The sequence below is a fragment of the Aegilops tauschii genome, chromosome 3 (assembly GCF_002575655.3).
Source record: "Aegilops tauschii subsp. strangulata cultivar AL8/78 chromosome 3, Aet v6.0, whole genome shotgun sequence".
Classification (NCBI taxonomy): Eukaryota; Viridiplantae; Streptophyta; class Magnoliopsida; order Poales; family Poaceae; genus Aegilops; species Aegilops tauschii.
In genome coordinates, this window is record NC_053037.3 from 41,762,071 (window position 1) to 41,834,159 (window position 72,089).

General features: G+C 47.4%; 3 protein-coding genes and 1 pseudogene across 3 annotated transcripts; 3 read left to right on the forward strand and 1 right to left on the reverse strand.

Annotated features, from left to right (window-relative positions):
• Window positions 1-6,667: 6,667 nt before the first annotated feature.
• On the forward strand, window positions 6,668-7,777 carry LOC141042684 (uncharacterized). The gene has a single exon (XM_073511560.1). The coding sequence runs from the start codon at window positions 6,668-6,670 to the stop codon at window positions 7,775-7,777; it is 1,110 nt and encodes a 369-aa protein (XP_073367661.1).
• Window positions 7,778-16,134: 8,357 nt separating this feature from the next.
• LOC109738677 (uncharacterized) lies at window positions 16,135-17,313 on the forward strand. Its single transcript, XM_020297768.2, has one exon. It carries the CDS (start codon window positions 16,135-16,137, stop codon window positions 17,311-17,313), a length of 1,179 nt encoding a protein of 392 aa, XP_020153357.2.
• Window positions 17,314-63,571: 46,258 nt separating this feature from the next.
• LOC141042685 (uncharacterized) lies at window positions 63,572-64,522 on the forward strand. The gene has a single exon (XM_073511561.1). The coding sequence runs from the start codon at window positions 63,572-63,574 to the stop codon at window positions 64,520-64,522; it is 951 nt and encodes a 316-aa protein (XP_073367662.1).
• Window positions 64,523-69,464: 4,942 nt separating this feature from the next.
• LOC141042686 (uncharacterized) lies at window positions 69,465-71,572 on the reverse strand (annotated as a pseudogene).
• Window positions 71,573-72,089: the final 517 nt, after the last annotated feature.

Sequence of the window (72,089 nt, forward strand, 5' to 3'; positions counted from 1 at the left end):
CCACTTGCCGGGTCTGGGGCACACTGGTCCGGCGTGCTCTCAGAGGCCGCCGCCGCCAACTGCCACCGCTCCAGCTTCAGAACTGTACTGATGCATCAACCTTGCTCGGTCTAGCTATTGTCGACGCCACCACGGCGCCCAACGGCACCTCCTCCCTGCGCGCAAACAGCTGAGCATGTCGGGGTCGCCACTGATACACCTCAGCGCCATGCTGCCAAGTACCACCAGCCGACACAGCTTGAAGTCCTTGGAAGATCTGTCGTGCGTAGCACCTGCCGACCAGGCATGACAAAGCATAGCACCTGTCGGTCAGGCATGACTTGACATCTCCACCGAAACTCCGTGCAAGACGAAGCCGTTCCACCTCCTGCCTCTAACTTCCAGCGCTGCTCCACAAACAATGCTCCCAAGAGAGAAACGACACCGCAGTGCCGCCATCGTCCGATCTGGAACACCAGATCCTAGGGTTTTCCCCGAGACAGCACGAGTGGGTCGACAGTAGTTACACGACGATGCCTCCATCAAGGTAACGGCGAGAACGCCGCCATCGCCTGCCGTCGGCTCGGTTTTCACCGGCAACCATGTTTCCCCGACTCGTAGCCGGGACTAGATGACAGATCTGGAGATCCGACCACCCAGCCTCAGGCCGACCACCTCCGACGGAGGAGATGACCACCACCGCCATGTCCCGCCTCCATGGAGAAGGGCCGTCGGACTCCACCGCCGTCAGTAGCTGCACATCTAGCACAGCCACCAATAGCACATCACGAGCACCCCGGAGATGCCTCCCCGACCTGCCTCGGCGCCGATCCAGGCCGAGCACAAGCAGCAAGACGAATCTGGCGAGCAACCAGCCCACGGATGCCAGCCCGAAGGGGATCTCGCCCGACTCTGCCTAGCACAGGTGCCACCGCCCCCGCGTCGTCCAGATCTGGCAGATCAACCACCGGCCGCCGTAACCATCACCAGCACGCAGCCCGCCTCGTGCAGCCCTCCACGCCCTGTCGCGGTTCGTGCGTGTTTGGACTGGACTCTGGCTATCTCAGATATAGCCGAGTCAATCAAAAAACAAGAGGATCGATCAGACCCGTCTAGGGCAAAAGCGTACGCCCGGGCGATGGAGGCCCTGGCGCCGCCCAGTAACGGCCGCCGTCGTCCCCCATGGCAGGACCTCCCGTCGGAGCTCTTGGGCCTCGTGCTTCAGCGCGTGCCGTCCCACGCCGACCGCGCGCGGTCTGCCGCCCGTGGCGCGCCGCCGCGCCTACAGCCTGCGCTACCAGCGCTGCTCCCGTGGCTCGCCCTCCGCGACGGCTCCTTCCTCAGCCTCCCCGACGGCGAGGTCCACCGCCGCGTCCTCCTCCCGGAGGACGACGTGGCTCATCGTGTCTCCACCGGCAGCACCCTCTTCCTCGTGCACAGCGACGATAGATGCTCGCTGATGAGCCCTCTCTCCCGGGAGACGATGGACCCTCGGTGCGTCGACCTGAACCGCCTCTGCACTTGGCCCCGCCTCCTGCGTGACACCAACAACATCCACAAGGTTGTCGTGATGTCTGACCACGTCGTGGCCGTCCGGACTGGAAACCGAGTGTACAGTCACGACGTCACAATCTCTATTCGCCGGCCGCAGTCGACGACCGTGATATGGCCCTGGGCGCCCCCTGGGCAGACCTATTCCTCCGTCCTGGACATGGCGCTCTTCCAAGGCAAGCTCTACGTCCTCATCACGACAAATGTGACTGTGTACCGTCTTTTCGCCGTGGACATTGTCGGCGGCGAAAATATCGGAGTCCGATGCGTGCTCACCACATCAAGAGATGATACGGAAACAGAGGATAGATGGTATGATGTTGGCGTCCCTCGCCACTACCTGGTCGCATCCGGCGATTAGTTGTTGATGGTCAAAAAAAAGGACGTCGATAACTGCCACACATGTGGCATCTAGGGGGTATTTGCCGCACGCCCCGTGTGGCATCGACACAGGCCAGCCCGCCCGAGCACGTCCGGGCGCACCCCGCTACAGCCCGCACGTTCGGTGTGTGGCGCGATCGCCCGCATGAGCACGTCCGGGCGAGCGACCACGCGGCCCGCACGACCCGTCTCGACCGTCGCCCCTCCCCGCCTGCGAGCCACACGCCCCGCGTGGCAGTAACCACACGTCCCGCCGCGAGTGCTATGGTCCGGACCCTCTTCCATGTACGTGTAACTGCAGTTGCCATGTCGCTGAACTGCAGTTGCCATGTCGGACAACTACAGTTGCCATGTCGCTGAACTACAGTTGCCATGTCGGACAACTACAGTTCCCATGATTGCTCAACTGTAGTTGCCATCTCAGGTCAAGTGCCGGATGCCATTTTTGGGCAACTGCAGCTGTTGCCATGTATGGTCTGGTCTACTATAGTTGCCATGATTTGAAAACTTTAGGAGTTGCCACCTACTACACTAGGCAGTTGCCATGTAGCACTATGAAACATGGCAAAAAAACATGTCCGGATAAAGAGAGAGTTGCCATCTGCTTACAAGCACACTAGGGTAGTTGCCATGTACCATGTAAAAACACATGGCAACTGATAGCTTTTGGTGTGTGGGAGAGGAGACGGGCATGTGAACTACGGTGGTATCTTTAGGAGTTGCCACCTACTAACACTAGACAGACGTGGCAACAATAACATGTTCAGGGGTAAAAGAGAGTTGTCATCTGCTTACAATCACGAACATGGCAGTTGCCATGTAACCTGCAAAAAACATGGCAAATGGGCAGTCGTGGGAGATGGGGGACAGAAGTCGTGCGGGGCGTGCGGGCGTGACGGCAGTTCCACCGCACGCCCCGAGTCGCAACCACTGACATCGGAAGGAAAACAGCGTGCGGGCGAACTCCCTCACATGCCACACACGCGAGTTGTCCTACGTGGCACACAAAATCAGCCCTCTCGTGCCAAGATTCGTGTAAAAGGTACTGGGTGGCGATCGAGGCGTGTGGGCGAGTTGGCTAACGTCCACACGTGTGGGCATTAGTGTTTTAAAAAAAACGCTATAACGGGCTGATCGGGAGCCCGGAGCGGACTTGGTTCGAGGTCTTCGAGGCAGCGGACATGGGCAGCGGCCGAGGATGCTGGAGAAAGGTCCATGCACTTATGGGACGGGCTCTCTTCCTCAGCGAAGAATGCTCCGAGCCTCTTCCAGTCGGCGGCACCCAAAACGTCGGAGCTCGAGAGGATTGCATCTACTTTCTAAATGAACGTGACTATTACGATGCAAGGACGAGTGGCCTCTGCTCCGGCGTGTACGACATGAGAAATGAAACTGTCTCGCCCTTGCCGTTTGAGAAAAAGGTGGCACGTCAAGGTCCATTGCCTGCAACTTGGTTTTTCCCCGCTGATACATGAGTTACCATGCATTGGTACAAAGTCGTTCATGTTGATGCATAACCCTCCTTAACTTTGTTCCAGTTTTTTGTTCCTACTTTGATACGTACTACTCCCTCCGTCCTAAAATAAATGACTCAATTTTGTATCAACTTTGTACCGGGAGTATTGTTTACCCTCGTTGTTCGTTCAGGTTACCCATTTTGTGAAAATTTTGTCAGTTTTTAACCCATTTATATTCTTTAGAGTGATCTGCCAGGTGGATTTTGTCAATCAGGTATGCATGGCATGCCACGTCGTAGTTTTCACCGTGGCATCTTTTCCCGTGCCCGAACCGGTCCGATTACTTAGCTAGACCCGGTTTTCTTTACGCTTCGCGGTCATCAGGTTACACACCCCATCGCACCCAATTGGTTAAGTCGCAAAGCTTTGCTCCAGGGCCGGTCCTGATATTTTGGGGACCCGGGGCGGAACTAAAATTTGAGGGCCATGATATTAATGGTCAATATACATGTATAAGTGAAAATGTTGTAGGTAACACTTGGGATGTGTGTCACTGTCAATATTGCGAGCTCCAAGGTATATATAATCTCCTATATGAAGAAAATAGATAAAGGTGTGTGTCTATCACAAGACATCCATAGAAGTACAAAGCCATGTTCATTGTCAGGCTTAGTACAAAGCCATGTTCATTGTCAGGCTTAGGAGAACATAATATGTTTGAGACACCAAAAGGTTTTGACACATGTGGCCCTAAATAGTCCTATAAAAGAAAATATGGATGCTGATGGTAAAATCACTATTCTAATTCGTAGTATGTGAGCAATTATGATAGATGAGCGAATCCGTATGAATGATATGCAAAATATTGTAGTATTAAGTTACTCTTACCTTTTTTTAGACAACCTCGCGAAGCTTTTTATTCAACCGTCACCACATTTACAGGGACGAACGAGAGATTCCGGGGTGTCCTAACCAAACATGGTGGCCACCACCGAGAGTAAGGGCATGCTTCGCTAAGTGGTGAGCTTCATAATTCGAGCTCCTAAACTCATGACTAAATTTACAAAAATCAAAAGACGGAGAGTGGTGTATTATTTCATGTATAATTGCTCCATAGCTTGCTGCGTTTTCCTTCTTTATGTCCTCAACCACCCCTTTACAATCCGATGCGACATGGATCCTCCGAAGATAGAGATCGTCCGAGAGAGCTAGCGCTTCCCTTATCACAAGTGCCTCGGGAGTTTCTGGATCATCGATATGTCTGAAGAAGAGAGCAGAAGCTCCCATGAAGGCGCCATCTTGATCCCTGCAAATTGCGCCAACAGCGTCGTAGCCGCGTCGAGAGACAGCGGCGTCAATATTTAACTTTGCAGCACCTTACTGTGGCGTAATCCATCGAGAAGACCTTGTGGTCGCAGCACCACGTGGTCTCTTATGCATGGAGTTCATAACCTGGAGATCCCCCAAGTAGCTATTGATGAAGCCATTAATGGAGTGAGGGGACTGAAAGATATCCTCGTGGATCGCCTTCCTTCGAGCTCCCCAGATTGCCCAAAGTGTCACGATCAACCTTTCAAACACATCTCTAGGCAATATTTCATGTATCGCAAAAAGCCAGTCCTTAGCACTTTCCTCCTGTCGCTCAATCACAGGCTGCACTAGATCGTCAGGGGCGAGCCCCCAAACACCTCCCGCCATTGGGCACTTCAGCAAAGTGTGTTTCCAAGTATCCTCTGCCCCACACAGCATACATGTGTCTAACGTTGCCATATTTCGATACTTCAGAACCTCTCCACAAGGCATGGACTGCCTCGCAAGACGCCATACAAACATCCTCAACTTGGACGGTACCTGAATATGCCAGATCATACTCCACTTGTTGCTCTCATTTTGTCCATACGAGGAACCCTCCTCTTCTTGTATCCACGCTTCTCGGTTAAGCTTCGTCCGCAATAGCATTCGATCGGCTGAATGCACACTGAAATTACCTCATCTCTCCTCATGCCAAGCCCAAAAATCTGCGACCCTTCAAGTGCCCAAGGGTATCTTCAGGATGTCAGCAGCATCAAAGGCGTGAAAATAGTACGTATATACTCCTCATTCCATGAGGCCATAGTTGCATTGATCAATTGCGCCACCCTGGTGGGGGGAGGGGGGGTTCTGTATAAGTGACGTGATGGGCCTTTTATAGCTGTCCCTAGGGATCCAATTATGCAACCAGATATCTGTACTCTCTCCATCTCCAATCCTTCGTACAAGCCCCTATGCTAGAATATCTAGACCATCAAGTATCGCCCTCCAAATTTGAGATGGATGAGGACCTAGTTCCGCCTCCAGTAATGAGTTGCCCAGGAAGTAAATTGCTTTCAGCATACGGGTGCTGAGAGATGACTCGTCCGTCATGGTCCGCCAAGCTTGTCGGGCTAGGAGTGCCAGGTTGAAAATCTCCATGTCACGTAAACCTAGACCTCCCAAGTGCTTGGGCCTGGTTATAACATCCCACGCCACCCAGCTAGGTTTCCTCTTTCCTTACTTGCTACCCCACCAGAACTGCCTTATAATTGAAGTTATATTCTCGCATAGCCCTCTCGGCAACCTGAAACACGACATGGAATAGACAGGTATAGCATGTGCTACAGACTTGATCAATATCTCTTTAGACCATGCCGACGAGATCTGTCGTGACGACGTTGATGACCGCGACCATGTTGTGAGGCATGCTTCACTGGTCGTGGCAATGCTTCAACGACTTTGGCGGCCGCGGCAATGCTTCATCGACCACGGTGAGGACGCGCGTCGTGACGGTGACGATGATGGCGGCCACACTGCAAGGCGTGCTTCACTGGTCATGGCAATGCTTCGACGATGTTGACGGCCTCCACGACAATGTTTCGACAACTACGGCAACGAGGCGTGTCGTGACGGCGTCGGTGACCACGGCCATGCTGCGAGGGGTGCTTCACTTGTCATGCAATGCTTGGAAACGAAACAGGAACATTATGTTTCTTTTATAAGGGATGTAGACGTAGAAGATTTAAGTAGGGGCAGCGGTCTGAAGAAAACTTACCAGACGTCTGTTAACAAGCGTTTCCCTATATGCTGTCCGAAAAAAAAAGCGTTTCACTAGATGGATACTGTATCTGTTTGTTCGATATAGGAACGATCTTACCGTGCGTCATTCGTCCGTGTTTGGACTGGACTCTGGCAATCTCTCATATATAACCGAGTGTCCGAGTCAATCAAGAAACTAGAGGATCGATCGATCAGACCCATCTAGGGCAAAAGCCTACGCCCGGGCGATGGAGGCCCTGGCGCCGCCGAGTCACTGCCGCCGTCGTCGCCCATGGCAGGACCTCCCGTCGGAGCTCTTGGGCCTCGTGCTTCAGCGCGTGCCGTCCCACGCCGACCGCGCGCGGTCTGCCGCCCGTGGCGCGCCGCCGCGCCTGCAGCCTGCGCTACCAGCGCTGCTCCCGTGGCTCGCCCTCCGCGACGGCTCCTTCCTCAGCCTCCCCGACGGCGAGGTCCACCGCCGCATCCTCATCCTGGAGGACGACGTCGCCCACCGTGTCTCCACCGGCAGCACCCTCTTCCTCGTGCACAGAAACGACGGGTGCTCGCTGATGAACCCTCTCTCCCGGGATGCTACTGCCCCGCGGTGCATCAACCTAAACACTGGGCCGGGCGTCCTGGTCGACACCGACAACATCCGCAAGGTGGTGGTGATGTCCGACCACGTCGTAGCAGTCCGGACAGGACACCGAATGTACCTTAAGGACGTCATCATCTCTATTTGTCGGCCCCAGTCGTTGACCGTGGAATGGCGGTGGTCACCCCCTCAAGACACTTATTCCTCCGTCCTCGACATGGCGCTCTTCCAAGGCAAGCTCTACGTCCTCACCAGAAATCATTTTAACGTGCACCCTCTACGTCTTTACGCCATGGACATCGTCGGCGACAACCATGTCAGAGTCCAATGCATGCTCACCACGCCAAAAGATGGTGCGGACGCATGGTATAAGACTGGCACCCCCTGCCACTACCTGGTTGCGTCCGGTGATCGGTTGTTGATGGCGAAACAAAAGAGGACTGGGATCGAGGTCTTCGAGGCAGCAGGCCTGAGCAGCGGCCAAGGAAGCTGGAGAAAGGTCCATACACTGATGGGACGGGCTCTCTTCCTCAGCGAAGGCTGCTCCGAGTCCCTCCCAGCCGGCGGCAATCAACACGCCGGAGCTCAAGAAGACTGCATCTACTTTATGAGTGAACGTGTGGCTTACGATGGCAGGACGAGGGAATGCCGCTCCGGCGTGTACGACATGAGAGATGGAACTGTCTCGCCCTTGCCGTTTGAGACAACGGCTGCACGTGAAGGTCCATTCACTGCCACTTGGTTTTTTCCTGCGGATACATGAGACTCTAGTCAAGATGCATTGGTACAAGTTCATGCGGATGCATAACCCTCAACTTCGTTCCAGTTTTTACCTCCTATTTTGGTATCGTTTACACTAGATTTTCATTCCCCATTCACAAAAGCTTTGCCTGTTTCACCTCTTTTTACTATTTTATTTTAGAACGATATGCCAGGTGGGCCTTTTGAAAATGTGTTGTATGGATCAGCATAATCGTTCTCCGGGTTAGCATATCCTGGCGCATGTGCTAGGAGTGAGAGGCATGTCGAGGGGGCTGCTGGGAGGAGGGAGGGATGGCTCCTTCTCTCGTGGCAGTTCAAGCCTTGTGCAGAGTTTCCCTTTTATTTCATTTCTAGTTGCTTGTAGAAAGACATTATGGTTTCTTTTAGTGGAAATCGGAGAGGGAGCTTTCTTTATGAAAAAAATCTGCCAGGTGGGTACTGCCTGTCAGATGACTTAGCCAGACCCGGTTTTCTTATGGTCGTCAAATGTGCATACCTACCATCGCTTCACCCAATTGGTTAAGCAGTAACCATTTGCCCAATTGATCCCGCCCATCTAGGCCTGTTTGGTATGGTAGGTTGCATTATTTTTCAGCTATTTGCATTTGTGACTAAGTTGGGCCTAACTGAGTGAATGCAGGCCAAAAATCATGTCCTGCACATAGTTTGATAGCCTGCATTGCACCATTGAGCAGTTTGATGCCTGACGTTTGGTTGGCGACAGTTCTGGGTTATAGCTGTCACCGTGAAAAACATGGTGTTTGGTTGTGCACAACTTATGCTATGGTCACCCTTTCTCACTAGCGATGATCTTACCATACATTACACTACATACGCACTATATGAAATAAACATTGTTTGAGTCCTAACAATTAAACAAGTAGCAGCTCATCCTGACTACTAACAATTGTAGTACAAATTAACAGTCTTGGGGCTCAATAGAGGAAAGTTCATAGATGCTGAATTATTGGGAGGTTCATCTTTTGTTGATGTTGTTGCTATTGCTTCTACTGCCGCTTTTTTCTTTAGATCCTTGTGTTACCTCTATTTGTCCATATCGCTTTAGCCCACTTCAACCTTTTGATCTTTCAAGTTTCATTGCCATATGTCTCCACACCATGTCCAGAGTCACGATCATCATCAGTCTCACATCCTCCTTCTCCGGCACAAACTCATCACAGCCCCACTTTAGGGTCCAGTTATGAAGAATGCAACATGCAAAAACAAGCCTAACATGTGTGGGGCAAGGGTGGAATGGCTTCTGATCCAGGATCTTAAATCTGTCAGATCTTCAAATGTCGTCTCAACCGTAACTCTAAGGACTAAGATTGAACAATTCTCGTGCAGTCCTAATATAGTTCCTAGAAGAGAACTCGTTCAGATGGTACCTAGTTTTTCTGAAGGGTGAAAGAACACCAGGCCGACATGCATCAGGTTACTGTCAGCAAGAATGTTGGTATCTTAGGATGATCCTTTCGAACCAGCTAACACATATGTGAATTTCATATCGAAGTCAACGACAACAAGCACATTATGCTTGTGTAATGCTTTCTACCCATATATGTTGCAGCCCGTGACCTCGGGACTCTAGCAATCACATTAGTACCACCTATTGCTGATACAATCATGTGAGGGCACGAAGATATATTGTTACGGCTGTATGACAATATTACAAGCATGTTATGGCATGAACTACAGGTAGTGCTCACCTTGAAATACAGATACTATCTTGGGCTCATGTGAATCTTGTCAGAAGTTTACCCAGTTGGTGTCGTGGTCATTTCTTCTCTGAGCTCCCCAATAGCATATAAGATTTGATTGAAATACCTGGAAATGGTCTCCATGAATCTCCTGGATGAGTTGTGAATCACTTTGGATATATGATTATGGCTTACAACATGAAGGAACATGGCAACTTGCTCCTCCATAGAGGTGTTGGTGCTATCTTGTAGCAGCCCCTTGTTCCCAAACATCTCCGTGAGCTTGGGAAAAGGTGCTCTTAGCATTCAAAGCATGTTCACTGCCTCTACGGCATTGCATTTGTAGATGTAGTTCAGATTTATCATCCTCTCCCTATCTCGGATTAATAGTGGCCATAATGGATGACACGGTTATCACTCCGTGGAACAACTCTTTGTGGACCAACATGACCCAGGCCTGAATCACACTACGAGTGTTGTTGCCTGAACAAACAGCTTCATTCATTCGTTCATAACTACCTAATGGCGACATCAACAGTGCGGTAAGCAATGGCGAAATTAAAACTTCATCCGTTCACGTCAAGATACTAGTTCAACCGTCCACGACATTGTGCTATTCCAAGACAAGCCCTACGTCCTCACCGCAATGTTTGTTCGTGTGTACCCTTTACGTCTTTACGCCATGGACATCATCGTCGACAACCATGTCAGTGTCCAATGCATGTTCACCAAAGATGGCGTGAACGGATAGAATGTTGGCGATCTTCACCACTACCTGGTTGTGTACGGCAATAAATTGTTGATGGTGAAACGGAAGTCGTGTGGCTCTTTACCGTGCTCCTGGCCGGGTGATCATGCCGACTTGGTTCGAGGTCTTCGAGGTAGCTGACTTGGGCAGTGGCGGAGGATGCTGGAGAAAGGTCAATACACTCATGCGATGGGCTCTCTTCCTCAGAGAAGGCTGCTCAACAAGACTGTATCTACTATCTGAACTAACGTGATCATTTTGATGCAAGGACGAAGGTCATCTACTCTGAGGTGTACGACATGAGAGGTGGAAGTTTCTCTCCCTTGCCGTTTCGGACAGTCGCGGCATGTGAAGGTTCAGTAACTGCAACTTAGTTTTTCCTGCATTGGTACAAGTTCAGGTTGATGCATCTCTAGCAGACCCTTTATAAGTTAATTCTTAAAAACGCGTATAAGAGGCACTGTAAACCATTTTTACGGTAAGAGATTGCCCTGGGCAGAGCAGATCCCGTAAATAAAATTGTATCCCACTATAGCCCATATTGTCTTTCTTTTTTTCCTTTTTCCTCCGGCCCCAGCAGAGCGCGTCTCCGGCCAAGGCATCCCTCGCCCCGGTGCCGCCCGCTCCTGGCCACACGTGCAGTGGAGGAGCCTTGCGCCACCCGCCCCGACCGCGCGCTTCCTAGCGTGCCTGCCCGTCCCCGATTGAGCCCGGCACCGCCCATCGCCGCGCGAGCTCCCCGGCACCCCCCCCCCCCCCCTTCTTAGGCGGCGCCCCGCCCTGATTCGAGCCGCCGATGGCCTGCTCCACCCTGCCCGTGGACGGCCTCACCTCGGCAGGGAGGTCGAGCCGGCCACAACTCGGACCGGCGGCGGCAAATCCTGGCGTGCGGCGACTTCTTCAGATGTGCAGCGACGGATTCCGATGAATTCCGGGTAGATTCCGGCTAGTTCCGCAGTAGCGCTTCTGCTCCGACGAGTTTGGCCGGTTTACGGGTTAAACTGTATACTATCTTTGAAACTATACATATATGATGTGGAAATCATGTAAGCGTTTCTACTCTGCGAAAGAGCCGCACCTAATCGTCAAGGTGTTTAGGTTTTTTTTTTCTCAACAACCAATACACTGAGATCCAAACAAACACATGTGCTAAGTATCGTACAGTTACATGTTTGTACTTGTTACACAATGTTGTCTAGCAGATCCCAAATTATAAAGGTTCTGTTTTTACAGTTTCTAACTTTACACAGAACCTCTAGGGTCTACCAAATTTTATAGAAGAAGCTACAACACGGTTTTAAAGGCTCGTTTTTTAAGGAATCTGCTAGAGTTACTATAAATACTAGTGGTATTATACATATACTAAACTGCCAGGTTTAGTTTACCAGGTTTTTTTGACTTTTTTCTATCAGTGAAATTTGGGCCAATGAGGGACTGCCACGCTATTTACTGGGGACCTGGCTGTGTACACTTGAAGTGGCTCTAGCAATTTTTCAGGGATTTAATTCCTGGTCAAACTTCTCTGTTTGTCGGGCGGCGGATTGTGTTTTATGTGCTGCATGCATGCTATGGCGTGGATCGCTTTTGACAGGACCACGTGCATATTCCTGGTAATCTCTCGATGCATGACCGCTTATTCTCTGGCGATTGAGAAAGATCCCGTCTAATCGGTGCCACCACTTCACCGCCGTAGGTGAATATAAATATGCTCTCCTTCGCTGGCGGGATTACCTCACCTCCTCCCCGCCCTTTCCACCCACCACCAACCTCCGGTTCGCCTCCTAGCTCCGGCCTCCTGCACCCAGCTCTCGGCGAAGCTTTGCGAGGTATGTGATGTGGCTGGCGAGGAGGCGCGCCTGGACAGCACACCGGTGTTCATGATGATGTTGCTAGACGTGGTGCGCACGGACGTGAACGGCATGGCAGGAAGCGAAGCCGCCGTCATGGATGCTGACTACTGGCATGTGCTCGCTGGTGCCGCCCAGACCAAGGGCCTGCCCCGGCTCCCTTCTCTCCTCAGCCCCTCTTTGCGGCATCCGCAAGTACGTCTCCCACACTCCCTCTGCTTGAACCGGCGCCGGCGATGGCGCGCACCATGGAGTATGCGACGCACGCGGATGTGTGATTAGTGAGGTTCTCCGGCGAAGACGAGGCCAACGCCGCCACGCCGGAGCGGAGGAGGCCACCATGGAGTATGCGACGCAGGCGGATGTGTGACTAGTGAGGTTCTCCGACGAAGACGAGGCCAACGCCGCCACGACGGAGCGTAGGAGGCGGCCGAGTTCCTCCTCGCGGGCGGGGCGGAAGGACTGGACACGGCGGGAACGGAGCACGATCTTCAGGGTGCATGTCTTGCAAAGCTGCCACCGTGCGTCGCTGTATAGGATGCGAAGAATAGGCCCTGGGTGTCGCCGTACGCCATCTGCTGCAAGTATGTCAGAGGCCTGGACAAGAAGGATGCATGCGGACGCGTCGCGGGTCTTCATGATCTCGCGCGCGCCTCGGATTGCAATGGCATGGGGGGTTTTCGGGATTCAGCAGCAACTACGGTGGCTGTGCGCCTGTGCCCACCCTGACGACGACGGAACCATGGATGGCCAGGACGTATGGTGCGTGGAGGGCACGACCGGGGAGGTGAAGCAATGACGAAGTGTGTGCGGAGGCATGCCCAAGGCTGCGGCGGCGCCGTCCCCGTCATCATTGCCATGGCTGCTGTGGTGCATCTGTGGTGAAGGAGCGACAGCCGCCGGCCGCCGCGGAGTAGCCGGCTGCACCGTTCTTCCTGGCCTGCGCGAGCACGGTGCGGGAGGGCGCCGACGAGGTGGTGCAGGTGGCCGATGACCGGCAGCGCCCAAACCGTGGTGTCGAGCTCGCCAAGGCATAGCATCATGAGCGTATCGTGGCGGGAGCGCAATGCGGGGCATCGTAGGACCATGTGCAGTGTCCTCGAGTCCACTAATCTGCCGCTGCTATCTATACACGGATGACGGATGCGTAGTCGGACCACCTATCACCGTTGTCATGGGCAAAGCAACATCAACTATCTACGTTGGGACGGACGAATCGTCGCCGTCTTCTCCTGACCGGCTGATCATGGACGGGGTCATCAAGGTTTACATCTACGCCGCCAGATGCATGCATGAGGGCGACGCTGTGAGCCTGTGACTGCCCGGCTGAGACGGCTCTGAGAAGACCCCGCCAATGGAGGCGTGCGCCAAGGCCGCGTGTACGAGTCTTTCGTCAACAAGCAGCAGCGGAAATCCAGCCAGGCCTAGCATATTAGTAGTTTACTTCTTTTAAGAGATATTAGTAGTTACTTAGCAGCGCTAGAACCTAGCTAGCTATAGCTCGATCCATTATGTTATGTCTAAATTGTACTTGGAAGGTAAAAAAGCATGCCAAGTGTATACCTAATTAAAATTGTATGCATATGTTTGACTTACAGGGTGCTCTGATCGAGAGAACTGTCCAAACAGCTATTTGAATTGTCTCCAAAAAATGTTATTTGAATCCTATTTTACTTTGTGGTGTTGGACATCCATTAATATTCATCAGATGTTAGCATATGCATGCATGTGATGTGACATGTATTGTTCCCATGTTGATATGTTTATTCCCCGTCTCAAAGTTTCCATTGTGATTTAATATTATGCATGATTTAATTATTTCACCAATCTTCGGTCATGCTAAAGCAGATAACTGATCCAATCAGTTAAAAAGGGGGTTAGCAATTGTAAAGTAGGTTAGCTAGATAATTCAAGCACTTCACAGATTTATGCTGAGAAATTATTATTTTTGTTTGACAGATGGTTAAAACAAAATGTTATCATCAATGAAGTGTTGTTTTTATTGATACCATTGAACTCCCTTGCTAAGTTCCAGTTTCAAGCACAAACCATTGTGATGAATAGTTCTCTTGGAAGTTATGATGTTCAATGAGAATTTGGTTCCTTTGGTTGGTGCCAATCAAATTCCGGGCAATAGGTATCATGCCTACATAGATTTTCAGTGCCTAGATGGTACTAAAAAGGTTATCATATTATATAAATGTCTATTGTTCTATTTAATGTTTTTATTGCAGTTCATGTTTAAACTACTCCATGCTAATGTCATCATGATCTTTTTCGCTTTTTTTAGTTTGGTTATCACGCAAACCATTGTAATGTGACTATATAGACTGTGAAAGTGTGCATGGGATTTGGAGGTGGATGCGGCTAGGTGCATGAAAATCGAAGGTATTCTTCTTCTTTTTTTTCCCGTTTGCATATATAGACCGTGACGAGTGTTGACACATATATATTGGATAGATTTTTCATGAGATCGTTTAACATAGTCATTTTTTTTGTTGCATGCTTGAGTAGTTGACGGTATTGACGCATAACAAATTAGTGTTCACATGTTCGGCTTTGCTTTTTCTATGTTTCAAGATGATCGTCGCTTAGATTGTAGGTTTGAGAGGGTGTTGATTATTTTTTCACATACCTACCAGAAAAGAGGTGATTACCATACCTGGAGGTAATACCAATGCATTGCTAGACGTCTAACACGTGCTCATCGACCCATCAACCATGCAGGAATAAATGACCAAATTTCTGATTGCGGGAGGCTACACCAGAATGATCTGATCTACCAGGAAATATACCATGTTTCTTTGATCTTATTACAAAAGCATCATCACGTACTCTCTTTTTTTTGTAAAACGTTCCACATAATACGAGAATAAATGACTCTTATCAAAGATGTATCAACATGTATTTCCTGTTTAATGACATGCAACACACATGATGGTAATAAATATATCCTTTCCCAGCTTATCTTCCTACATCCATAGTCTTACGTACAAGATCTCTTAGCTTAAACTAACACTTACCGTAAACAATAAAGACTTGCCGCAAAAAAAAACTGTAAACAATAAAGACCATATAAACACAACGTATCAATGGCGCGGCGTGCCACCGCACGGGTTTGCTAGTGTTTATCTAAGATTCTGGTTTGCTGAGTTAGTACTAAATACTGCTTGCAGAGCGGGGCTCCCAATGGAGTAGGCAGTTGTGTGGGGTGTGTTTGGTTGGTTGACCACCTAGCGACGATTACAATCACTTGAGCGAGACGAAAATGCGTCGACATCATCACCCCTCTCTCGCCGGAGTCGGGCATATCTTGTTGTAGTAGACAAGTCAAAAAGTAATCGTGCTAAGGCCTCACAGGACCAGCGCACCAGAACAGTAACCGTCGCCCATGAAGAGAAGTGTAGATTGGAAGGATCCAACCTGTGAACACACGAACATAGACTATATCCGGAGATCTAGCGCAAACCAGGACCGACCAAATCCCACGAGATCTGCCAGAGACACACCCTCCAATGACAACGCGCCGCCGAGATGGGGGCTAGACAGGAAGAATCATATTCCATCTTCAGGGAGTCGCTATCGACCGCTGTCTCGCCTTTCTGAGCAAGCAAACCCTAATCGACCTTTAAAAAAACACCTAAAAATGGAGCAGGAGCCCTTGTGTCGGCACGGACCGGGGTCCACCGCTTCTTGTGTCGGCACGGACCGGGGTTCACCGCTTCTTAATGGCCCTAAATAAAGGTGTGTTAGTATTTAGTTGTGTGAAGCTTTGTTCATGAAAAGTCGAGAAATTATCGTCGGATTTTTTTATTTTTTTGAAGAATTTGGTTCTCCTTCAAGATTTTGTTTGAACACAGTACTTTGAACATTGAAGGAGAACCAAATTTTGGTACTTTGCGCCTCCAGTATCTGTTCGTTCGATATATAGAAACGACCTAACCGTGCGTCGTTCGTGCGAGTTTCTTTGGACTGGACTTTGACTATCTCATATATAACCGAGCCAATTAAGAAACTAGAGGATCGATTAGACCCATCTAGGGCAAAAGCGTACGCCCAGGCGATGGAGACCCTGGCACCGCCGAGTCACGGCCGCCGTCGTCGCCCATGGCAGGACCTCCCATCGGAGCTCTTGGGCCTCGTGCTCCAGCGTGTGCCGTCCCACGCCGACCGCGTCCGCCTGCGCGCCGTTTGCCGCGCGTGGCGCGCCAGCGCGCGCCTGCAGCCTGCGCTACCAGCGCTGCTCCCGTGGCTCGCCCTCCGCGACGGTTCCTTCCTCAGCCTCCCCGACGGCGAGGTCCACCGCCGCGTCCTCGTCCCGGACGACGACGTCGCCCACCGTGTCTCCACCGGCAGCACCCTCTTCCTCGTGCACAGCAACGACGAGTGCTCTCTGATGAACCCTCTCTCCCGGTCCCGGGAGACAACGGCCTCTCGATGCGTCGACCTCAACTGCCTCCGCACTCAGCCAGGCGTCCTGGTCGACACCGACAACATCCGCAAGGTGGTGGTGATGTCCGACCACGTCGTGGCAGTCCGGACAGGACCCCGAATGTACCTTAAGGACGTCACTATCTCTATTCGTCGGCCCCAGTCGACAACCGTGGAATGGCGGTGGTCACCCCCTGGAGACACCTATTCCTCCGTCCGTGACATAGCGCTCTTCCAAGACAAGCTCTACGTCCTTACCGTAACAAATTATGGTGTGTACCCTCTACGTCTTTACACCATGGACATTGTCAGCGACAACCATGTGAGCTTCCAACGCATGATCGCCATGCTAGAAGATGACGTGCGCGACTGGAATGCTGGCGACCTTGACCACTACCTGGTTGCGTCCGGGGATCGGCTGTTGATGGTGAAACGAATGAGGGAAGTTGTTATCGTGCTGCCGGGCCCGAGGCTGGTGATCATGCCGACTTGGTTCGAGGTCTTCGAGGCAGCCGACCTGGGCAGCGGTCGAGGATGCTGGAGAAAGGTCAGTACCCTGATGGGACGGGCTCTCTTCCTCAGCGAAGGCTGCTCCGAGTCTCTTCCAGCCGGCGGTGCCCAAAACGTCGGACCTCGAGAGGATTGCATCTACTTTCTGAATGAATGCAACCGTTACGATGCGAGGACGAGGAGCCTTTGCTCCGGCGTGTACAACATGAGAGATGGGACTTTCTCGCCCTTGCCGTTTCAGGCAGCGGTTGCACGTGAAGGTCCATTGACATCCACTTGGTTTTTCCCTGCGGATACATGAGACTTACTGTAGTTAAGATGCATTGGTATACAAGTTCATGCTGATGCATACCCCTCCTTAACTTCGTTCCTGCTTGTAACTCCTATTTTGATATTGTTTACACTAGATTCTCAGTCCCCATTCACCAAAGTTTTGCCAATTTCACTTATTTATAATTTTAGAACAATCTGCCGGGTGGGTTCCGCCCATCACGTGACTTACAAACCCGGTTTTCCTGCGGTCGTCACGTGTGCATTTGCCCAATTGGTCCCGCCCATCTAGGGCATGTTTGGTAGGTTGCATCGTTTTTTAGCTATTTGCATATGTGACTGAGTTAGGCCTGACTAAGTGACACCATGTTGTTAGTATGGTTTGATAGGCTGCACTGCATCATTGAGGAGTTTGATGCCCGATCTTTGGTTGGCAGCAGTTGTGGGTTATGGTTGTCACTGTGCAAAACATGATGTTTGGTTGTGCATGACTTATATTATGGTCACCCTTTCTCACTAATGATGACCTTATCTTGCCACACATTACACTACATACGCACTATGGAATAAACATTTGTTTCAGTCATGTCTAGTAAACGAATGGTTGTTCATCCTGGCTACGAACAAATTGTAGTACAAATTAACAGCCTTATGGCTCAATAGGGGAAAGTTTATCTATGTTGAACTGTGGGCAAGTCCATCCTCATCTTTTGTTGTTGTTGTTGCTTCTTCTTGTGTTTTTGCTACTGCTACTTCTTCTTCATGTCCTTGTGTTATCTATGTTTACCCACATTGCCTCAGCCCACTCTAACCTTTTGCTCTTTAAGCTTCATCGTCATGTGCATTCACACCATTGCTGAGGTCATGATCATCATCAATCATCACATGCTCCTCCTCCGGCACAATATCATCACAGCCCCATTATGGAGAATGGAACATGCAAGAATAAGCCTAACATTGACGGGGAAAGGGTGGAATGGTTTCTGATCCAGGATCTTAAATTTGTTCTTCAAAACTTCAAATGTCCTCTCAACCGTAACTCTAAGACTATAGTCTTTGAGATTGAACAATTTCTATGTAGTCCCAGGATAGTCCTAGAAGAGAACTCGCTCAGATGATACCTAGTTTTCCTAAAGGGTGGAAGAACATCAGGCCGACATACATACTAGGCAGAACTTGCCATCAAAGACACTGACACCATCAGCTCAAGCCATGTTCTCAGCAAGAATGTTAGCATCATTGGCTGATCCTTCCCAGCCAGCTAACACATATGTGAACTTTAGATTGAAGTCAACATCGGCAAGCACATTCTGCCTTGTGTAGTGCTTTCTACTCCTGTATGTTGCAGACTATGACTTAGGACTATAGCAGTAACATGAGTACCCTTTATTGCATCGATACAATCATATGATGACACAAAAACATAATGTTATGGCTATATGACAACAACTTATGTCCGGCCACCAGATGCCGATGACTTAAGCCACATAGTTCAACAACCTGGAGAATCAGCCAGAAAATTCTAGACTAGGTTCCTAACCAAAAAGAACCAGATCGTTGACTGTCCGGATGCCGAGGCCCTAGCGGCCTTCAAACACAGCATCCGCGATGAATGGCTAGCGCGCCACCTCGGCCAAGAAAATATGAAGTCTATGGCAGCCCTTACGGCACTCATGGCCCGCTTTTGCACGGGTGAAGACAGCTGGCTGGCTCGTGGCAAAAACACAGCCAGCAAGGCAGGCCCCTCTGAGGCCAAGAACAGCACCGGCAAGCTCCGGCGCAATAGACACAAACGCCGAAGCAATGGCGATAACACCGATGACACCACAGTTAACGCTGGATTCAGCGGCTCCAAGTCCGGCTAGCGGAAGAAGCCCTACAAAAGGAACAATGAGGGGCCTTCCAGCCTGGACCGCATACTCGACCGCCCGTGCCAGATACACGGCACCCCAGACAAACAAGCCAATCACACCAACAGAGATTGTTGGGTTTTCAAACAGGCTGGCAAGTTAAATGCTGAGAACAAAGAAAAGGGATCACAAAGTGAGGACGAGGACGAAGAGCCCCGGCAGCCGAACACCGGGGGGCAGAAGAAATTTCCCCCTCAAGTCAAAACGGTGAACATGATATACACTACACACATCCCCAAAAGGGAGCGCAAGCGCGCACTCAGGGACGTCTATGCGGTAGAACCATTCGCCCCAAAATTCAATCCGTGGTCGTCATTCCCGATCACCATCGACCGTCGAGATCATCCAACTAGTATCCGGCATGGCGGTTCAGCCACACTGGTCCTCGACCCAATCATCGATGGATTCCACCTAACACGAGTCCTAATGGACGGTGGCAGCAGCCTCAACCTGCTCTGTCAGGATACAGTACGGAAGATGGGCATTAATCCCTCACGAATCAAACCCACAAAGACTACCTTTAAAGGATTCGTACCAAGTGTAGAGGCCCGTTGCACGGGCTCAATCACGCTGGAGGTGGTCTTCGGTTCCCCGCACAACTTCCGAAGCGAAGAGTTAATCTTTGATATCGTCCCCTTCCGCAGCGGCTACCACGTGCTGCTCGAGCGAACCGCGTTTGCTAGATTCAACGCGGTGCCACATTATGCTTACCTCAAGCTCAAGATGCCCAGTCCACGCGGCGTCATAACAGTCAACGGAAACACAGAACGCTCCCTCCGGACAGAGGAGCACACCGCCGCCCTAGCAGCAGAGGTACAAAATGGCCTTCTCAAGCAGCACCATAGTCTGGCTGCCGAGCCCCTGGACATCATTAAGAGGGTCCGGACTACACTGCAACAGGATAGCGCGGCTCGTCAAGAGCTCGATTAGCAATTCGGCCTCCATCCCAATCCCGATGAGGTAGTGGCATTCATACCACGCGTGCATAATTACGCACTCAAAATTCCATGGGCATCGACGGAGGCACAAGCTAGCCCGGGATCTATAGTTCGGTTAAACCGATCCCGGACACACATATAACTTTACTATCTCCTTTTCCCTTGTTTCAGGTTCCTCTTATGCGGGCCTCCTTCCATGGCCTGATTAATGGTCCTATCAAAGGGTAAGCACACCGGATTGACACGGAGCAAAGGCGTACATGGGAAGCCCTAGAGGCTAACTGTTTTCGGAACCCACGCGCAGCTCGCCTTCGGTTGTGGCATGTCAAATAGCTAGCTGCTTATTGCATTATTTTGTACCAATGTGCTTGGACGCATTAACCCAACTATAATGGAAACAGTTCATGATCCAAGTTCAAGGGCCCCAGATCCATCTCTGTTCTCCCTCTGTTTTCCTTTAAATTACTTATTTCCTAGCAACCGTACACCCTGGTACGTTTCATATTTGCCAGGGGCTCCCCATCGCCCCACAATACGGCAACAAAGTCCGAACAATCCTTTAAGATAAGTTCGGCACCCCGAATTTAGCATTATATGCATTGGCTCCGAATCATGTCTTTGGTCAATAGTTGGGTTGCCCGGCTCCTGTGCTTGCTACCCTACGTTCCGCTAAATCGGCTAGGGTAGTAAAGGGAGAACTACTGTGATTGTGCCCAGGCCTTGACCATATGAGCACCTCAGTAGAGAAAGTCGAAAACTGACTGTCATGATACGGCGAGAGCCGGTCAGCTGTTCGAGGGTTACAAATCGTTGGAGATTTTTTCCGCATTATGCGAAAGATCGGCACTTCCCGATCAGATGCTGACAGCACTCTGGCTTGAACCAGGGGCTGCGCCCATGCTTTATTATAAAACTCCTATGGCTAAGTGAGGGCGTTTAAGCCGTATAGTCTGATTGCCTTGTTCGTTGCGCTAAACAACTCCTTCAAGGACCATATAATTGGATCAAGATTGTTTAGATTCCATCCCGAACACCTCCGTACTACCTACGTGAGGGCAGAAGCCGACGACTGGCCAACCCTCAGATTACATACAACACGGCCGCACAGGAGGAAACAATTAAAGCATAACAAAATTACATTACAAAACATGCTTTGTTTTCATAATACAAGGCAAAGGCAACATGAATACATTTATTCAAATACAATGCCCTGCGAACATTGTGCTGCCGCAAGGCGAGACCCCTCCAGGACATCCGCAAAATACCGTTCGGGTGTGCGGTGCTCCTTGCCCTCCGGTGGCCCTCTGGTCACCTCGACGGCATCCATATTCGCCCACCACATCTTGCAACGGGCGAAGGCCATGCGCGCACCTTCAATGCAGGCCGAGCGCTTGACGACGTCCAGCAGAGGACAGGCGTTCACCATCCGCCTCACGAGTCTGAAGTAGCTATCTGGCATAGCTTCGGCTGGCCATAGCCGGATTATCAAATCCTTAGTGGCTAGTTCGGCCACCCTACGCAGCTGCACCAGCTGTTTCAGCTGATCGGTGAAGGACACAGGATGCTCTGGCGCCGCATACTGCGACTAGAATAGCTTCTCCGTAGAACTCCCTCCTTCGGCTCGAGAGAACTCCACGGCGTCTGATACACTGCGTGGCAAATCCGCAAAAGCCCCTGGGGAACTCCGAACCCGGGTTAGTAAAAGGTACTGCTTCTCCGCATACTTGCTTTACATCTTAAATGCCTTACCCGCCGTGATCTTCTTGGCCTCCTGGATCTCCTGGAGGGCGGCCTGGGCCTCATTCCGTGTGGTCTCCGCGCTCTGACGAGCCTTGGCGAGTTCGGCCCCATGAACCGACGCATCATGCTGCAAGGCCTCGCATTTTTTCACCGCATCCTGGAGCTCCTGCTGGACTTCTTTGACCCGGGCCTTGAGCTTCTTACGGGCGGCTTGCTACTGGACAGCCTTCTCCTCGGCCTCGCTCAGGGCCTTCCTCAGGGCCTCGCCCTCGGTCGCGGCTCCTGCATATATTACGACACCGCGGTCAATACACATCACCTACTCCTTTCGAACACACAGCAAGTCGTCACTCACCTTGCTTCTCCGAGAGCCGAACCCTAACCTCGCCGAGCTCGTTCTTGGTCCGCTCCAGCCTCTGCCTCAGCTCAGAGACTTCGTCAGCATGCGAGGTTGCGGCCAACAGCGACGCCTGCTTATCCATACATATTACGTTAGTCTCCTATAACAAAAGATTGATCCTCTGTCCGGTTCTTCTTGCCGAACACCGGACAGTGTCTCAGGGGCTACTGTCTACACGGGGTTTTTCTCTTTCTTACCTCGAAACCTGTCACAGGTTGCTGCAGGCTTCATTCAGTCCACTCTTGGCAGACTGAACCTTCTCGATCACCGCACCCATAAGGACACGGTGCTCGTCCACGACGGAGGCGCCTCGTAGGGCCTCCATCAGGTTATCCGGCGCCCCGGGATGGACAGGGGCCACCGGTGGAAGCGGCGCACCCCCCCCCTCCTTCAAAGGGGGCTGCTCGCCCGACTCCGGAGCCATATGGGTCTCCGGAATCGTATTCAACTGAGGGCCGAACTGGATGCGGCCCTCTTTGCCAATCTCCATGGGGATCGGCTCCCCCATGTGTCCGGCAGTGGAGGTCTTGCCTTGTGGCGCCTCCCGGACAGCGTCCTGGGCTCCTCCCTGGTTCGGAGCGGTCCTCCAGGACAACACTTCGGTGTCGTCCCTGGCCCCAGGGGAATAAGCAGGCGGTGGCGACATGCTCGCCATCTCCGACGGAGCCAACGAACCTCCAGATGAGGATCGCTGGATAAGGTCGCGGGCCGGACTGCAATAGTACAGTTAACTATGTCAAGATAATGAAGATAAAGGGTCAAATGTGCGCATGAGCGAGCCATGTCACTTACGATGCGGCCTGGGGCTTACTGTGGGGGCGTCGTTCCGGACTGCTGTCAACGTCCCATGCGGTGTTGACCGCTGGGACGCCCTTCCCCTTCTTGGGCGTTTCCGCCTCCAGATGCACCGAAGCCACCCTCCTCTTCTTCCTCTCCTCAGGGGGAGGGTTGTTTTCCTCCTCCTCCTCCCCTTCCTCGTCATTGTCCTCAGGGACAGAGGAATGAGCTTCGTCGTCTTCGGACATCACGTCCGAAGTGCCCTTGCGACGGGGGCCACTCTTGGCCCCCTTGGCCTTCTTCTTGGCCTTCTTCTCCGGCGCCTTATATGGCGCCGGTACCAGCATCTTCGCTAGACGCGGGATGACCGGTTCTTCGGGCAGCGGAGCCAGACACTGGATCCGCTTCGCCCTCCCCATCCAGTCCTGAAAACGCAATGATAAACTCAGACATCATCTTCGAAACAATTAAGTTGGGGATACGTCAGAGATAGCATACCTCGCTGGCAGGGTTTTTACAATCGTGACCACGGTCTGAATCCGTGGCCGGTGGCTTCTCGTTGCCCTTAAAAAGCAACCTCCAGGCCTCCTCATGGGTGGTTTCGAAGAGCCTCACCAGGGTTTGATGCTTCTTCGGATTAAAAACCCATAGAGGGCGACTTCTGCGCTGGCAGGGGAGAATCCGGCGAACTAGCATCACCTGAAGTACATCGACAAGCTTGACATCCATGGTTATCATGCTCTGGACGTGCGTCTGCAACGCTATCAGCTCATCGGGCGAGCACCAGTCCGGACTCTTCTCGACCCAGGAGGTGAGTCGCATGGGAGCACCGGGGCAGAATTCGGCAGCCGTGACCCAGGTGGTGCCGCGGGGTTCTGTGATGTAGAACCATTGTCTCTGCCACTCCTTTACCGTCTCCACAAAAGTGCCTTTCGGCCAGGAGACATTGGGTAGCTTGCTCACCATGGCTCCTCCGCACTCCGCGTGCTGGCCATCCACCACCTTCGGCTTCACATTGAAGACTTTGAGCCACAGCCCAAAGTGGGGATGGATACGGAGGAAGGCCTCACACACGACTATGAGCGCCAAGATGTTGAGGAAGGAATTCGGTGACAGATCATGGAAATCTATCCCATAATAATACATCAACCCACGGACGAAAGGGTGGAGCGAAAACCCTAGCCCGCGGAAGAAATGGGGGATGAATACTACCCTCTCGGTGGGCTTTGGAGTGGGGACGACCTGTCCCTCGGCCGGCAGACGGTGGGCGATCTCCTTCGCTAGATAAGCGGTCGCCCGAAGCTCAGCAATGTCCTCCTCCTTGACGAAGGAGACCATCCACATGCCCTGACCTCCGGATCCAGACATGGTTGCTTGAGTGGAAAGGAGATGAGAACTTGGGCGCTGGAGCTCGAGATTGGAAAGGCGGAGATAGAGAGAGGGCGTGAGAGAGGAGGACGGAATCCTTATCCCCTTATAAAGCCCACGAATATTAAACGCCTCCTCACTCGCCTTCAGATTCGCCTATTCCCAAGTGCTGTGTAAACGGCATGGTTGGGTTACCATGCCCGCATTGATGAGAATCCCGCAATAAGGGGACACGATCTCTGCTTTGACAAGACGTGCCAATGGCAACCGCGTCTCGGGACGTGGGGCGTCGAACACAAAAACGGTTTGGAATTATGACCGGTCGAACGTACTGTCGTGCTACGAAAATTTGTCAGCGGATGGAACTCGTGTAAAAATATATTCTCTCTGCGGTTGTGTATGGTGTGTGTGACAGGTCTGGATACTATCATCGCATCCGAAGACTATCTTGGAGTTCGTAAAAAGTGGGAACCCGCCTTGCAATGCCGAAGACAATCTGCACGCCGGACTCCTCGTCATTGAAGCCAGGTTCAGGGGCTATTGAGGGAATCCTGGACTAAGGGGTCCTCGGGCGTCCGGCCTGTTATCCATGGGCCGGACTGATGGGCTGTGAAGACATGAAGGCCGAAGACTGTACCCGTGTCCGGATTGGACTCTACTTGGCGTGGGAGGCAAGCTTGGCGACCGACTATGAAGATTCCTTCTTATGTAACCAACTCTATGTAAACCCTAGATTCCCCCGGTGCCTATATAAACCGGAGGGGTTAGTCCGGAAAGGAGAGATTCATTACCATAGTCATACAGGCTAGGCTTCTAGGGTTTAGCCATCATGATCTCGTGGTAGATCAACTCTTGTAATACTCATATTCATCAAGATCAATCAAGCAGGAAGTAGGGTATTACCTGTTGGAAATATGCCCTAGAGGCAATAATAAAATGGTTATTATTATATTTCCTTGTTCATGATAATTGTCTATTGTTCATGCTATAATTGTGTTATCCGGAAATCGTATACATGTGTGAATACATAGACCACAACATGTCCCTAGTGAGCCTCTAGTTGACTAGCTCGTTGATCAACAGATAGTCATGGTTTCCTGACTATGGACATTGGATGTCATTGATAACGGGATCACATCATTAGGAGAATGATGTGATGGACAAGACCCAATCCTAAGCATAGCACAAGATCGTGTAGTTCGTTTGCTAGAGCTTTTCCAAATGTCAAGTATCATTTCCTTAGACCATGAGATTGTGCAACTCCCGGATACCATAGGAGTGCTTTGGGTGTGCCAAACGTCACAACGTAACTGGGTGGCTATAAAGGTGCACTACGGGTATCTCCGAAAGTGTCTGTTGGGTTGGCACGAATCGAGACTGGGATTTGTCACTCCGTATGACGGAGAGGTATCTCTGGGCCCACTCGGTAATGCATCATCATAATGAGCTCAATGTGACCAAGTGTTTGGTCACGGGATCATGCATTACGGTACGAGTAAAGTGACTTGCCGGTAACGAGATTGAACAAGGTATTGGGATACCGACGATCGAATCTCGGGCAAGTAACGTACCGATTGACAAAGGGAATTGTATACGGGATTGATTGAATCCTCGACATCGTGGTTCATCCGATGAGATCATCGTGGAACATGTGGGAGCCAACATGGGTATCCAGATCCCGTTGTTGATTATTGACCGGAGAGTCATCTCGGTCATGTCTGCATGTCTCCCGAACCCGTAGGGTCTACACACTTAAGGTTCGGTGACGCTAGAGTTGTAGAGATATTAGTATGCGGTTAACCGAAAGTTGTTTGGGGTCCCGGATGAGATCCCGGACGTCACGAGGAGTTCCGGAATGGTCCGGAGGTAAAGATTTATATATGGGAAGTCCTATTTTGGCCACCGGAAAATGTTCGGGATTTTTTGGTATTGTACCGGGAAGGTTCTAGAAGGTTCCGAAGTGGGGCCCACCTGCATGGGGGGACCCACATGAACGTGAGTAGTGGGGGCAAGGCCCCACACCCCTGGTCAAGGTGCACCAAGATCCCACCTTAGAAGGAATAAGATCATATCCCGAAGGGATAAGATCAAGATCCCTAAAAAAGGGGGATAACAATCGGTGGGGAAGGGAAATGATGGGATTTCTTTCCCCCACCTTTGCCAACGCCCCAATGGACTTGGAGGGCAAGAAACCAGCCCCCTCCACCCCTATATATAGTGGGGAGGCGCATGGGAGCAGCACCCCAAGCCCCTGGCGCCTCCCTCTCCCTCCCGTGACACCTCTCCCTCTCGCTGAGCTTGGCGAAGCCCTGCCGAGATCCTCGCTGCTTCCACCACCATGCCGTCGTGCTGCTGGATCTCCATCAACCTCTCCATCCCCTTGCTGGATCAAGAAGGAGGAGACGTCTTCCCCAACCGTACGTGTGTTGAACGCGGAGGTGTCGTCCGTTCGGCGCTCGGTCATCGGTGATTTGGATCACGACGAGTACGACTCCATCAACCCCGTTCACTTGAACGCTTCCGCTCGCGATCTACAAGGGTATGTAGATGCACTCTTTTCCCTCTCGTTGCTAGAAGACTCCATAGATTGTTCTTGGTGATGCATAGAAATTTTTTAATTTCTGCAACGATCTCCAACAGTGGCATCATGAGCTAGGTCTATGCGTAGTTTCTATGCACGAGTAGAACACAAACTTGTTGTGGGCGTAGATGTTGTCAATTTTCTTGCCACTACTAGTCTTATCTTGTTTCGGCGGCATCGTGGGATGAAGTGGCCCGGACCGACCTTACACGTACGCTTACGTGAGACAGGTTCCACCGACTGACATGCACTAGTTGCATAAGGTGGCTAGCGGGTGTCTGTCTCTCCCACTTTAGTCGGATCGGTTTCGATGAAAGGGGTCCTTATGAAGGGTAAATAGAAGTTGGCATATCACGTTGTGGTTTTACGTAGGTAAGAAACGTTCTTGCTAGAACCTATAGAAGCCACGTAAAAACATGCAACAACAATTAGAGGACGTCTAACTTGTTTTTGCAGCATATGCCTTGTGATGTGATATGGCCAAAAGGATGTGATGAATGAAATATATGTGATGTATGAGATTGATCATGTTCTTGTAATAGGAATCACGACTTGCATGTCGATGAGTATGACAACCGGCAGGAGCCATAGGAGTTGTCTTTATTTTTTGTATGACCTGCGTGTCATTGAATAACGCCATGTAAATTACTTTACTTTATTGCTAAACATGTTAGCCATAGAAGTAGATGTAATCGTTGGCGTGACAACTTCATGAAGACACGATGATGGAGATCATGATGATGGAGATCATGGTGTCATGCCGGTGACGAAGATGATCATGGCGCCCCGAAGATGGAGATCAAAGGAGCAATATGATACTGGGCATATCATGTCACTATTTGATTGCATGTGATGTTTATCATGTTTTACATCTTATTTGCTTAGAACGACAGTAGCTTAAATAAGATGATCCCTCGCAATAATTTCAAGAAAGTGTTCCCCCTAACTGTGCACCGTTGCGAAGGTTCGTTGTTTCGAAGCACCACGTGATGATCGGGTGTGATAGATTCTAACGTTCGAATACAACGGGTGTAAGCCAGATTTACACACGCAATACACTTAGGTTGACTTGACGAGCCTAGCATGTACAGACATGGCCTCGGAACACGGAAGACCGAAAGGTCGAGCATGAGTCGTATAGAAGATACGATCAACATGAAGATTTTCACCGATGTTGACTAGCCCGTCTCACGTGATGATCGGACACGGCCTAGTTGACTCGGATCATGTTTCACTTAGATGACTAGAGGGATGTCTATCTGAGTGGGAGTTCATTGAATAATTTTATTAGATGAACTTAATTATCATGAACTTAGTCTAAAATCTTTACAATATGTCTTGTAGATCAAATGTCCCACGCTAATGTTGCCCTCAACTTCAATGCGTTCCTAGAGAAAACCAAGCTGAAAGATGATGGCAGCAACTATACGGACTGGGTCCGGAACCTGAGGATCATCCTCATAGCTGCCAAGAAAGATTATGTCCTAGAAGCACCGCTAGGTGACGCACCCATCCCAGAGAACCAAGACGTTATGAACGCTTGGCAGCAGCGTGGTGATGATTACTCCCTCGTTCAGTGCGGCATGCTTTACAGCTTAGAACCGGGGCTCCAAAAGCATTTTGAGCAACACGGAGCATATGAGATGTTCGAAGAGCTGAAAATGGTTTTCCAAGCTCATGCCCGGGTCGAGAGATATGAAGTCTCCGACAAGTTCTTCAGTTGTAAGATGGAGGAAAATAGTTCTGTCAGTGAGCACATACTCAAAATGTCTGGGTTACACAACCACTTGACTCAGCTGGGAGTTAATCTCCTGGATGACGCGATCATTGACAGAATCCTTCAGTCGCTTCCACCGAGCTACAAGAGCTTTGTGATGAACTTCAATATGCAGGGAATGGAAAAGACCATTCCTGAGGTATATGCAGGGAAGCGGAACTGCCCCAAGTACTTAGCGGACAAGAAGGCCAGCAACACCAAAGGTATATGTGATATACATGTTATTGATGTGTACCTTACCAGCACTCGTAGTAGCTCCTGGGTATTTGATATCGGTGCGGTTGCTCATATTTGTAACTCAAAGCAGGAGCTGCGGAATAAATGGAGACTGGCAAAGGGCGAGGTGACGATGCGCGTCGGGAATCGTTCCAAGGTCGATGTGATCGCCGTCGGCACGCTACCTCTACATTTACCTACGGGGTTAGTTTTAAACCTCAATAATTGTTATTTAGTACCAGCTTTGAGCATGAACATTGTATCAGGATCTCGTTTAATTCGAGATGGCTACTCATTTAAATCCGAGAATAATGGTTGTTCTATTTATATGAGAGATATGTTTTATGGTCATGCCCCGCTGGTTAATGGTTTATTCTTAATGAATCTCGAACGTAGTGTTACACATATTCATAGTGTGAATACCAAAAGATGTAAGGTTGATAATGATAGTCCCACATACTTGTGGCACTGCCGTCTTGGTCACATTGGTGTCAAACGCATGAAGAAGCTCCATGCAGATGGACTTTTGGAGCCTCTTGATTACGAATCATTTGACACGTGCGAACCATGCCTCATGGGTAAGATGACCAAGACTCCGTTCTCCAGAACAATGGAGCGAGTAACCAACTTATTGGAAATCATACATACTGATGTGTGCGGTCCAATGAGTGTTGAGGCTCGCGGTGGCTATCGTTATGTTCTCACTCTCACTGATGACTTGAGTAGATATGGGTATGTCTACCTAATGAAACACAAGTCTGAGACCTTTGAAAAGTTCAAGGAATTTCAGAGTGAGGTTGAGAATCAACGTGACAGGAAAATAAAGTTCTTACGATCAGATCGTGGAGGGGAATATTTGAGTCACGAATTTGGCACACACTTAAGGAAATGTGGAATAGTTTCACAACTCACGCCGCCTGGAACACCTCAGCGAAATGGTGTGTCCGAACGTCGTAATCGCACTCTATTGGATATGGTGCGATCTATGATGTCTCTTACCGATCTACCGCTCTCATTTTGGGGCTATGCTTTAGAGACTACCGCATTCACTTTAAATAAGGCTCCGTCGAAATCCGTTGAGACGACACCGTATGAATTATGGTTTGGGAAGAAACCTAAGCTGTCGTTTCTAAAAGTTTGGGGATGCGATGCTTATGTCAAGAAACTTCAACCTGAAAAGCTCGAACCCAAGTCGGAAAAATGCGTCTTCATAGGATACCCTAAGGAAACCATTGGGTATACCTTCTACCTCAGATCCGAAGGCAAGATCTTTGTTGCCAAGAAAAGGGTCCTTTCTGGAGAAAGAGTTTCTCTCGAAATAAGTAAGTGGGAGGAAAGTGGAACTTGATGAAGTACTACCTCTTGAACCGGAAAGTAGCGCAGCTCAGGAAGATGTTCCTGTGGTGCCTGCACCGACTAGAGAGGAAGTTAATGATGATGATGATCAAGGTACTTCGGATCAAGCTCCTACTGAACTTCGTAGGTCCACAAGGACACGTTCCGCGCCAGAGTGGTACGGCAACCCTGTCTTGGAAATCATGTTGTTAGACAATGGTGAACCTTCGAACTATGAAGAAGCAATGGCGGGCCCAGATTCCGACAAATGGCTTGAAGCCATGCAATCCGAGATAGGATCCATGTATGAAAACAAAGTGTGGACTTTGACAGACTTGCCCGATGATCGGCGAGCGATAGAAAACAAATGGATCTTTAAGAAGAAGACAGACGCGGATGGTAATGTTACCATCTATAAAGCTCGACTTGTCGCTAAGGGTTATCGACAAGTTCAAGGGGTTGACTACGATGAGACTTTCTCACCCGTAGCGAAGCTGAAGTCCGTCCAAATCATGTTAGCAATTGCCGCATACTATGATTATGAGATATGGCAAATGGACCTCAAAACGGCATTCCTTAACGGCTTTCTTAAGGAAGAATTGTATATGATGCAGCCGGAAGGTTTTGTCGATCCTAAGAATGCTAACAAGGTATGCAAGCTCCAGCGCTCCATCTATGGGCTGGTGCAAGCATCTCAGAGTTGGAACATTCGATTTGATGAGACGATCAAAGCGTTTGGGTTTACACAGACTTATGGAGAAGCCTGTGTTTACAAGAAAGTGAGTGGGAGCTGTTGGGGATCGTAGCAGAAATTTAAAATTTTCTACGCATCACCAAGATCAATCTATGGAGTCATCTAGCAACGAGGGAGAGGAGTGCATCTACATACCCTTGTAGATCGCGAGCGGAAGCGTTCAAGTGAACGGGGTTGATGGAGTCGTACTCGTCGTGATCCAAATCACCGATGACCGAGCGCCGAACGGACGGCACCTCCGCGTTCAACACACCTACGGTTGGGAAGACGTCTCCTTCTTGATCCAGCAAGGGGGACGGAGAGGTTGATGGAGATCCAGCAGCACGACGGCGTGGTGGTGGAAGTAGCGGGGATCTCGGTAGGGCTTCACCAAGCTCAGCGAGAGGGAGAGGTGTCACGGGAGGGAGAGGGAGTCGCCAGGGGCTGTGGTGCGGCTGCCCTCCCTCCCCCCTCCTATATATAGGCCCCTGGGGGGCGCCGGCCCTAGGAGATCTGATCTCCAAGGGGGCGGCGGCCAAGGGGTGGCTTCCCCCCCCCCCCCAAGCCAAGTGGGGGGCGCCCCCACCCCTAGGGTTTCCAACCCTAAGCGCAGGGGAGGCCCAAGGGGGCGCACCAGCCCACCAGGGGCTGGTTCCCCTCCCACTTTAGCCCATGGGGCCCTCCGGGATAGGCGGCCCCACCCGGTGGACCCCCGGGACCCTTCCGGTGGTCCCGGTACAATACCGGTGACCCCCGAAACTTTCCGGGTGGCCGAAACTGGACTTCCTATATATAATTCTTCACCTCCGGACCATTCCGGAACTCCTCGTGACGTCCGGGATCTCATCCGGGACTCCGGAAAACTTTCGGGTTACCGCATACTAATATCTCTACAACCCTAGCATCACCGAACCTTAAGTGTGTAGACCCTACGGGTTCGGGAGACATGCAGACATAACCCAAATGACTCTCCGGTCAATAACCAACAGCGGGATCTGGATACCCATGTTGGCTCCCACATGTTCCACGATGATCTCATCGGATGAACCACGATGTCGAGGATTCAATCAATCCCGTATACAATTCCCTTTGTCAATCGGTACGTTACTTGCCCGAGATTCGATCGTCGGTATCCCAATACCTTGTTCAATCTCGTTACCGGCAAGTCACTTTACTCGTACCGTAATGCATGATCCCGTGACCAACCACTTGGTCACTTTGAGCTCATTATGATGATGCATTACCGAGTGGGCCCAGAGATACCTCTCCATCATACGGAGTGACAAATCCCAGTCTCGATCCGTGTCAACCCAACAGACACTTTCAGAGATACCTGTAGTGTACCTTTATAGTCACCCAGTTACGTTGTGACGTTTGGTACACCCAAAGCACTCCTACGGCATCCGGGAGTTACACGATCTCATGGTCTAAGGAAATGATACTTGACATTGGAAAAGCTCTAGCAAACGAACTACACGATCTTTGTGCTATGCTTAGGATTGGGTCTTGTCCATCACATCATTCTCCTAATGATGTGATCCCGTTATCAATGGCATCCAATGTCCATAGTCAGGAAACCATGACTATCTGTTGATCAACGAGCTAGTCAAGTAGAGGCTCACTAGGGACATGTTGTGGTCTATGTATTCACACATGCATTATGATTTCCGGATAACACAATTATAGCATGAACAATAGACAATTATCATGAACAAGGAAATATAATAATAAACATTTTATTATTGCTTCTAGGGCATATCTCCAACAGTCTCCCACTTGCACTAGAGTCAATAATCTAGTTACATTGTGATGAATCGAACACCCATAGAGTTCTGGTGTTGATCATGTTTTGCTCTAGGAAGAGGTTTAGTCAACGGATCTGCTACATTCAGGTCCGTATGTACTTTACAAATATCTATGTCTCCATTTTGAACACTTTCACGAATGGAGTTGAAACGACGCTTGATATGCCTGGTCTTCCTGTGAAACCTGGGCTCCTTGGCAAGGGCAATAGCTCCAGTGTTGTCACAGAAGAGAGTCATCGGGCCCGACGCATTGGGAATCACTCCTAGGTCGGTAATGAACTCCTTCACCCAGATTGCTTCTTGTGCTGCCTCTGAGGCCACCATGTACTCCGCTTCACATGTAGATCCCACCACGACGCTTTGCTTGCAACTGCACCAGCTTACTGCCCCACCATTCAAAATATACACGTATCCGGTTTGTGACTTAGAGTCATCCAGATCTGTGTCGAAGCTAGCGTCGACGTAACCCTTTACGACGAGCTCTTCGTCACCTCCATATACGAGAAACATATCCTTTAGTCCTTTTCAGGTACTTCAGGATATTCTTGACCGCTATCCAGTGTTCCATGCCGGGATTACTTTGGTACCTTCCTACCAAACTTACGGCAAGGTTTACATCAGGTCTGGTACACAGCATGGCATACATAATAGACCCTATGGCTGAGGCATAGGGGATGACACTCATCTTTTCTCTATCTTCTGCCATGGTCGGGCATTGAGCCGTGCTCAATTGCACACCTTGCAATACAGGCAAGAACCCCTTCTTGGACTGATCCATATTGAACTTCTTCAATATCTTGTCAAGGTACGTACTTTGTGAAAGACCAATGAGGCGTCTTGATCTATCTCTATAGATCTTGATGCCTAATATGTAAGCAGCTTCTCCAAGGTCCTTCATTGAAAAATACTTATTCAAGTAGGCCTTTATACTTTCCAAGAATTCTATATCATTTCCCATCAATAGTATGTCATCCACATATAATATGAGAAATGCTACAGAGCTCCCACTCACTTTCTTGTAAACACAGGCTTCTCCATAAGTCTGTGTAAACCCAAACGCTTTGATCATCTCATCAAATCGAATGTTCCAACTCCGAGATGCTTGCACCAGCCCATAGATGGAGCGCTGGAGCTTGCATACCTTGTCAGCATTCTTAGGATCGACAAAACCTTCCGGCTGCATCATATACAATTCTTCCTTAAGAAAGCCGTTAAGGAATGCCGTTTTGACGTCCATTTGCCATATCTCATAATCATAGAATGCGGCAATTGCTAACATGATTCGGATGGACTTCAGCTTCGCTACGGGTGAGAAAGTCTCATCGTAGTCAACCCCTTGAACTTGTCGATAACCCTTAGCGACAAGTCGAGCCTTATAGATGGTCACATTACCATCCGCGTCCGTCTTCTTCTTAAAGATCTATTTATTTTCTATGGCTCGCCGATCATCGGGCAAGTCAGTCAAAGTCCACACTTTGTTTTCATACATGGATCCTATCTCGGATTTCATGGCTTCTAGCCATTTGTCGGAATCTGGGCCCGCCATCGCTTCTTCATAGTTCGAAGGTTCACCGTTGTCTAACAACATGATTTCCAAGACAGGGTTGCCGTACCACTCTGGCGCGGAACGTGTCCTTGTGGACCTACGAAGTTTAGTAGTAACTTGATCCGAAGTACCTTGATCATCATCATTAGCTTCCTCTCTAGTCAGTGCAGGCATCACAGGAACATCTTCCTGAGCTGCGCTACTTTCCGGTTCAAGAGGTAGTACTTCATCAAGTTCCACTTTCCTCCCACTTACTTCTTTCGAGAGAAACTCTTTCTCCAGAAAGGACCCGTTCTTGGCAACAAAGATCTTGCCTTCGGATCTGAGGTAGAAGGTATACCCAATGGTTTCCTTAGGGTATCCTATGAAGACGCATTTTTCCGACTTGGCTTCGAGCTTTTCAGGTTGAAGTTTCTTGACATAAGCATCGCATCCCCAAACTTTTAGAAACGACAGCTTAGGTTTCTTCCCAAACCTTAATTCATACGGTGTCGTCTCAACGGATTTCGACTGAGCCCTATTTAAAGTGAATGCGGCAGTCTCTAAAGCATAGCCCCAGAATGATAGCAGTAGATCAGTAAGAGACATCATAGATCGCATCATATCCAATAGAGTGCGATTACGACATTCAGACACACCATTACGCTGAGGTGTTCCAGGCGGCGTGAGTTGTGAAACAATTCCACATTTCCTTAAGTGTGTGCCAAATTCGTGACTCAAATATTCCCCTCCACGATCTGATCGTAAGAACTTTATTTTCCTGTCACGTTGATTCTCAACCTCACTCTGAAATTCCTTGAACTTTTCAAAGGTCTCAAACTTGTGTTTCATTAGGTAGACATACCCATATCTACTCAAGTCATCAGTGAGAGTGAGAACATAACGATAGCCACCGCGAGCCTCAACACTCATTGGACCACACACATCAGTATGTATGATTTCCAATAAGTTGGTTGCTCGCTCCATTGTTACGGAGAACGGAGTCTTGGTCATTTTGCCCATGAGGCACGGTTCGCATGTGTCAAATGATTCATAATCGAGAGACTCTAAAAGTCCATCAGCATGGAGCTTCTTCATGCGCTTGACACCAATGTGACCAAGGCGGCAGTGCCACAGGTATGTGAGACTATCGTTATCAACTTTACATCTTTTGGTATTCACACTATGAATATGTGTAACATCACGTTCGAGATTCATTAAGAATAAACCATTGACCAGCGGGGCATGACCATAAAACATATCTCTCATATAAATAGAACAACCATTATTCTCGGATTTAAATGAGTAGCCATCTCGCATTAAACGAGATCCAGATACAATGTTCATGCTCAAAGCTGGCACTAAATAACAATTATTGAGGTTTAAAACTAATCCCGTAGGTAAATGTAGAGGTAGCGTGCCGACGGCGATCACATCGACCTTGGAACCATTCCCGACGCGCATCGTCACCTCGTCCTTCGCCAGTCTCCGCTTATTCCGCAGCTCCTGTTTTGGGTTACAAATATGAGCAACCGCACCGGTATCAAATACCAAGGAGCTACTATGAGTACTGGTAAGGTACACATCAATTACATGTATATCACATATACCTTTGGTGTTGCTGGCCTTCTTGTCCGCTAAGTATTTGGGGCAGTTCCGCTTCCAGTGACCACTTCCCTTGCAATAAAAGCACTCAGTCTTAGGCTTGGGTCCATTCTTTGGCTTCTTCCCGGCAACTGGCTTACCGGGCGCGGCAACTCCCTTGCCGTCCTTCTTGAAGTTCTTCTTACCCTTGCCTTTCTTGAACTTAGTGGTTTTATTCACCATCAACACTTGATGTTCCTTTCTGATCTCCACCTCCGCTGATTTCAGCATTGAATATACCTCAGGAATGGTCTTTTCCATCCCCTGCATATTGAAGTTCATCACAAAGCTCTTGTAGCTTGGTGGAAGCGACTGAAGGATTCTGTCAATGACCGCGTCATCCGGGAGATTAACTCCCAGCTGAGTCAAGCGGTTGTGTAACCCAGACATTTTGAGTATGTGCTCACTGACAGAACTGTTTTCCTCCATCTTACAACTGAAGAACTTGTCGAAGACTTCATATCTCTCGACCCGGGCATGAGCTTGGAAAACCATTTTCAGCTCTTCGAACATCTCATATGCTCCGTGTTGCTCAAAACGCTTTTGGAGCCCCGGTTCTAAGCTGTAAAGCATGCCGCACTGAACGAGAGAGTAATCATCAGCACGTGACTGCCAAGCGTTCATAACGTCTTGGTTCTCTGGGATGGGTGCTTCACCTAGCGGTGCTTCTAGGACATAATCTTTCTTGGCAGCTATGAGGATGATCCTCAGGTTCCGGACCCAGTCCGTATAGTTGCTGCCATCATCTTTTAGCTTGGTTTTCTCTAGGAACGCGTTGAAGTTGAGGGCAACATTAGCGTGGGACATTTGATCTATAAGACATATTGTAAAGATTTTAGACTAAGTTCACGATAATTAAGTTCATCTAATCAAATTATTCAATGAACTCCCACTCAGATAGACATCCCTCTAGTCATCTAAGTGAAACATGATCCGAGTCAACTAGGCCATGTCCGATCATCACGTGAGACGGACTAGTCAACATCGGTGAACATCTTCATGTTGATCGTATCTTCTATACGACTCATGCTCGACCTTTCGGTCTTCCGTATTCCGAGGCCATGTCTGTACATGCTAGGCTCGTCAAGTCAACCTAAGTGTATTGCGTGTGTAAATCTGGCTTACACCCGTTGTATTCGAACGTTAGAATCTATCACACCCGATCATCACGTGGTGCTTCGAAACAACGAACCTTCGCAACGGTGCACAGTTAGGGGGAACACTTTCTTGAAATTATTGCGAGGGATCATCTTATTTAAGCTACCGTCGTTCTAAGCAAATAAGATGTAAAACATGATAAACATCACATGCAATCAAATAGTGACATGATATGGCCAATATCATTTTGCCCCTTTTGATCTCCATCTTCGGGGCGCCATGATCATCTTCATCACTGGCATGACACCATGATCTCCATCATCGTGTCTTCATGAAGTTTTCACGCCAACGATTACTTCTACTTCTATGGCTAACGTGTTTAGCAATAAAGTAAAGTAATTTACATGGCGTTATTCAATGACACGCAGGTCATACAAAAATAAAGACAACTCCTATGGCTCCTGCCGGTTGTCATACTCATCGACATGCAAGTCGTGATTCCTATTACAAGAACATGATCAATCTCATACATCACATATATCATTCATCACAACCTTTTGGCCATATCACATCACACGGCATATGCTGCAAAAACAAGTTAGACGTCGTCTAATTGTTGTTGCAAGTTTTTACGTGGCTGCTATAGGTTTCTTAGCAAGAACGTTTCTTACCTACGCCAAAACCACAACGTGATATGCCAGTTTCTATTTACCCTTCATAAGGACCCTTTTCATCGAACCCGTTCCGACTAAAGTGGGAGAGACAGACACCCGCTAGCCACCTTATGCAACTAGTGCATGTCAGTCGGTGGAACCTGTCTCACGTAAGCGTACGTGTAAGGTCGGTCCGGGCCGCTTCATCCCACGATGCCGCCGAAACAAGATAAGACTAGTAGTGGCAAGAAAATTGACAACATCTACGCCCACAACAAGTTTGTGTTCTACTCGTGCATAGAAACTACGCATAGACCTAGCTCTGATACCACTGTTGGGGATCGTAGCAGAAATATAAAATTTTCTACGCATCACCAAGATCAATCTATGGAGTCATCTAGCAACGAGGGAGAGGAGTGCATCTACATACCCTTGTAGATCGCGAGCAGAAGCGTTCAAGTGAACGGGGTTGATGGAGTCGTACTCGCCGTGATCCAAATCACCGATGACCGAGCGCCGAACGGACGGCACCTCCGCGTTCAACACACGTACGGTTGGGAAGACGTCTCCTTCTTCTTGATCCAGCAAGGGGGAAGGAGAGGTTGATGGAGATCCAGCAGCACGACGACGTGGTGGTGGAAGTAGCGGGGATCTCGGCAGGGCTTCGCCAAGCTCAGCGAGAGGGAGAGGTGTCACGGGAGGGAGAGGGAGGCGCCAGGGGCTGTGGTGCGGCTTCCCTCCCTCCCCCCTCCTATATATAGGCCCCTGGGGGGCGCTGGCCCTAGGAGATCTGATCTCCAAGGGGGGCGGCGGCCAAGGGGTGGCTTCCCCCCCCAAGCCAAGTGCGGGGCGCCCCCACCCCTAGGGTTTCCAACCCTAGGCGCAGGGGAGGCCCGAGGGAGGGCGCACCAGCCCACCAGGGGCTGGTTCCCCTCCCACTTCAGCCCGTGGGGCCCTCCGGGATAGGTGGCCCCACCTGGTGGACCCCCGGGACCCTTCCGGTGGTCCCGGTACAATACCGGTGACCCCCGAAACTTTCCCGGTGGCCGAAACTGGACTTCCTATATATAATTCTTCACCTCCAGACCATTCCGGAACTCCTCGTGACGTTCGGGATCTCATCCAGGAGTCCGAACAACTTTTGGGTTACCGCATACTAATATCTCTACAACCCTAGCGTCACCGAACCTTAAGTGTGTAGACCCTACGGGTTCGGGAGACATGCAGACATGACCGAGACGACTCTCCGGTCAATAACCAACAGCGGGATCTGGATACCCATGTTGGCTCCCACATGTTCCACGATGATCTCATCGGTTGAACCACGATGTCGAGGATTCAATCAATCCCGTATACAATTCCCTTTGTCAATCGGTACGTTACTTGCCCGAGATTCGATCGTCGGTATCCCAATACCTTGTTCAATCTCGTTACCGGCAAGTCACTTTACTCGTACCGTAATGCATGATCCCGTGACCAACCACTTGGTCACTTTGAGCTCATTATGATGATGCATTACCGAGTGGGCCCAGAGATACCTCTCCGTCATACGGAGTGACAAATCCCAGTCTCGGTCCGTGTCAACCCAACAGACACTTTCAGAGATACCTGTAGTGTACCTTTATAGTCACCCAGTTACGTTGTGACGTTTGGTACACCCAAGGCACTCCTACGGCATCCGGGAGTTACACGATCTCATGGTCTAAGGAAATGATACTTGACATTGGAAAAGCTCTAGCAAACGAACTACACGATCTTTGTGCTATGCTTAGGATTGGGTCTTGTCCATCACATCATTCTCTTAATGATGTGATCCCGTTATCAATGACATCCAATGTCCATAGTCAGGAAACCCATGACTATCTGTTGATCAACGAGCTAGTCAACTAGAGGCTCACTAGGGACATGTTGTGGTCTATGTATTCACACATGCATTACGATTTCCGGATAACACAATTATAGCATGAACAATAGACAATTATCATGAACAAGGAAATATAATAATAACCATTTTATTATTGCCTCTAGGGCATATTTCCAACAGGAGCTCTGTAGCTTTTGTCATATTATATGTGGATGACATACTGTTGATGGGAAATGATATAGAATTCTTGGGAAGCATAAAGGCCTACTTGAACAAGTGTTTTTCAATGAAGGACCTTGGAGAAGCTGCTTATATATTAGGCATCAAGATCTATAGAGATAGATCAAGACGCCTCATTGGTCTTTCACAAAGTATGTACCTTGTCAAGATATTGAAGAAGTTCAATATGGATCAGTCCAAGAAGGGGTTCTTGCCTGTATTGCAAGGTGTGCAATTGAGCACGGCTCAATGCCCGACCACGGCAGAAGATAGAGAAAAGATGAGTGCCGTCCCCTATGCCTCGGCCATAGGGTCTATTATGTATGCCATGCTGTGTACCAGACCTGATGTAAACCTTGCCGTAAGTTTGGTAGGAAGGTACCAAAGTAATCCCGGCATGGAACACTGGACAGCGGTCAAGAATATCCTGAAGTACCTGAAGAGGACTAACGATATGTTTCTCGTTTATGGAGGTGACGAAGAGCTCGTCGTAAAGGGTTATGTCGATGCTAGTTTCGACACAGATCTGGATGACTCTAAGTCACAAACCGGATACGTGTATATTTTGAATGGTGGGGCAGTAAGCTGGTGCAGTTGCAAGCAAAGCGTTGTGGCGGGATCTACATGTGAAGCGGAATACATGGCGGCCTCAGAGGCAGCACAAGAAGCAATCTGGGTGAAGGAGTTCATTACCGACCTAGGAGTTATTCCCAATGCGTCGGGCCCGATGACTCTCTTCTGTGACAACACTAGAGCTATTGCCCTTGCCAAGGAGCCAAGGTTTCACAGGAAGACCAGGCATATCAAGCGTCGCTTCAACTCCATTCGTGAAAATGTTCAAAATGGAGACATAGATATTTGTAAAGTACATACGGACCTGAATGTAGCAGATCCGTTGACTAAACCTCTCCCTCGAGCAAAACATGATCAACACCAGAACTCTATGGGTGTTCGATTCATCACAAGGTAACTAGATTATTGACTCTAGTGCAAGTGGGAGACTGTTGGAAATATGCCCTAGAGGCAATAATAAAATGGTTATTATTATATTTCCTTGTTCATGATAATTGTCTATTGTTCATGCTATAATTGTGTTATCCGGAAATCGTAATACATGTGTGAATACATAGACCACAACATGTCCCTAGTGAGCCTCTAGTTGACTAGCTCGTTGATCAACAGATAGTCATGGTATACCCTACTTCCTGCTTGATTGATCTTGATGAATATGAGTATTACAAGAGTTGATCTACCACGAGATCGTGATGGCTAAACCCTAGAAGCCTAGCTTGTATGACTATGGTAATGAATCTCTCCTTTCCGGACTAACCCCTCCGGTTTATATAGGCACCGGGGGAATCTAGGGTTTACATAGAGTTGGTTACATAAGAAGGAATATTCATAGTCGGTCGCCAAGCTTGCCTCCCACGCCAAGTAGAGTCCAATCCGGACACGGGAACAGTCTTTGGCCTTCATGTCTTCACAGCCCATTAGTCCGTCCCATGGATAACAGGCCGGACGCCCGAGGACCCCTTAGTCCAGGATTCCCTCAGGTGCCACCCCCCTTTCCTTCTCCTACTCCCTCTCCTTTCCCCCTTTCCCCCTCCGGAAGAAGGAAAAAAGGGGGGCCGAATCCTACTAGGACTGGAGTACTAGTAGGACTCCCATCTCCCTGGCGCGCCCCTGGTGGCCGGCCTCCTCCCCTCCTCCTTTATATACGGGGGCAGGGGGCACCCCAAAGCACATCAATTGTTCTCTTAGCCGTGTGCGGTGCCCCCTCCACAGTTTACTCCTCCAGTCATAGCGCCGTAGTGCTTAGGCGAAGCCCTGCGCGGATCACATCACCATCACCGTCACCACGCCGTCCTGCTGACGGAACTCTCCCGCGACCCTCCGCTGGATCAAGAGTTCGTGGGACGTCATCGAGCTGAACGTGTGCTGAACTCGGAGGTGTCATACGTTCGGTACTAGATCGGTTGGATCATGAAGACGTTTGACTATATTAACCGCGTTAACCTAACGCTTCTGCTTTCGGTCTACGAGGGTACGTGGACACACTCTTCCCCTCTCGTTTCTATACATATCCTAGATAGATCTTGCGTGATCGTAGAAATTTTTTTGAATTTGCATGCTGCGTTCCCAATAGTGGCATCCGAGCCAGGTCTATGCGTAGATGATATGCACGAGTAGAACACAAGAGTTGTGGGCGATAATAGTCATACTGCTTACCACCAACGTCTTACTTTGATTCGGCAGTATTGTTGAATGAAGCGGGCCAGACCGACATTACATGACTGCGTTCATGAGACTGGTTCTACCGACGTGCTTCGCACACAGGTGGCCGGCGGGTGTCTGTTTCTCCAACTTTAGTTGAATCGAGTTTGACTACCGCCGGTCCTTGTTGAAGGTTAAAACAACACACTTGACGAAAAATCGTTGTGGTTTTGATGCGTAGGTAAGAACATTTCTTGCTAGAAGCCCGTAGCAGCCATGTAAAACTTGCAACAACAAAGTAGAGGACGTCCAACTTGTTTTTGCAGGGCATGTTGTGATGTGATATGGTCAAGACATGATGCAATATTATTTATTGTATGAGATGATCATGTTTTGTAAAAGTTATCGGCAACTGGCAGGAGCCTTATGGTTGTCGCTTTATTGTATGAAATGCAATCGCCATGTAATTGCTTTACTTTATCACTATGCGGTAGCGATAGTTGTAGAAGCAATAGTTGGCGAGACGACAACGACGCTACAATGGAGATCAAGGAGTCAAGCCGGTGATAATATAATGGAGATCATAACGGTGCTTTGGAGATGGAGATCAAAGGCACAAGATGATGATGGCCATATCATGTCACATATTTTGATTGCATGTGATGTTTTTCTTTTATGCATCTTATTTTGCTTAGTACGGCGGTAGCATTATAAGATGATCCCTCACTAAATTTCAAGGTATACGTGTTCTCCCTGAGTATGCACCATTGCGACAGTTCATCGTGCCGAGACACCATGTGATGATCGGGTGTGATAAGCTCTACGTTCACATAGAACGGGTGCAAGCCAGTTTTGCACACGCAGAATACTTGGGTTAAACATGACGAGCCTAGCATATGCAGATATGGCCTCCGAATACTGAGACCGAAAGGTCGAACGTGAATCATATAGTAGATATGATCAACATAGAGATGTTCACCATTGAGAACTACTCCATCTCACATGATGATCGGACATGGTTTAGTTGATATGGATCACGTGATCATTTTGATGACTAGAGGGATGTCTATCTAAGTGGGAGTTCTTAAGTAATATGATTAATTAAACTTTAATTTATCATGAACTTAGTCCTGATAGTATTTGCATATCTATGTTGTAGATCAATAGATTGCGATGTAGCTCCCTGTTTATTTTTGATATGTTCCTAGAGAAAAATAAGTTGAAAGATGATAGTAGCAATGATGCGGAGTGGGTCCGTGATCTGAGGATTATCCTCATTGCTGCATAGAAGAATTATGTCCTTAATGCACCGCTAGGTGACGGACCTATTGGAGGAGCAGATGCGTACGTCATGAACGTTTGGCAAGCTCGGTATGATGACTACTTGATAGTTTAGTGCGCCATGCTTTACGGCTTAGAACCGGGACTTCAAAAACGTTTTGAACGCCACGGAGCATATAAGATGTTCCAAGAGCTGAAATTGGTATTTCAGACTCATGCCCAAGTCGAGAGGTATGAGACCTCTGACAAGTATTTTGCCTACAAGATGGAGGAGAATAGCTCAACCAGTGAGCATGTGCTCAGAATGTCTGAGTACTACAATCGCTTGAATCAAGTGGGAGTTAACCTTCCAGATAAGATAGTGATTGACAGAGTTCTCTAGTCACTATCACCAAGTTACTGGAACTTCGTGATGAACTATAATATGCAAGGGATGACGAAAACGATTCCCGAGCTCTTCGCGATGCTGAAATCGACGAAGGTAGAAATCAAGAAAAACATCAAGTGTTGATGGTTGACAAGGCCACTAGTTTCAAGTAAAAGGGCAAGGGAAAGAAAGGGAACTTCAAGAAGAATGGCAAGCAAGTTGCCACTCCCATGAAGAAGCCCAAAGCTAGACCGAAGCCTGAAACTGAGTGCTTCTACTGCAAAGGAAATGGTCATTGAAAGCGGAACTACCCCAAATACTTGGCGGATAAGAAGGATGGCAAAGTGAACAAAAGTATATATGATATACATGTTATTGATGTGTACTTTACTAGTGTTCATAGTAGCCCCTGGGTATTTGATATCGGTTCATTTGATATGATTAGTAACTCGAAACAGGAGTTACAAAATGAACAGAGACTAGTTGAAGGCGAGGTGACGAGTGTGTTGGAAATGATTCCAAGGTTGATAAGATCACCATCGCATACTCCCTCTACCTTCGGGATTAGTGTTGGAACTGAATAAATGTTACTTGGTGTTTGCGTTGAGCATGAATATGATTGGATCATGTTTATTGCGATAGGTTATTCTTTTAAGTCAGAGAATAACTGTTGTTCTGTTTACATGAATAAAACCTTCTACGGTCTTACATCCAATGTAAATGGTTTACTGAATCTCAATCGCAGTGATACACATAATATTGATGCCAAAAGACGCAAAGTTGATAATGATAGTGCAACATATTTGTGGCACTGCCGTTTAGGTCATATTGGTGTAAAGCGCATGAAGAAACTCCATACAGATGGATTTATGGAATCACTTGATTATGAATCATTTGATACTTGCGGACCATGCCTCATGGGCAAGATGACTTAAACTCCGTTCTCCGGAACAATGGAGCGAGCCAATGACTTATTGGAAATAATACATACCGATGTATGCGGTTCAATGAGTGTTGAGGCTCGCGGCAGGTATCGTTATTTTCTGACCTTCAGATATGATTTGAGCAGATATGGGTATATCTACTTGATGAAACATAAGTCTGAAACATTTGAAAAGTTCAAAGAATTTCATAGTGAAGTGGAAAATCATCGTAACAAGAAAATAAAGTTTCTATGATCTGATCGTGGAGGTGAAAATTTGAGTTATGAGTTTGGTCTTCATTTGAAACAATGTGGAATAGTTTCGCAACTCACGCCACCTAGAACACCATAGCGTAATGGTGTGTCCGAATGTCGTAACCATACTTTATTAGATATGATGCGATCTATGATGTCTCTTACCGATTTACCACTATTGTTTTGGGGTTATGCTTTAGAGACGGATGCATTCACGTTAAATAGGGCACCATCTAAACCCATTGAGACGACACCATATGAATTGTGGTTTGGCAAGAAACCTAAGCTGTCGTTTCTTAAAGTTTGGGGCTGCGATGCTTATGTGAAAAAGTTTTAACCTGAAAAGCTCGAACCCAAATCGGAGAAATGCGTCTTCATAGGATACCCAAAGAAGAATGTTGGGTACACCTTCTATCACAGATCTGAAGGCAAGATATTCGTTGCTAAGAATGGATCCTTTCTAGAGAAGGAGTTTCTCTCGAAAGAAGTGAGTGGGAGGAAAGTAGAACTTGATGAGGTAATTGTACCTTCTCCCGAATTGGAAAGTAGTTCATCACAGAAATCAGTTCCAGTGATTCCTACACCAATTAGTGAGGAAGCTAATGATGATGATCATGAAACTTCAGATCAAGTTACTGCCGAACCTCGTAGGTCAACCAGAGTACGGTCCGCACCAGAGTGGTACGATAATCCTGTTCTGGAAGTCATGTTACTAGACCATGACGAACCTATGAACTATGAGGAAGCGATGATGAGCCCAGATTCTGCGAAATGGCTTGAGGCCATGAAATCTGAGATGGGATCCATGTATGAGAACAAAGTATGGACCTTGATTGACTTGCCCGATGATCGGCGAGCCATTGAGAATAAATGGATCTTCAAGAGGAAGACGGACGCTGATAGTAGTGTTACTATCTATAAAACTCGAATTGTCGCAAAAGGTTTTCGACAAGTTCAAGGTGTTGACTACGATGAGAGTTTATCACTCATATCTATGCTTAAAGTATGTCCGAATCATGTTAGCAATTGCCGCATTTTATGAAATCTGGCAAACGGATGTCAAAACTGCATTCCTTAATGGATTTATTAAAGAAGAGTTGTATATGATGCAACCAGAAGGTTTTCTGAATCCTAAAAGTCCTAACAAAGTGTGCAAGCTCCAGCGATCCATCTACGGACTAGTGCAAGCATCTCGGAGTTGGAATATACGCTTTGATGAGTTGATCAAAGCATATAGTTTTATACAGACTTGCGGTGAAGCCTGTATTTACAAGAAAGTGAGTGGGAGCACTACAGCATTTCTGATAAGTATATGTGAATGACATATTGTTGATTGGAAATGATGTAGAATTTTCTGGAAAGCATAAAGGAGTGTTTCAATGGATTTTTCAACAAAAGACCTCAGTGAAGCTACTTACATATTGGGCATCAAGATATATAAAGATAGATCAAGACGCTTGATAAGACTTTCGATGAGTACGTACCTTGATAAGATTTTGAAGGAGTTCAAAATGGATCAGTCAAAGGAGTTCTTGCCTGAGTTGTAAGGTATGAAGTTGAGTAAGACTCAAAACCCGACCACGGCAGAAAATAGAAAGAGAATAAAAATCATTCCCTATGCCTCAGCCATAGGTTCTATAAAGTATGCTATGTTGTGTACCAGGCCTATTATGTACCTTGCCATGAGTTTGGCAAAGGGGTACGATAGTGATCCAGGAGTGAATCACTGGACAGCGGTCAAAGTTATCCTTAGTTACCTAAGAGGACTAAGGAAATATTTCTCGGTTATGGAGGTAATAAAGAGTTCGTCGTAAAGAGTTACGTCGATACAAGCTTTTACACCGATCCGGATGACTTTGAGTCTCAATCTGGATACATATTAAAAGTGGGAGCAATTGGCTAGAGTAGCTCCATGCAGAGCATTGTAGACATAGAAAATTTGCAAAATACATACGGCTCTGAATGTGACAGACCCATTGACTAAACTTCTCTCACAAGCAAAACATGATCACACCTTAGTGCTCTTTGGCTATTAATCACATAGCGATGTGAACTAGATTAATAAATCTAGTAAACCCTTTGGGTGTTAGTCACATGGCGATGTGAACTAGATTAATAAATCTAGTAAACCCTTTGGGTGTTAGTCACATGGCAATGTGAACTAATCACATATAGATGTGAACTATTGGTGTTAAATCACATGACGATGTGAACTAGATTATTGACTCTAGTGCAAGTGGGAGACTGAAGGAAATATGCCCTAGAGGCAATAATAAAGTTGTTATTTATATTTCCTTGTATCATGATAAATGTTTATTATTCATGCTAGAATTTTCTTAACCGGAAACTTAGTACATGTGTGAATACATAGACAAAACAAAGTGTCCCTAGTATGCCTCTACTTGACTAGCTTGTTAATCAAAGATGGTTTAAGTTTCCTGACCATAGACATGTGTTGTCATTTGATAAACGGGATCACATCATTAGAGAATGATGTGATGGACAAGACCCATCCGTTAGCTTAGCATAATGATCGTTAAGTTTTATTGCTATTGCTTTCTTCATGACTTATACATATTCCTCTGACTATGAGATTATGCAACTCCCGAATACCGGAGGAACACCTTGTGTGCTATCAAACGTCACAACGTAACTGGGTGATTATAAAGATGCTCTACAGGTGTGTCCGAAGGTGTTTGTTGGGTTGGCATAGATTGAGATTAGCATTTGTCACTCCGTGTATCGGAAAGGTATCTCTAAGCCCTCTCGGTAATGCACATCACTATAAGCCTTGCAATCAATGTGACTAATGAGTTAGTTATGGGATGATGCATCACGGAACGAGTAAAGAGACTTCCCGGTAACGAGATTGAACTGTGTATGATGATACCGACGATCGAATCTTGGGCAAGTAACATACCGATGACAAAGGGAATAATGTACGTTGTTATGTGGTTTGACCGATAAAGATCTCCGTAGAATATGTAGCAGCCAATATGAGCATCTAGGTTCCACTATTGGTTATTCACCGGAGATGTGTCTCGGTCATGTCTACATAGTTCTCAAACCCATAGGGTCCGCACGCTTAACGTTTGATGACGATTTGTATTATGAGTTATGTGTTTTGGTGACCGAAGTTTGTTCGGAGTACCGGATGAGATCACAGACATGACGTGGAGTCTTGAAATGGTCGAGAGGTAAAGATTGATATATTGGAAGGTAGTATTCAGACACCGGAAAGGTTCCGGAGTGTATCGGGTACATACCAGAGTACCGGAGGGGTTACCGGAACCCCCCGGTGGAAGATATGGGCCAAATGGGCCATAGGAGGGAGGCTAACCAGCCCACAAGGGGCTGGTACACCCCCTACAAGGGAGGAGGCAGAATTGGTTTAGGGAAGGGGGCGCCACCCCCCTTTCCTTCTCCTACTCCCTCTCATTTCCCCCTTTCTCCCTCCGGAAGAAGGAAAAAAGGGGGGCCAAATCCTACTAGGATTGGAGTCCTAGTTGGAATCCCCTCTCCCTGGTGCGCCCCTGGTGGCCGGCCTCCCCCCTCCTCCTTTATATACGGGGGCAGGGGGCTGATAACCCACAAGTATAGGGGATCGCAACAGTTTTCAAGGGTAGAGTATTCAACCCAAATTTATTGATTCGACACAAGGGGAGCCAAAGAATATTCTCAAGTATTAGCAGTTGAGTTGTCAATTCAACCACACCTGGATCACTTAATATCTGCAGCAAAGTATTTAGTAGCAAAGTAGTATGGAAGTAACGGTAACGGTAGCAAAAGTAATATTTTTGGGTTTTGTAGTGATTGTAACAGTAGCAACGGAAAAGTAAATAAGCAAAGAACAATATGTGAAAAGCTCGTGGGCATTGGATCGGTGATGGAGAATTATGCCGAATGCGGTTCATCATGTAACAATCATAACATATGGTGACACAGAACTAGCTCCAATTCATCAATGTAATGTAGGCATGTATTCCGAATATAGTCATACGTGCTTATGGAAAAGAACTTGCATGACATCTTTTGTCCTACCCTCCCGTGGCAGCGGGGTCCTAATGGAAACTAAGGGATATTAAGGCCTCCTTTTAATAGAGTACCGGACCAAAGCATTAACACATAGTGAATACATGAACTCCTCAAACTACGGTCATCACCGGGAGTGGTCCCGATTATTGTCACTTCGGGGTTGCCGGATCATAACACATAGTAGGTGACTATAGACTTGCAAGATAGGATCAAGAACTCACATATATTCATGAAAACATAATAGGTTCAGATCTGAAATCATGGCACTCGGGCCCTAGTGACAAGCATTAAGCATAGCAAAGTCATAGCAACATCAATCTCAGAACATAGTGGATACAAGGGATCAAACCCTAACAAAACTAACTCGATTACATGATAACCCATCACCGTCCAGCAAGCCTACGATGGAATTACTCACGCACGGCGGTGAGCATCATGAAATTGGTGATGGAGGATGGTTGATGATGACGATGGCGACGGATTCCCCTCTCCGGAGCCCCAAACGGACTCCAGATCAGCCCTCCCGAGAGAGTTTAGGGCTTGGCGGCAGCTCCGTATCGTAAAACGCGATGAATCTTTCTCTCTGATTTTTTTCTCCTCGAACACGAATATATGGAGTTGGAGTTGAGGTCGGTGGAGCTCCAGGGGGCCCACGAGGCAGGGGGGCAGGCGCGCCCCCCACCCTCGTGGCAAGGGTGTGGGCCCCCTGGCCTTGATTCTTTCGCCAATATTTTTTATATTTTCCAAAAATAATCTCCGTGAAGTTTCAGGTCATTCCGAGAACTTTTGTTTCTGCACATAAATAACACCATGGCAATTCTGCTGAAAACAGTGTCAGTCCGGGTTAGTTCAATCGAAATCATGCAAGTTAGAGTCCAAAACAAGGGCAAAAGTGTTTGGAAAAGTAGATACGAAGGAGACGTATCAACTCCCCCAAGCTTAAACCTTTGCTTGTCCTCAAGCAATTCAGTTGATAAACTGAAAGTGATAAAGAAAAACTTTGACAAACTCTGTTTTCTCTTGTTGTTGTAAATATGTAAAGCCAGCATTCAAGTTTTCAGCAAAGATTATAAACTAACCATATTCACAATAACATTTAGGTCTCATGTTTACTCATATCAATGGCATAATCAACTAGCGAGCAATAATAATAAATCTCGGATGACAACACTTTCTCAAAACAATCATGATATCATATAAAAATATGGGATCTCGCTAGCCCTTTCTGAGACCGCAAAACATAAATGCAGAGCACCTTTAAAGATCAAGGACTGACTAGACATTGTAATTCATGGTAAAAGAGATCCAGTCATAGTCATACCCAATATAAATTAATAGTAACGAATGCAAATGACAGCGGTGCTCTCCAGCTGGTGCTTTTAATAAGAGGGTGATGACTCAGCATAAAAGTAAATAGATAGGCCCTTCGCAGAGGGAAGCAGGGATTTGTAGAGGTGCCAGAGCTCAGTTTTGGAATAGAGATAAATAATATTTTGAGCGGCATACTTTCATTGTCAACATAACAACCAAGAGATGGCGATATCTTCCATGCTACAGACATTATAGGCGGTTCCCAAACATAATGGTAAGTTTATACTCCCCCTCCACCAACAAGCATCAATCCATGGCTTGCTCAAAACAATGAGTGCCTCCAACTAACAAGAGTCCCGGGGGAGTTTTGTTTGTAATTATTTTGATTTGATTTGCATAAAGCATGGGACTGGGCATCCCGGTGACCAGCCATTTTCTCGTGAGTGAGGAGCGGAGTCCACTCCTCTTGAGAATAACCCGCCTAACATGGAAGATACGGACAGCCCTAGTTGATACATGAGCTATTCGAGCATACAAAACAGGATTTCATTTGAAGGTTTAGAGTTTGGCACATACAAATTTACTTGGAACGGCAGGTAGATACCGCATATAGGAAGGTATAGTGGACTCATATGGAATAACTTTGGGGTTTAAGGGATTGGATGCACAAGCAGTATTCCTGCTTAGTACAAGTGAAGGCTAGCAAAAGACTAGGAAGCGACCAACTAGAGAGCGACAACAGTCATGAACATGCATTAAAATTAATGAACATTGAGTGCAAGCATGAGTAGGATATAATCCACCATGAACATAAATATCGTGAAGGCTATGTTGATTTCTTTCAACTACATGTGTGAACACGTGCCAAGTCAAGTCACTTAAATCATTCAAAGGAGGATACCACCTCATCATACCATATCACAACCATTTTAATAGCATGTTCGCACGCAAGGTAAACCATTATAACTTCCTAGCTAATTAAGCATGGCATAAGCAACTATAATCTCTAATTGTCATTGCAAACATGTTTATTCATAATAGGCTGAATCAGGAATGATGAACTAATCATATTTACAAAACAAGAGAGGTCGAGTTCATACCAGCTTCTCTCATCTCAATCAATCCATCATATATCATCATAATTTCCTTTCACTTGCACGACCGGACGATGTGAATAATAATAATAGTGCACGTGCATTGGACTAAGCTGGAATCTGCGAGCATTCAATAAACAGGAGAAGACAAGGCCATATGGGCTCTTGGTTAAATCAACAATAATTCATAATAGAGCCACTCTAACAATTTAATTATGGTCTTCTCCTATCGACCTCCAAAGGAAAGAAAAGAAAAGAAATAAAACCATTTACACGGGAAAGCTCCCAACAAGCAAAAGAAGAACAGGAAATCTTTTTTGGGTTTTCTTTTTAATTATTACTACTACAGCAACAAAGTAAACTAGCTAAAAGCTACAACTAATTTTTTTTTAGTTTTTCTTAAGGTTTTTCAAACACAGAAGAAGAAAGCATGAAAAAGAAAAATAAACTAGCATGGATATTACAGTGAAAAAGTATGAGCACCGACATCTAGCAATGAGTGTGTGAACATAAATGTAATGTCGGTGAGAGATACGTACTCTCCCAAGCTTAGGCTTTTGGCCTAAGTTGGTTTATTGCCACGGCTGGCCTGGCGGATATCCAAAGTTGTAGTTCGGGTCGTACTGAGAAGAAGCCTCGAATTGCCACTGGTTGGCAATCGCCTCCGGATCCCACTGGTAATTGGACTGTCGTGGAGGATCAAATTGTGGTTCCGGCTCTGGCTCTGTAGTTGATGTAGGGTTCCGGTAGGCGTGGATGGCCGCCAGCGGAACGAGATACTTGCCTGCAGACAAATCAAACAAGGAAGGAGCAGGCAAGATAATAGTTTCAGGGTGATTTTTATCAAATAACAGTTTGTATTTAAGCTCCCTTTCCCTATTCTTAACAATAAAATCATGTGCTACCATACTCTTATAGTCTAGAAAAACAGTAGGCAACAACTTTTCTTCTTTCTCATAGTGCCTAATAGGTATGTTATAGTATGCAGCGAGGCGCGAGGCGAAGATGCCTCCCAAGATGGGGCCCTTAGTACGGTTAAGATTTAACCGCTTTGCAACAATAGCGCCCATACTGAATCTGTCATCTCGGAACAAGACATGGAACAAAATAATAATATCAGGGACACTCAAGTTTCCACAGTTTCCGCGACCAATTAAGCATCTACTAGCAAATATAGCAAAGTAACGTAGAACAGGAAAGTGTATGCTAGTGATTCGTGCGTCGGAAACCTTCCTCGTTTCCCCTACAGCAATTGTATCAATAAACCCCTCCACATCGTTACTATGTGGTTCCTCTATGATACCAGGAAAAGGTAACTTGCAAACTCTACAGAATTCATGAAGGGTCATCTCCTTATACTCATCGTATAAATAAAAATCCACCGTAGGTGGTGACCTCCTAGAATGGAAATGAAAATTTTGCACAAAGGTATTGGTGAGTAAGAGATACTGTTCGCGTTGGTCGCGGAGGAAGTCGGCGAGGCCTGCATTCTCAGCCAACTCATAAAAATCATCATAAATCCTGGCTGCTCTCAAGAAATCATCGCAAGGCCATTCACACGGCTGAACCTCCGCGGTACGAGGCAGATTATATTTGGGCATCTCTTCTTCTTCACTTTGCTTTTCCTTCGAGCTTCGGCTCAATGAGCCCCTCAAAAATCTCTTCATCACTTTCTGAAAATTTCTGAAAATTTTAGTAACTTCAAATACAAGTGAACCAAGCTTAACAAAATTGATAGCAACTACTCCTACAAGTGCCTAGAGCCTATATCATGCATTAGAACTACTTGGAACCATATAAATTTGACATGTAAGTTCAAGAACATGGTCACCTAGGCAGCAAAAATTTGCAATGAATAAAGCACTAGAACAAAAACTAATTGGACCAATGGAGGAGTCACATACCAAGGAACAATCCCCCAAAGCAGTTTTGTGAGAGGTGCTTTGAGCAAGGAGATCGAAAATTGCAGCAAAATGAGCTAGAACTCGTGCTTGAGCTGGATGGTGATTTTTTTTGGGAGGAAGAAGAAGTGTGTGGGTGCAGGAATAAGTGGAGGGGAGCCACCGTGGGCCCACGAGGCAGGGGGCGCGCCCAGGGGGTGGGCGCGCCCTGGACCCTTGTGCCCAGGTGCTTGCTCCCCCTGCTCTGTTCTCAGTGCCAAATATTCTCAAATATTCCAGAAAAAAACATATTAAATTGGCAGGGTATTTGGAGAACTTTTATTTTCGGGGTATTTTTATATTATAGGGATAATTCAGAAAACAGATAGAAAAATACTATTTTTACTTTATTTCCACTAAATAATAGAAAGTAGAGAGAGGGTACAGAAGGTTGTGCCTTCTAACTTCATCCATCTCATGCTCATCGAAAGGAATCCACTAACAAGATTGATCAAGTCTTGTTAACAAACTCATTTCGAATAAAATGGAACCGGTGAAATTTCGAATAACACTATGTTACCTCAACGGGGATATGCACATCCCCAATAATAAGAATATCATATTTCTTCTTGACAATAGGAAGAGGAAATTCAAAACCTCCAAAAATAATCGATGGAATTTTTCCAATAGAATTGATACTGTGGACTTGAGGTTGTTTCCTCGGAAAGTGTATCGTATGCTCATTACCATTAACATGAAAAGTGACATTGCCTTTGCTGCAATCAATAACAGCCCCTGCAGTATTCAAAAAGGGTCTTCCAAGAATAATAGACATACTATCGTCCTCGGGAATATCAAGAATAACAAAGTCCGTTAAAATAGTAACGTTTGCAACCACAACAGGCACATCCTCACAAATACCGACAGGTATAGCAGTTGATTTATCAGCCATTTGCAAAGATATTTCAGTAGGTGTCAGCTTATTCAAGTCAAGTCTACGATATAAAGAGAGAGGCATAACACTAACACCGGCTCCAAGATCACATAAAGCAGTTCTAACATAATTTCTTTTAATGGAGCATGGTATAGTGGGTACTCCTGGGTCTCCAAGTTTCTTTGGTATTCCACCCTTAAAAGTATAATTAGCAAGCATGGTGGAAATTTCAGCTTCAGGTATCTTTCTTTTATTTGTAACAATATCCTTCATATACTTGGCATAAGGATTCATTTTGAGCATATCAGTTAATCACATACGCAAAAAGATAGGTCTAATCATTTCAGCAAAGCGCTCAAAATCCTCATCATCCTTTTTATTGGATGGTTTGGGAGGAAAAGGCATGGGTTTCTGAACCCATGGTTCCCTTTCTTTACCAGGTTTTCTAGCAACAAAGTCTCTCTTATCATAACGTTGATTCTTTGATTGTGGTTTATCAAGATCAACAGAAGGTTTAATTTCTACATCATTGTCATTACTAGGTTGAGCATCATCATGAACATCATCATTAATATTATCACTAGGTTCATGTTCGTTACCAGATTGTGTTTCAGCATCAAAAATAGAGATATCATTTGGATTCTCAGGTGTTTCAGCAATAGGTTCACTAGAAGCATGCAAAGTCCTATCATTTTTCTTCTTCTTCTTTTTAGAGGGACTAGGTGCATCTACATTATTTCTCTGAGAATCCTGCTCAATTCTCTTAGGATGGCCTTCAGGATACAAAGGTTCCTGGGTCATTTTACCAGTTCTAGTAGCCACTCTAACAGCATAGTCATTATTCTTACTATTCAATTCTTGAGCAAATCATTCTGAGCTTTAAGTACTTGTTCTACTTGAGTGGTAACCATAGAAGCATGTTTACTAATGAGTTTAAGTTCGCCTTTAACTCTAGACATATAATCACTCGAGTGTTCAATCATATAAGCATTTTGTTTTAATTGTCTACCAAAATAAGCATTAAAATCTTCTTGCTTAACCATAAAGTTATCAAACTCATCCAAACATTGGCTAGCAAACTTAGTAGGAGGGATTTCAGCTTTATCATATCTATAGAGAGAATTTACCTTTACTACCTGTGTCGGGTTATCAAGACCATGAGTTTCTTCAATAGGTGATTAATTAAAACCATGTATTTCTTCAACAGGCGGTAAATTAAGACCATGTATTTCTTCAATAGGAGGTAAATTCTTAACATCTTCAACTTTAATACCCTTTTCTTTCATAGATTTCTTTGCCTCTTGCATATCTTCAGGACTGAGAAATAGAACACCCCTCTTCTTCGGAGTTGGCTTAGGAGTTGGTTCAGGAAGCGTCCAATTATTTTCATTAGTCAACATATTATTCAATAGAATTTCAGCTTCATCTGGTGTTCTTTCCCTGAAAACAGAACCAGCACAACTATCCAGGTGGTCTCTGGAAGCATCGGTTAGTCCATTATAAAAGATATCAAGTATTTCATTTTTCTTAAGAGGATGATCAGGCAAAGCATTAAGTAATTGGAGAAGCCTCCCCCAAGCTTGTGGGAGACTCTCTTCTTCAATTTGCACAAAATTATATATTTCCCTTAAAGCAGCTTGTTTCTTATGAGCAAGGAAATATTTAGCAGAGAAGTAATAAATCATATCCTGGGGACTACGCACACAACCAGTATCAAGAGAATTAAACCATATCTTAGCATCACCCTTTAATGAGAACGGAAATATTTTAAGGATATAAAAGTAGCGAGTTTTCTCATCATTAGTGAACAGGGTGGCTATATCATTTAATTTAGTAAGATGTGCCACAACAGTTTCAGATTCATAGCCATGGAAAGGATCAGATTCAACCAAAGTAATTATATCAGGATCAACAGAGAATTCATAATCCTTATCAGTAACAAAGATAGGTGAAGTAGCATAAGCAGGATCATATTTCATTCTAGCATTCAGAGTTTTTTGTTTCAGCTTAGCTAATAATTTCTTAAGATCACTTCTATCATTGCAAGCAAGAAAGTCTCTAGCGGTTTCTTCATCCATAACATAGCCCTCAGGCACAACAGGTAATTCATATTTAGGGGGAGAGTCTTCATCATCACTTTCATCAATATTATCAGTTTCAATAATTTCATTCTCTCTAGCCCTAGCAAGTTGTTCATCAAGAAATTCACCAAGTGGCACGGTAGTATCAAGCATAGGAGTAGTTTCATCATAATTATCATGCATAGCAGAAGTGGCATCATCAATAACATGCAACATATCAGAATTAATAGCAGAAGCAGGTTTAGGTGTCGCAAGCTTACTCAAAACAGAAGGTGAATCAAGTGCATAGCTATATGGCAGTTCCTTACCTCCCCTCGTAGTTGATGGATAAATTTTTGTTTTCTCGTCTTTCAAGTTCCTCATAGTGACCAGCAGATATAAATCCCAAGTGACTCAAAGAATAGAGTTATGCTCCCCGACAACGGCGCCAGAAAATAGTCTTGATAACCCGCAAGTATAGGGGATCGCAACAGTTTTTGAGGGTAGAGTATTCAACCCAAATTTATTGATTCGGCACAAGGGGAGCCAAAGAATATTCTCAAGTATTAGCAGTTGAGTTGTCAATTCAACCACACCTGGATAACTTAATATCTGCAGCAAAGTATTTAGTAGCAAAGTAGTATGGAAGTAACGGTAACGGTAGCAGAAGTAATATTTTTGGGTTTTGTAGTGATTGTAACAGTAGCAACGGAAAAGTAAATAAGCAAAGAACAATATGTGAAAAGCTCGTAGGCATTGGATCTGTGATGGAGAATTATGCCGGATGCGGTTCATCATGTAACAATCATAACATAGGGTGACACGGAACTAGCTCCAATTCATCAATGTAATGTAGGCATGTATTCCGAATATAGTCATACGTGCTTATGGAAAAGAACTTGCATGACATCTTTTGTCCTACCCTCCCGTGGCAGCGGGGTCCTAATGGAAACTAAGGGATATTAAGGCCTCCTTTTAATAGAGTACCGGACCAAAGCATTAACACATAGTGAATACATGAACTCCTCAAACTACGGTCATCACCGGGAGTGGTCCCGATTATTGTCACTTCGGGGTTGCCGGATCATAACACATAGTAGGTGACTATAGACTTGCAAGATAGGATCAAGAACTCACATATATTCATGAAAACATAATAGGTTCAGATCTGAAATCATGGCACTCGGGCCCTAGTGGCAAGCATTAAGCATAGCAAAGTCATAGCAACATCAATCTCAGAACATAGTGGATACTAGGGATCAAACCCTAACAAAACTAACTTGATTACATGATAACCCATCACCGTCCAGCAAGCCTACGATGGAATTACTCACGCACGGCGGTGAGCATCATGAAATTGGTGATGGAGGATGGTTGATGATGACGATGGCGACGGATTCCCCTCTCCGGAGCCCCGAACGGACTCCAGATCAGCCCTCCCGAGAGAGTTTAGGGCTTGGCGGCGGCTCCGTATCGTAAAATGCGATGAATCTTTCTCTCTGATTTTTTCTCCCCGAACACGAATATATGGAGTTGGAGTTGAGGTCGGTGGAGCTCCAGGGGGGGCATCATGGCAAGGGTGTGGGCCCCCTGGCCTTGATTCTTTCGCCAATATATTTTATATTTTCCAAAAATAATCTTCGTGAAGTTTCAGGTCATTCTGAGAACTTTTGTTTCTGCACATAAATAACACCATGGCAATTCTGCTGAAAACAGCGTCAGTCCGGGTTACTTCCGTCCAAATCATGCAAGTTAGAGTCCAAAACAAGGGCAAAAGTGTTTGGAAAAGTAGATACGACGGAGACGTATCAGGGGCACCCCAAAGCACATCAATTGTTCTCTTAGCCGTGTGCGGTGCCCCCTCCACAGTTTACTCCTCCGGTCATAGCGTCGTAGTGCTTAGGCGAAGCCCTGCGCGGATCACATCACCATCACCGTCACCACGCCGCCGTGCTGACGGAACTCTCCCTCGACCCTCTGCTGGATCAAGAGTTCGAGGAACGTCATCAAGCTAAACGTGTGCTGAACTCGGAGGTGTCGTACATTCGATACTAGATCGGTTGGATCATGAAGACGTTCGACTACATCAACCGCTTTAACCTAACGCTTCCGCTTTCAGTCTACGAGGGTATGTGGACACACTCTTTCCCTCTCGTTGCTATACATCTCCTAGATAGATCTTGCGTGATCGTAGGAATTTTTTTGAAATTGCATGCTACGTTCCCCAACAACAACTTGGTCTACAGATGTGTGGATGCTATCTTCTAGCAGTCCCTTGTTCCTAAATGTCTCCAAAAGCCTAGAAAAAGGTGCTCCTAGCATTCGAAGCATCTTCATAGCATCTACGTCGGTGCAGTTGTAGATGTAGTTCAAATTTGTCGTCATGTCCCTATCTTAGATTAATAGTGGATCATAACGAATGTCAGGCTTATCACTCCAACAAACAGCTCTCTTGTGGACCAACATGACCCAGGCGTTAATCACACAATAAGTGTGCATGGACAACACTTCATATGTTCGTCCATAACGGCCTAATGGTGACACCGACGGTGCGGTAAGCAATGGCGAAATTGACCCTACACCGTATCTAACAACCTAACAGAGGAGGGGGTTGTATGTTGCTTACCCCCTTTGGAGTCGGTGACCCACCTATGGCGGAGACAAGGACAACGAGACAGAATCGAAAACAAAGGGGATAAGCAAGTCCTACTGCCGGAGATTGACGTCGTCGTCCCTAACGCCGCTTCCATAGATCTGAGCAGCCATCGTCGACCGTCGTAAGAACTGAGGTTGGGTTTGTCCTAGCGCTAGAGGTAAGCGAGTAAATGGGAGTGGGTGATGCTAGATTTCATGCCATCATGTGTCGACAGATATCCATCTCCCGCCATCTCCGCCCCCATTTCCCCTGCACCGCCGATGTCGTGGATATAATCCTGACAATACTACGGGGGTGTATATAGAGGCAATCGTATTTATCGGTCAGTGTAGATGGGAGTACGAGCAAGGATTTATGCGGGTCGGGCCCTCTCCGGTGGAGGTAATACCCTACTCTTGTGGTGCACTTAGCTCTTGGTGTAAGGTATAATGTATGAATGTTTAGTTGAATACTCTCTTTTATAACCCCTTTCGGGGTATTCTACTATATCAACTGCATGCGTCGTGCACCCCCGCCCCCCCCCCCCCTTCGTGTTCGAATTATCTTGGCTCGCTGGAAATGACTGATTCAAGTGTGTAGCGAGCCAGGCTCTAGGCTACTTTAAGGTTCATGCGCGTGCGAGCCAGGCCCCTATGTACGCTACCAAACGCTTTTTTTGCACCCAGTGGGTCTGTTTCGGGGTGATGCAGACTATCAAACATGCCCCTGTTGTCCAAACCACTCCACAAATTCGTTCATGCATATTGATGGTCTCGCGGCCCAGGGGTCTCTTACCACGTCGGTTCTCGGCTTAGTGGACAGGGTTGAGGACTCCTATGTCAGTTCCGTCCTAGGCCACACTAGGCAGCCCACGCTATACGAAGACTTCGAAAGACTTGACGTATAAGCCTAAGATACTAGAGTCGTGGAGGACTCTACCTCCACTGGTGTAGTCGACTAGGATCTCTAACCCTAAGACTCCCGGTATGTTACATAAGCCGGGGGGGCGGGCTCGTCGATAGACACATTACAAGCCCCTGGTGTTCACATGTACTTTGCACACACCCTAATCACAATATATATGAGCAGGAGTAGGATATTATCTCCACCATGAGTGCCCGAGCCTAGGTAAAATGTTGCCTCTTGTTACCATCCAGCCCAATCACCTAGCCTAGATACCCTACCGAGGGATCTACCGGATTTAGTTCCAACATACAGACTATGTGTGATGCAACGAGCAGCAGGGGACTCTTAGATGCGATCATCGGAGCCGAAGGAGGTGGCAGTATGAAAACCTCTTCCACTCCCATGTATGATCTAGTGCTATGTTTTTTCACATTTGTTAGGTTTTTTGGATCATTTTTCTATTGTTTGACTAAGTTTATTTGGATAACATTCACATTATTTTCAGGAATTTTGTGCCATATGCCACACATCGTGCTTCTTTTGGACCGTCTAACATCCTAATCACTCTGTTTTGTTGCTAGCTTCTTCTGCACGTGTGTTCTAGTCACAGTTCACTTGGATGGTTGCCTCAAATACGGTATGCGTTGCACGGGAATATGGCGAAACCACATCCAGTCAACACTTCTCATACGTTGGAGGCCCAAGGGACAGCCTGGCGGTATATGAGGAAGCCATGGTGGTGGTGAAGATTGTTTGTTTGTATTTTATTTATTTTTTTGCTAAATGGGTCAGGAGGACATAGGAGGAGAGCTCCTGTTCGGCGCCTTCTCGCCCGAACAGGTTTCTGGCGCACACGCAGCCCCCTTGTTGGGTCGGCCCGGTAAGACAAAGCACAGCTAACCAGAAACTCCAGAAAAACGCAAACAACTGGTTCCACTGGGATTCGAACTCACAGTGCCACAACTTTAATCTTGCTTTGCTAACCACTAAACGCATTAAACACTTCTGTCTGATAATAGCGCTTATTATATAAGAACAAGTGTGGTTGCGCCATTAATCATGAATTTGAAAATGTTCATCAATTCTGAGCCAATGTTCATCATTTTTGACGAAAAACTCACAAACTTAAAAAACCATCGATTTTGAGACAAAAGTTCATCATTTTTGAAGAAAAAGTTCAAAAGTTAATCATTTTTAAGGAAAAGTTCATCGATTTTTTACAACGTTTTTGAAAAAGTGAAAAAAGTTCATGGTTTTTGAAAGAAAAAAATCATCGCATTTGAAAAAAGTTCATCAGATTTGAAAAATGTCCATTGAATTTGGAAAAAGTTCATCGGATTTGGAAAAAGTTCATAGAATTTGAAAATAAGTTCATCGAAATTTCAAAAAAGTTCATCGAATTTGAAAGAAGTTCATCAAATTTTAAAAAAATCATCAAATTTGAAAAAAGTTCATCCAATTTGTCAAAAAGTTCATCGAATCTGAGAAAAAAGTTCATCGATTTTGCAGAAAATTTTTCATGAAGAAAACAAGTTTCACGAATTTGGAAAGAAAGATAAAAAGGGAAGAAAAGAGGATAAGAAAAGAAACATGTATGTACTCAAACCGAGTGAAGTGGTCGAGTGGTTCGGTCACCATAGTGTAAGCTCAACGATGTGGGTTCGAAACCTGGCTCTCGCACACTTTTTGGAGTTTGGAAAAGAGAAAAAAGTCGAAAGTGGGCCGGCCCAACGTGAGAAGGGGGTATGCGCAGCAGGAATGCCTGTAACGGGCGCTTAAGGCGCCGAATAGGAACCAGCTAGGCTTTGATACAGGAGTCCATTTGTCTCCCCTTCCCCCTAGGCTTTGGCGGCGCTAGGGTTCCACACCTTCCTCCGGCGATCTACCGCCGGAGTCCACGTAGAACCTGCTCGATGGCTGGGGTTCCGGCTACGGGGAGTCAACCAATACCGGCTGGATCTAATCCGGCAGAGTGCATGAAGGATCTACCGCAAGATCGGGCGGCGCTCGAGGATGAAAGGAGGATGGCGGGTTTTCGATCTGAGGACCAACCAGGCAACGAGAGATCCGATCTGTCAGGGGCGGAAGAGGATGAGGATGGAGTTCGCGAGGGGGACGAGCAGGACGGGGAGGAAGAATAAGAGGAGGGGGGTACTATGGACCCGAAGTAGACTTGGACGATCAGTTTGCCGGGATGAATCTGCATGGGGAGGAGATTGAAGACCTTGATTTTTCTGGTGAAGTGGACGAGCTGATCAAAGAGGTGCGTTGGCTAGGGATTTTTAGGGTTCATACAACCCAGCCCTTCGGACACTCGGCGCTTCTGAATCAGATGCGCAATGCTTGGGCTGCTGCGAAGGGGGTCACGTTCAATGTAAAAGGTCCCAATTTGTTCCTTGTTCAATGCCACTGTCTTGGGGATTGGAGGAGAATCATGGATGGGGGGGCCTTGGCTGTTCCGCAGGGCGCCTGTAATTATCCAAGAGTATGATGGGTTCTCAGACGTCTCTCAGTACAAAGTGAACAAGGTCCGGTGTGGGCTAGGATCAAAGGTTTGCCGCCAGGGCTAACCGCAAAGAAGGCGCTCGCAGAAAAAGTTGCAGCTAAGGTAGGAGGTCCACCTATCACTGTGATGGTGAATGAGGGGGTGATAAACCCTAATAACACGTTGAGGGCGAGGGTGTTTATGGACGTCAAGGAGCCTCTTGTCCGTTTTGTGCCAATAACCCTAAAAGAGAGCAAGAGGTACCCAGTGACATACGAAAAACTCCCTGACTTCTGCTATCTTTGCGGTTTGATGGGTCATATAGTTGAGGAGTGTGGGGATGGTGTGCATGATCCAAGAACCTATGAATGGGGCGATTGGCTGCTCTGGGCTCCGGAGCCGAACCCGCGAGCTCAAGCAGATCGGGGTGGAGGAGGAAGAAGTGGCGCTAGAGGAAGAGCAGGGGGAAGAGGAGATAGAGGAGGCAGGCAGGGGAGAGGCGACGGGGGAGGAGGGGGAAGAAACAGTAGAGGAAGAGAATTTTCAGGGGAAGAGGAGGTGAATTACCAGTCTGCGCATCAGGGTGCGGAGGAAAGAAACATTCGCAAGAGGCTGGTCTCTCCTGATGGCACGTTGAATGTTAGAGGGCAGCATGTTCCTAATCTTGCAGGCAAAGTAGTGGATACTGTCCTTTTGCTGGAGGGAGGCTCAACCTCAACACACAATGAAGGAGGACAGAATACACCGGGAAAACTGCCGATAGTTAAGAGAAGGAAGCAAGGGGAGAAAGGAGATGTCCGACGGGATGAATTGATGACGGAGGCGGCCTCCCTCGAGGAGGACCACCGAGCCCAATGAATGCTTTGTGCTGGAACTGTCGTGGTTTGGGCAACCCCCCGCGACAGTTCGAGAAGCCCGTGATCTCACGGCTAAATTTGCCCCGGCCGTGCTATGCCTAGTGGAAACTCAATTGTCGAGTGCACGTGTCGAGATTTTAACACAATCTTTTGGATATGATAGATCCTTTGTTGTTTGTAGTTCGGGGAGGAGTGGAGGTCTTGTAATTTTCTGGAATGAATCAATAAAGTTAGAAGTTACTGGCTACTCGAAATATCATATAGATACGCATATATCAGATCTTGGACCTTCGCCCTGGAGGTTAACGTGCGTGTACGGAGAAGCACAGGTGGCGGAACGATACAAAACATGGGACACGCTGCGCTCTATTTCGGCATCTTCAACGCTGCCTTGGGTAGTGCTGGGAGATTTTAATGAAGTTCTACTTCAGACAGAACACAAAGGAGTTAACTTGAGAGGCCAAGGTCAGATGGAGGGTTTTAGGGATGCCCTGGATGTTTGTGGCTTGCTGGATTTAGGCCACAAGGGAAGATGGTGGACTTTTGAAAAGAGGGTTGCGGGTGGAACATATACTAGAGTTCGTCTCCATCGAGCAGTCGCAGATGCAGCATGGAGCACTATTTTTCCGTTCGCGGAAGTGAGCAATGAGACTGCAGCTTGTTCTGATCATGGGCCTATAGTTTTGAAGCTAACGGATGATGAGGAGGCGACGAGGAAGCCGAAGAGCTTCAAGTACGAAGTAATGTGGGAGAGACACCCAGAGTTACATTCCTTCATAGAAACAAACTGGAATGGTAAACCGAAAGGGTTGTCGGCAAATGAAGTTAGGGATAAATTAAAAGATCTCAGCGAAAACCTGTACGGCTGGGAGAGGCACACTTTTGGCAATGTAAAGAAGGAGATCAAGCAACTCACGAAACAACTTGAGGTTTTGAAAAACGTCCCAGGACGAATAGAACCGAGCCATCTTGAAATCAAAGTGGTTGACAGACTGGTCGAGCTATACCACAGGGAAGAGATCCTGAGCAGACAGAGGTCGAGAGTAGACTGGCTTACTTATGGGGACAGCAATACAAAATATTTCCAGCAAAGAGCATCAATGAGGAGGAGGAAAAACAGGATCAAAACCCTAGCTAGGCCGGATGGGCAATTAATCGAGGATGTGGCAGAACTAGAGGGCATGACAACTGAGTTTTATAAAGGGCTCTACACATCAGAAGGCTGCAACAACATGCAAGAGGTTCTGGACTCGGTTCCGGTAAAGGTGACGAATGAAATGCGAGCACAACTGGACGCGGTGTATACAGAAAAGGAGGTCAAAACAGCACTTTACCAGATGTTTCCTATGAAGGCGCCGGGGCCTGACGGATCCCGGCTCATTTCTTCCAGAAGCATTGGGGGGTCTGTGGAGAAGAAGTGACTAAGGCAGTACTGGCGATCGTCGAGGGGAATGAGAGTGCGGAAGGCATCAACCAGACATACTTGGTGCTAATACCGAAGGTAAAAAACCCATCTCACTTATCACAGTTCCGACCGATCAGCTTATGTAACATGCTTTATAAGATAGCTTCTAAAGTTATTGCCAACCGCCTGAAGAGTGTGCTCCCTGAGATCATTTCAGCAGAACAATCGGCCTTTGTTCCCGGCCGTTTAATCACAGATAATATCAGCGTAGCTTATGAATGCTTGCATTTCATGAAACGCAACAAAGCTATCAAACACCGACATTGTGCTCTTAAATTGGATATGATGAAGGCATATGATAGGTTGGAATGGGATTACTTAAGAGCTATTATGTTGAGACTTGGTTTTTCTCAGAGATGGGTTGATATTGTTATGAACTTGGTCACATCAGTCTCATATTCTATTTTGTTTAATGGAAAGAAGTTGGAGGAATTCAGACCTAGCAGAGGAATTCGTCAGGGAGATCCTATCTCCCCTTACCTGTTCTTATTGGCAGCGGAGGGCCTTCCAGGCCTATTGAAAAATTTAAGTCAGTCATCTCAACTGGGTGGGATACAAGTGGCGCCTCTAGCTCCACCTGTTAACCACTTGTTATTCGCAGATGATAGCCTGCTGTTCTTTAAAGCAACTGGGGGAGGGGCGACTGAGGTGTCAAACCTGTTGGAGAACTATTGCCAGGCTTCAGGTCAGAGAATTAACACAGCTAAATCTTCAATCTTTTTTAGCAAGGGTTGCCCAGCTAATATAAAAGATGAGATTAAAGTGATACTAAATGTTCCCAATGAATCCCTCAATGAGAAGTATCTAGGATTGCCCTCTGATGTGGGCAATTCTAAAAACGGGGCATTTAAGTACTTGAAGGACAGATTATGGAGTAAGGTGAAGGGGTGGATGGAAAAATGCTTGTCTTCACAAGGAAAGGAAGTCTTGGTGAAATCAGTGGCACAAACGGTCCCAGTTTTTTCAATGTCATGCTTCAAGTTACCTAGGGGTCTTTGTGAGCACCTAAACAAGCTAATAAGGCAATTTTGGTGGGGAAGCAGGGAAGGTAAACGAAAGCCAGCTTGGGTTTCTTGGAAGTCCATGACTCAGCCCAATTTTATGGGTGGGCTAGGATTCCGCGATTTTGAGCTCTTCAATCTAGCTCTATTGGCAAGACAGTCCTGGAGACTTTTACAGCAGCCGGATTCTTTGTGTGCAAGAATTTTGAGGGCTGTCTACTACCCCCAAAGCACAATTTTGGAAGCTGAACTTGGGAATCGGCCATCACAGGTATGGCGGGCCATAGTGGAAGGAAGAGATGTCCTCAAGCAAGGGATTATTCGGAGAATTGGAGATGGAGCAACAACGAGAATATGGGCGGATAATTGGATACCGAGGAACGCTATCATGCGACCGCTAGCATGTCTCTCGGCCAACCCCCCATCATTAGTGAATAAGCTGATTGATGTACACAATGCGGCATGGAATAGAGAAGCACTTGATGCTAATTTTATTGCATCTGATACTATGGCTATCTTGGCAATTCCGATCTACACTAGACAAATGGATGATCACTGGGCGTGGAACTTTGAGAAGAATGGAGTTTTCTCAGTAAGATCTGCTTATCGAATGTTGGCTGACACAAAGCGTAGAAGAGAGGAATGGTTAGAAGGAAGATCAGGATCCTCAGATTTTGAAGCGGAAGCCAAATCATGGGAGACGTTATGGTCTATCCAAGTTCCGGGAAAAATATGTCATTTCATGTGGAGACTGTCTAAGCTTTCGATCCCGACAGAGGATGTAAGACATGCAAGGAAAATGACGGACGATGATAAATGCCAACTCTGTGGAATGGAAGACTCATGGCGACACTCACTTTTTGAATGTTCTGTTGCCAGGTGTGTGTGGGCACTTGTTGATGAAAACATACTTGATTTTATTCAAGCGACGCCGGAGCAGAATTCTAAGGTCTGGTTATTTTTAGCTATAGATCATCTTCCTCGGGACAGTATGTTAACAATGGCGTGACTATGTGGGCGATATGGTGGGCTCGTCGCAAGGCCATTCATGAGGGAAACCTGCAGAGCCCATGCGTGACTCATTCATTTGTGAAGAATTTTATTGCTGAACTTGCAATTATTCAAACCGGGACAGGAGCAAAGCACGACTCATACGCAGCAGCGAGACCTATTGCCAGGCAAAGGTGGATAGCGCCCGAACTTGGAATTGTCAAAATCCAGGTCGACGGGGGAGTTGACAGAGACGGGAGAAGAGGGGCTGCTGCTACAATAGGCAGGAACCACGATGGTCTGTTCCTAGGCTCCTCAGCAATGGTTTTTGATGGGATAAACGATCCACCGATGCTGGAAGCGTTGGCTTGCCGCGAGGCTCTAGCCCTAGCTCAGGATCTAAATTTAGATCAGATTGTTGTTGCTTGTGATTGCAAAACCGTTGTGGAGGAAATTAAGAGTGGGACGGAAGGGAGATATAGCATTGTTATCAAGGAGATCCAGGCCCAGGCAAGACAATTTTCTCGGTGTGATTTCATCTTCGAAGGTCGGCAAGGGAATGTTGATGCTCATAATTTAGTCAAATTTTGTACTTCTCTAGAACAAGGGCGCCATATGTGGCTGGGAGTACCCCATGACCCTTTTGTTATCCCTGTAAACCGAAACACTAATCAATAAAGTTTGGTTTACCGCTCAAAAAAAAGCTAGGCTTTGATACAATGTGGAAATTGTAGGGTGCTCCTAACCAGCGCTCCAGGCGCCGGCTGGCGATACGGGCGCTCGCTAGCGACGCGTAGCGGGCTAGCCCACCTACCGAATCAGCAAGCGAACGCGAAGAAAAATAAAATAAAACTAATCGTCAATGAAAAATATGGTATGGGATGGATGGGATTCGAACCCAGAACCACCCCATTCACAACTTAATGCATTAACCACTAGACCAAGCTGGTTCTTCTGTCTAGTACTATAAAGTCGTCCTATTTAACGTTTTATTTAGTAAGAACCAATATAGATTCTCTTGAAAAAAGAAAAGGTATATTTGAAAACAAGATCATCGATTTTTAGAAAGTTCATGAATTTTTAAGAAAAAATTCACTGATTTTGGAGGAAAAAAACATCGTTTTTGAAAAAAGTTCATCGATTTTCAAAAGAGTTCATCAATTTTGAAAAAGAGTTCATCAATCTTGAAAAAAATTCATCTATTTGGAAAAGAGTTCATCAATTTTGAAAAAGAGTTCATCGATTTGGAAAAAGAGTTCATTGATTTTCAAAAAAGTTCATCGATTTTGAAAAAGAGTTCATCGATTTTGAAAATAGTTCATCGATTTTCAAAAAGAGTTTATTGATTTTGAAAAAGAGTTCATCAATCTTGAAAAAAAATCATCGATTTGGAAAAGAGTTCATCAATTTTCAAAAGAGTTCATCAATTTTGAAAAAGAGTTCATCGATCTTGAAAAAAATCATCGATTTGGAAAAAGAGTTCATTGATTTTCAAAAAAGTTCATTGATTTCGAAAAAGAGTTCATCGATTTTGAAAATAGTTCATCGATTTCAAAAAGAGTCCATCGATTTTGAAAAAGAGTTCATCGGTTTTGAAAAAAGTTCATTAATTTGGAAAAACAGTTCACGAATTTGAAAAAGGTTCATCGGATTTTAAAAAAAAAGTTCGAGAAATTGAAAAACGTTCACGCATTTAACAAAGAAAAAGAAATTAAAAGAGAAAAGGAGAAACGGAAGAAAAGAAGGAAGAGGATGTAAATGAACACATAAGATCTTGTTGTCTAGTTGGTTACTGCGACCAACATAGAACGAAGAAGTCGTGGGTTCGATTCCCACCCGCGCTCGTGCTTTTTTGCGGGATGAAAGCAGAAAACAGAACGTAGACGGGCCGAGCCCAATCCGCTGCGGGGGTATGCGCGCGTTAATGAAAAGAACTAAAACGGGCGCAGCGGGCGCCGTTTAGGATTTGCCCTACTGTTCGGTAGACCTGATCACTCACCGGGCCGGGCTTCGTTTGGGTCAGCTTCTCATAGCCCGAAGCAAAAATCCCAAGCCCAAGCCTGGCCTGGCCCGAAACACATGGAAAGTTATATTTTTCAATAAAAATAATAATACTTATGGTATTAAAATAATAGAAATATACCTATATTTTAAATAAAATATACATTTATGATCATTTTGAGCTTTTTTCAAGCTTTCGGGTCAGGCTTCGGGCCAAAAAAAGGAGCCTGAGCCCAGCCTCCGACCGGGCTGTCCATGCACAGGTCTACTCTCCGGAGAGAGAGCTGCGCCTAGTATCCAAGGCGTTTAGGTTTTATACGCTGGGATCCAAACAAAAGCATGTCGTAAGTATCGTGCGGCTACAAGTTTGTGTGTTAGCCAATGATATCCAACAGATCCCAAATTACAAAGGTTCTGTTTTAGAGTTTTTAAGGCCAACTCCACTACGCCACCCCAAACAAACGTCCGTTTTGTTCGGATTCTGTCCGTTTGGGTAGGGTATTGGGGTTATATCCGGGCGTGTTCTGGGATGCAGTGGCCGCATCCGTTTGCCCCATCTTGTCCGCCTCCATTTTAAAAAGAGAGCAACGTTTCAAATGACAAGCCCTAGTTCATCAGGCCAGCGGCCCTAGTTCATGCCAACAACACAGCCGGCGGCCTACGCGTCCATCGCCGGCAACAGAGCCAGCGGCCTACACGTCCACCGCCGGCAACACAGCCAGCGGCCGGCAACACAGCCAGCCTCCAAAATGAATAGTTGTCCTCGCCGGCAACACGGCCAGCGGCCGGCAACACAACCGGCCTCCAAAATGAATGTTTTTCTCGCCGGCACACAGCCAACGGCCCAGCGGGCGGGCGGCACCCATGCCAGCCTCCAAAAAGAACGGCCACGGCCGATCGGACGACCTAGTTCAGGCCGTCGGCGTCGAGCATCTCCTTCTGCCTGGCCTCGAACCAGGCCCTCGTCTTCTCGCTCATCTTGGTCAAGTCCACGCTCATGATCGCAAGGGCCACCTCCTTTGCTTTGGTTGCGGCATCGGTGGCCTCGATGTCGAGCTGCCTCTGCCTGGCCTTGACATTGGCGGCCTCGATGTCGAGCTGCCTTTGCCGGGATGTCTCCTCCATGTCGATCTTCCTCCTCTTGGCCGCCTCCTCCATCTCAAGCTTCTTCGTTTGAAGCTCTAGGTATTGCTTCATTTGCTCGTCCTTGCTTTGCCGCTTCTTCTCGTCCCTCATATCCTTTTGAGACATCATGCCATGCAAAGTGTCATGCAAGGCCATGGATGAGGCATCACGTATGTCGTCCACCTTGGAGTTGGTCTTGCCCCTCGGCCTCTTCAACGCCTCGCCATCTCCACCTCCGGCGAACTTGGTTGTCTTCTTGCCTCTCTTTCTTTGAAGTTCACGGTATTGATCCTTGAACTTGGGGCAATTGTTGATGATCTTCCAACAATGCGTAAGAGTGAATGGCTTGTCGTTGTGCCGGGCCTTGAATGCTTCCAAAGATTGAAATTCCTACACCACATGATCAACAACAATTGAACATGCAAACATATCCAAGGCCGAAGTCTCATAAGGCCGTAGCAAGGAAAGGACTAGGATAAGGAGAGCATACCATGTCCCCAACGCCGAGACCGCTCACAGGTCGTGCTTCAACGCTCTCAAGTGCGGCGCAATACTTGTTGCACTCTTGTTGGATGAACAACCACCTCTTTTGAATCGAGGTGATGCCACGGTTGCTTCTAATTTGGTAGGGCTCAAAGATCCTCCTTTCATGGAAAGTTTTGTGGACTCTCGTCCAAAAAATAAGGCCCTTTTGTTGCGCGCCCGTCCTCGGATCTTGGCTAATCTCCATCCAACTTTGGCAAATCAACGTGTCCTCATCTTGTGTATATGAACTCGTGCGAATGCTCTTCCTCCTCTTTTGTGCTTCCGCTCTTTGGGTGAGCTCGTCGATGAACAATGGCTCGCCACCAATATCCATGTCATTGCTTTCTTCTTCATCGCCATCACCTTCGCAATACATATCATCGTCTTCATGTCACGAGTCACCATGGTCGTAGTCAGCATGGTCGTCGGCCTCTTCATCGGGAACGTACTGGGCGCGGCCATCCTGACTTTGGGTCTCGTCTTGGTCGTAGGCACGGTCCTGCCCACCCTCGTAGATCACATCCTCCATGAACTGGTTGTAGAAGGGGTCGTCGACCGGTGGCATTGGTGTTGGCATTCCGTCGAACAAGACGCGGGGGGACGGCATGGTGCCCGTGAACGGTGCCCGTGCTTGCTTTCTTTGCATCTCGACCGACGGCCAGCCGCCGCTGCTGGACCTAGGCGTGACGCTGAGGTCGATGACGGCCGAGGGGCGCAGTGTGGACGGCGCGATCATGACAACGTCCGGCGACCCCGAAAAACAGGTCTGGCCATCGTGCCTTGGCGAGGGAAAGCCGGGCGACATGGGCGTGGTCCGCGACGTCGACGACTGGCAGTGCGGAGGACAGGCGACCGACGAGCCAGTGCTCGCCGGGCCGACGGCCGCTGCAGGGAAACCGGCCGGACAGCACATGCCGAGCATGAGGAGGACGTGCGCTTTGTTGACGATGTCCTCCTTCTCGTCGACCGCGGCCTTGCGCCGCGCGGCCTCCATCGCATCGCGCTCAGCGGCAAACTTGGCCGCGGCGGCATTGACCTTGACGACCGCTCTCCGGTCCCTCCTCTTCGCCGATTCCTTGTCTAACTTGGCGATCTCCTCCGGCGTGCACTCCGACCGCGGCTTCCTTGGCGCCTTGGCCGCCTTCTTCTTCACCTTTCCGGGTGGGTCGACGGCCAGGCCGCCGGAATTCGGCTGGGCGTCGGTCATGGACGGGGGAGGGAGGGGGCGGCGGGAGGGACGTGGGAGGGTTTGGGGGAAATGGCGCCAAATGGGCGGGCGGGGTTTTTTGCTTTGTGCCACCGACAGGCGGGCCAGGGGAGGACAAGCGCGCGCGTCCCGCCCGTCCGCGCGCTGTCCGTTTCATCCCAAAATCGACGCAAACTTGGGCCGGGGATGGGTCGAAAGCGGACACAAAACGGACAAATGTCCGTTTGCCGCGTTGGGCCGTCTGGTTTGTCCCTTTTACCCCAAACGGACGGGGCCGGATAGGATGGGGTCGCGCGGTGGAGTTGGCCTAACTTTGCACACAACCTCTAAGGTCTATAAAATTTTATAAAAGGAAGCTATAATATGGTTTTAAAGGCTTGGTTTTTCAAAGAATCTGCTAGAGTTACTCTGATTACTGGTGGCATCTGCATCTAAGATTCTGGTTTGACAAGTTACTAGGTACTACTTGCAAAGCAGGGCTTCCCTAAGCAGTTGTGAGGGATTGTACTGGTTAGTGTTCAAGTAGCAAGTTGTCCACATTTTATCACTTTGTTGAGTTTGAATCAGATGGTCCACAAGATACAGTTAAACATACTACATCCCTGCATCCATCCATGACGCCCTCCAGACAAACTCACATAGTACGTCTCACAAGTCATCACCAGACCAACTGC

Bases quoted from the DNA above. Each gene is read 5' to 3' on its own strand.
- LOC141042684 (XM_073511560.1), top strand. From the start codon at position 6,668: ATGGAGGCCCTGGCGCCGCCGAGTCACTGCCGCCGTCGTCGCCCATGG.
- LOC109738677 (XM_020297768.2), top strand. From the start codon at position 16,135: ATGGAGACCCTGGCACCGCCGAGTCACGGCCGCCGTCGTCGCCCATGG.
- LOC141042685 (XM_073511561.1), top strand. From the start codon at position 63,572: ATGGAGGGTTTTAGGGATGCCCTGGATGTTTGTGGCTTGCTGGATTTA.